Source organism: Aotus nancymaae, unplaced genomic scaffold, assembly GCF_030222135.1.
Source record: "Aotus nancymaae isolate 86718 unplaced genomic scaffold, 86718_ANA_hifiasm-v0.15.2.pri h1tg000018l, whole genome shotgun sequence".
NCBI classification, from domain to species: domain Eukaryota; kingdom Metazoa; phylum Chordata; class Mammalia; order Primates; family Aotidae; genus Aotus; species Aotus nancymaae.
In genome coordinates, this window is record NW_026988430.1 from 22,065,504 (window position 1) to 22,136,511 (window position 71,008).

General features: G+C 49.8%; 1 protein-coding gene and 1 long non-coding RNA gene across 3 annotated transcripts; both read right to left on the bottom strand.

Annotated features, from left to right (window-relative positions):
* Nucleotides 1-14,197: 14,197 nt before the first annotated feature.
* On the bottom strand, nucleotides 14,198-18,926 carry LOC110569072 (uncharacterized). The gene is made up of 2 exons (XR_002479252.2): nucleotides 18,832-18,926; nucleotides 14,198-14,537 (listed from the first exon to the last, which is right to left on the bottom strand). It is a non-coding gene; the product is annotated as an uncharacterized LOC110569072 (long non-coding RNA).
* Nucleotides 18,927-26,621: 7,695 nt separating this feature from the next.
* Nucleotides 26,622-59,867, bottom strand: TBX4 (T-box transcription factor 4). 2 transcript variants are annotated; one of them, XM_012445402.2, is made up of 9 exons: nucleotides 59,708-59,867; nucleotides 55,600-55,788; nucleotides 54,655-54,749; nucleotides 46,405-46,524; nucleotides 44,735-44,882; nucleotides 32,779-32,931; nucleotides 31,707-31,795; nucleotides 31,360-31,589; nucleotides 26,622-28,780 (listed from the first exon to the last, which is right to left on the bottom strand). In XM_012445402.2, the coding sequence occupies exons 2-9, from the start codon at nucleotides 55,783-55,785 to the stop codon at nucleotides 28,161-28,163; spliced, it is 1,641 nt and encodes a 546-aa protein (XP_012300825.2). In that variant the 5' UTR covers nucleotides 55,786-55,788; nucleotides 59,708-59,867; the 3' UTR covers nucleotides 26,622-28,160. The 2 variants fall into 2 exon arrangements, with proteins under 2 accessions (XP_012300825.2, XP_012300824.2); XM_012445401.3 differs by lacking the exon at nucleotides 59,708-59,867 and having other exon boundaries at nucleotides 26,622-28,777.
* Nucleotides 59,868-71,008: the final 11,141 nt, after the last annotated feature.

Here is a 71,008-nt window from a genome sequence, read left to right on the forward strand (position 1 = left end):
CAGAGGGAAGCTTGGAGAAGCCTAGAAGAGAATTAGAGGCCCCAAAGTAAAGGAAGTTGGACAGGAAGCTTCCTAGCCCATCAGGGGCCAGCAGCAGCGAGCAGAGAGCACTACCCCCACCAGCTCTTGATGTTCTACAAAGTGCAAAGATTCTGTCAGCATTTCCATTTTAAACCCCTAATTTCATAGGTTTACAGCACCAGTCATAAAAACTCACTCTGGGCTGAAGTTTGGCATCCAGTCTCTTAGCTTTTTTAAAGCTGTGCACTCAAAAATGGAGACATGTCTAGTTTCAGACATTTTGGGGACTCCTATAAACACCCCCAAAGCTTTGGTAAAAATGGGCTGCTAAACTGTGATTCTATGATGCAGCAAGCCCTGCCTCTGTGAATTTTCAGAAAATGTGTTATGAAAAAGTAATATGGTTACACCAGAAATACAGATTCCCTATGCACTGAACTAGGGCAGTGAAAAGGAGTAGAATCTAATGTTGTTGCAACATGTCACGTGACCTTTACCGTAACTCACCACCCGGGGGCTGAAGTTCTTCTTGCTTGAAAAGACATATCAATTTCCAACTGGAGGCAGCCTCCTAGAGGATTGGAATCAGCAGCTGATTCAGGTTTTTACAGGTTCTGTGACCTTGACCAATATGTATTGAAACCTCCATTTCCTTTGTGATGAACGTGGAGATAATTATACTCTCCTTGCAGGTTTTCTGTAAACAGAAAAGATCATATATGTCAACACATGTAATAGACTGACTTTTATTGGTAGCAACTTATAGGTAACTCAGAGAAGCAAAGGTATCTACGGTGATCATTAATGGAAAGTTCTCTAACCTCTTCATTTTAAGATTTCCACTCATTCCACACATCCTCTAATACCTCTCACTGGCCACAAAGGCTGGTAAAGACATTCAAAATGTGAGCTAAATTGAAAAATCAATCCCCAGGAGAAAGCTCCCAAGAGTGACGTTATAAATCCCAATGTTTAAATAATCTGACATGGCAAGAAGCTAATATTTAATAATTCTGCAAGTATGGCAGGGGTCCCTGAGAGTGGTGAGAGCTTGAACCAGATGACTTAGCTCGGGTAATTAATACTCAGGCAGACTGGCATTCATACCAGTCTGCTTGATCTGTGAGTTCAGAGAGCCTCATCTTCCCAAGTTCAGAGAGCCTCATCTTCCCAAGTCCTGGGGCTTTGACAATTTCAGGAAGAGAAGGGACAACAGTGGCCTGGGCATATGTGCCCCTGAAGGAGAGGCAGAGCAGCAGCAGGGCAACCACCCTATGGGACCTCCCTATTCCTGAGCAAGAGGTTGCCCCTAGATCCCAAATAGGCTGAAGGAGTCGAGGCTTATCTCAGGGGAGCCAGGGAATGTCTGGCTATGGCACCTGGTTTGGGAGCAGGGAAAGGAATCCGTGGCTCTGAGCCCAACCCCAAGCTGCCAACATGCTTTCTATCTCTGGAAACCAGGATTCTGTCAACAGAGGGATTTTCAGAAACATCTTCATTAGTACTGGTACCACTGAGATGCCCATGGAACACTTAAGGGTCAGTCAAACCTGAGGTTTAACTTTTCCTTTTCAAATGTCAACAGCAAACTGCAGATCTCCCAACAGTTAACAATTTTACCTGCTGCTGTCTAATCCTTTAATCCACCACAAATTCCATTCCAAAGGGAGTCGATAAAGCAACATAAAAGTGTTCGATGAATATTAACTGATTAGGAGAAGTGAGCGAAGTTCCTCTTAAAGCCAGTACATTTCAAAGCTCTTAGTACTACTTCATTCTCCGTGTTTTAAAATTATACAAAGTAATATATAGAGAATATATATAGGTAGATGAATAATAAGATAAACACTTACGCACCCAAAACACAAGCTAGGGAAAAAAAAAATCACTCACACCACCAAATAATCCTATGCATTTCTCCCCAATTTCAAATTCTCCTCCTACACCTTGGAGTCTGCACTATCCTGAATGGCATGTTTATTACATGTGACTCACCTATGTAAGTATGCAACCCTAAACTACACTCTTCAGTTTTTTGTTTTGAGTTGAATAAAAATGGTATCATAGGCCAGGTGCAGTGGCTCATGCTTGTAATCTCAACACTTTGCGAGGCCAAGGTGGGTAGATTCCAAGGTCAGGAGTTCGAGACTAGCCTGGCCAACACAGTGAAACCCCCGTCTCTACTAAAAATACAAAAATTAGCTGGGCATGGAGGCAGGTACCTGTAATCCCAGCTTCTTGGGAGGCTGAGGCAGGAGAATCGCTTGAACTCAGGAGGCGGAGGTTGCAGTGAGCTGAGACTGTGCTATTGCACTCCAGCCTGGGCGACAGAGTGAGACTCCATCTCAAAAAAAAAAAAAAAAATGGTATCATACTATATGTATCCTTCTGCAACTTCTTTCATGCATCATGTTTGCAACATTCACTCATGTTGATGTGCATGTCTGTAATTCATTTATTTTCATTGCTGTGTAATATTCCATTGCTTGACTATGCTAAAATGTATTTAACAAGTATCCTCTTGATAGATACTTGGATTGATTCCATTGTTTTGCCATTGCAAACAATACTGCTTTGAATGTTACCATACCTGCCCCCTGAACAACATGGCAAGAATTTCTCCAGGGATTTCTTTCTGCTGGATTATAGGGTTTGTATGTCTTCAGCTTCCCAAATAATGCCAGATTGTTTTCCAAATGGTTGCACACAACCACCAACAGTGTGTTTTTGTTTCAATTACTCTATATTCTTTTAATGTTTGGTTTTATTTGACTTTTTAAATTTTGACAGTTTAGTAAATGTGAAATGGTAACTCTTTGTGATTTTAATTTGCATTTCCCTGATGTTCAGTGAGACTGAGCATCTTTCTCATATGTTTATCAGACAGTCCTATTTGCTCTTCTGTGAAGCACATGTTTCACATGGTTGGGCTCTGCGCCCTCACCAACCTCATCTAGAATTGTGATCCCCACGTGTTGAGGGAGGAACACGGTGGGAGGTGATTGGATCGTGGGAGCAGTTTCCCCCAAGCTGTTCTTGTGATAGTGAGTTCTCATGAGATCTGATCCTTTAAAAGTGATAGTTTCCCCATCCTCCTTCTCTCCTGCCACCACGTATGACATGCCTTGCTTCCTCTTCACCTTCACCGTGATTGTAAGTTTCCTGAGGCCTCTCAGCCATGTGGACTGTGAGTCAATTAAACCTCTTTTGTTTATAAATTACCCAGTCTCAGGTAGTGTCTTTATAGCAGTGTGAAAACAGACTAATACAATGTTCAAGCCTTTTTCCCAACATTTTTTTAAAGAGACAGGGTCTTGTTTTGTTGCCCAGGCTGAAGTGCAGTGCCGTGACAGGCACCATCATAGCACACTGCAGCCTCAAACTCCTGGGTTCAGTGAGACTCCCACCTCAATCTCTTGAGTAGCCGGGACTACAGGTGCATGCCACAGTGCCCATGGAATTATCTGTCTTTTTCTTATTAATTTATAGAAATTCTTTACATGTGCTGTATCTTTGTTAGCTAATGTATTGCAAATATATTACCAACTTATCTTTTCCCTGACTTGTGCTGACTTTTGATAAGCAGAAGTTTTAATATAGTTTGTAATTATTATCTTCATTCTTTTCTTACATTACTGTTTCTCAGAGGAGGAAAAATAAGCTGGGATTTAGTTCACCCTTAGTGAGTGCCTCCCCCAGAGCCTCTTGGGCAGTGTTGTTTGGAAGGAATCTGGAGTTGATTCAGTTTATTTCACACACACTTTTTTTTTTTCAAAGCAGGAGTTTGTCTCTAGAGGCCCCCAAAAAGTACAGGCTTTGGCTGATAACTTTCACCTGTTCTAGGGGTATTTTGCTTAGTGTCAAACAGCTATCAGAGTCGCAAAAATATTATTTATTCCTGAGAGTCAGTATGAAGCTGTAAAAAGAAACCCTTCCCCTTTACTCAGGGTTCACTATGGAGCTGAACAAAGCTGGTATCTAAAGCACGTTCCAGTGCTTATCCACTGTGTAAGTTCTCAGACCCTCAGTCTCCTGTCTCTTAAATGAAGATAATTGCACCTGCCTCACTCACTTGTGAGAATCTATAAGATGATCCAGATCAACTGCCTACATGGCACTCAGCTCTCAGCAAATGCTTGCTCCCTTCACCTTAGGAAGTGTAGCCCTTCCCCAGCAGTCAACCTGCTCAGCCCATCTGTGATCTCTGCCACAAACCCGTCCTCCGCCAGTCTCCCCCAACTCACATCCACACATTTGGCCCATGTGAAGACTCTAGCAGAGAGATAATTGTTGGCCCAAGGTCTGACTCTTTAAATACTCAGGAATATTAGCACCATGTGTTTAATCATTCTAACTCACCACATTCCATGTATTTGTCAAATGAAAAGCCAATATTATTATTTGCAAACACAAAATTTTAGGCCAGGACTGTACAAAGTACAATTGGGTATTCCAATTTTTATTTTGTTAATCACAAAGTTTCATTCAAAAATGCCCCCTAGACCTTCATTCTTATCCTCCTCCCCATCCCTGTTACAACACACAGACCCAAACCCCAAACACACATGTACACACACACACCCCTTCCTGCACAGGTGTTTCTCTGTTGCCTTAATCTACTCAGAGTAGCCAGCTATGATCAGAATGAATCTGGAGACAGTTGCAGTGATGTTTGGATTCAAAGCCTCCTATTCTGTCTTTACTGCTCTTTATTGCAGAATTTAGGAATCTTTTTAAGGTTTTCCCCCCTCAGTTGATCTTTTCATCAATTGACCTTGGCCTGGCTAGCAGCAGGTACATGAGCTTGGTAAAGTAATTAGATGCCCTAATGTTTATGCTGCTTATTTCTTCATTAGTCAAATTTATGTTTCAGTAAACATACCAATTCGAGATCTCAAATATTCCTTGTAAGTCATTCATTCATTTATTTTACAGTCTTCCCCACTTGCTCAGCTAGCTACACTGGTTCATTTATCACCTTCCCATTCTGAATTACTTTAAAAAGATTCTTCATTCATTCATTCATTCAATCAGCAAATGTTGAGTGTTGTTTTGCTTTTAAAAATGTGCTCTTAAACTTGCCAAAGCCATTGTTACAGAGTTTAGTAACTCAGAGCCCACTGATCTGTGTTTGTGTTGTTGGTGTGCACGTTGCTTTTGTTATTTATATTCAGATCATTCTTTTTATTTATTTTATTTTATTTTTTAGACATGGGGTCTTGCCCTGTCACTCAGGCTGGAATGCAGTGGCATGATCATAGCTCACTGTAGCCTTGAACTCCTGGGCTCAAATGAGCCTCCTTCCTCAGCCTCCCAAGTAGGTGAGATTACAAGCGTGAGCCACAGCACCTGGCATTATTCAAATACTTCTATCTCATTGCATTTTCATTAATATCAAAGGCCTCCCCAGATCTGGTGATTTTCAGCGTTTCTGTTTTCCTCTAATGAACTCCAAGTGTCTTTTGCATGTACCACTCTATGGCACCTAGCTGACACTGCTTTGTAACACAGTTGTAATTTTGCTTGTGTTATCTCCCCTCTAGAGTGGAAGTGCAATCCGAGTGTCTGCCTGCTCCCTTTCAAATGTCACTTTTTTCTGGTATCTTTGAGGAAAGGGGGTTTTATTTCAAGGGCACGGTCCTAAACTGCCCTTCCTCCATGCGGCGCTGCTGCCAGCCACACGGCCTCAGGGAGCGGTGATGTGCACGAGGCTGTGCTTCTTTTTATTGCCCTCACCCTTCATTTCCTTCAACACCATCTACACAGGCTGTTAGGGATAGTGTATTTTTATGGGAGTCATAGAAGGGCTAACAATGTGGTAGAGCAAACAACGTGGGCATGAACACGAGACAGCGAGGTCCGAAAGTCCCCAGGCCGTCCCCACGATAGAGAATTTTTCCTAGAAAGAAAGAAATTCTTCTTTCCTTTGGTTCTGGCTTACTGCCATATTCGTAAGCCCTCTTTTCTCCCTAATCCTTCTCATATATCCTGACATCTCTGTCCTCTCTGATGACCACCCGTCCCCTTCACAGTGATTCTCCACAGAAACTCAAGTCTTCTCACTTGATTCTACAGGGAAATTCAGCTCTCTCTCTGTCTACCACATCCCAGCGGTGCCTTTCTCAGCCAAAAATTCCATCAGGTGTTTTCCTAAACAATAACTTCATCTACCCTGAAAATCAGTTTTGCAGCTTTCCTATGGGAGAAGTGCCTGCAATCAGTTCTTGTTTGAAATAGCAGTTTATTTCTTATAATTACATATGTGGGGACCAGATCTTATTTCACGTCATTCATAGCAACTCGCACATGAGAGCTTCTAATTTTGCCGTTCCACTCTTTGGATCTTGTTTAACAAAAACACTCGCATTCCAATCATATGTGAAAAGGAGAGGGAGGAAAAAGATGAAGACAACATTGACTCTGAGGTTTCTCACCTACATGACCAGGAGGCCGGTGAATCATCAACCTCTGCTTGGGACACACAAGAGGAGGCGCTTTTTTTTTTTTTTTTTTGGTAAGGAAAAGGAAAGAGTTCAGTTTTGAACATGTTAAGCTTGAGTTATCTAAGGACATCAAATAACAATACCCAGAGGGCAACAGGAATACAGATGTTGGTACTCGAGAGAGACGTGGTTTGTGTCTTGATTTGTACATCCTTCTAGTGTTTTATTATTGTATTTTCTTTTACTATATATTTGATGATTGCATATGTTTCCATTTGATCTCCAAGAACATCATGTATTTACCGACTTCTCCATCTTTATTTTTTCCCTTGGCATGCTTTGTGATTTCTCTTTTAGGTTAATCTAGACACTAAGGATGTACAAATCTTGACCTCGTGATCCACCCGCCTAGGCCTCCCAAAGTGCTGGGATTACAGGTGTGAGCCACCGCGCCCGGCCTGGATTTGTGTTTTAAGCTAAGTATTATTTATTATAAAAGGGTCAAAAAATTGAAAAAAATAAAAATTAAAACATTTACAAAATAAAAAGTTACAGTAAACTAAGGTTAATTTATTATTAAAGCTGGGCATGATGGCTGGTGCCTGTAATCCCAGCACTTTGGGAGGCCGAGGTGGGTAGATCACTGGAGTCAAGGAATTCAAGACCAGCCTGGACAACATGGTGAAACCCTGTTTTTACAAAAAAATACAATGCATCCCATTGTTAAGTGACATGTGACTATAATTTGCAAATAAGATTAACTAGAAAATCTAAAAGAAACAAATAAAAACCTCTAGACTCAAGAGAGTCATAGTAGTCCTTTACAAAATAAAAACTGTTTTCCTACTACATCTCAGAAATAACCACTTAGAAAATATAGGCCAGGTGCGGTGGCTCACGCCTGTAATCCCAACTCTTGGCCGAAGCAAGCAGATCACCTGAGGTCGGGAGTTCAAGACCAGCCTGACCAATATGGAGAAAACCTGTCTCTACTAAAAATACAAAATTAGCCAGGTGTGGTGACACATGCCTGTAATTCTAGTTACTCCAGAGGTTGAGGCAGGAGAATCGCTTGAACCCCGGAGGCAGAGGTTGCAGCGAACCGAGATGGTGCCATTGCACTCCAGCCTGGGCAACAAGAGTGAAATTCCGTCTTGAAAAAAAAGAAAGAAAGAAAAGAAAAGAAAATGTAGTGGAAAAGTATTAAAATAAATGCCATGCACAATAAAAACAAAGAACAAACTAAGCTTGGAGATGCAGAGGAGGGAAGTTAGGGGAATTTCTTTCATATGGCCCATGTTATGGGTGGTAATTATACCCCTCATTTTTGCTATTACTGCACACATGCTACTTCTGAGTTCCCAGTTAAAGAACATGCTCCTAGATTATAGGACCATGTCCGCCTTCTGTTTCCCATATGAAATATACTAGCGAGCTCAGCGCAGAGGCAGAGGTCTGAAACGACCTGATTCATCTTGTTTTTGGACATTTTTCTCAATTTGACTAAAACTTTAAATAGAGACTCAACAGAAAGAAATAATCACTTTGTGAACTAATCAGAAAATATCTCTGTATCAAAATTATTAATCTAACCCTCTCCCTGCCAACCTGAGGACTAACAGTTCCACAAGATTTAGTGTCTGTATGCCTCTTAAATTTCTTTGCTCCAGCTCAGCATTCTTTTATCATCAGACCTTTCAAAAATGAATCTGAACTGGCATTCTCAAACACACTAAGGCCAAAGGAAAGAGAAAGCAAGCTCTTTCAAAGCAGAGGTCCCTCTCTCCTGTCACTCCTCTCTCCCCAGCTCTGACAGATAGGTTACCTGGTACAACAGGGAAGACAGCACATCTGTGAGTCCAGCGTGACATTTAAAGAATCATTTGTGAGCTGGAGACTATTCTAAATCACCAGTGTCTTTTGCCTCATGGTTGACTCAGGCTAGATCCCCGTTTCTGTTAGAACAGAGCCATTTGGGAAGTAAAAATGCTTACAGAAATTTTAAAAAACAGGGACATAATGGTATGCATTGTGGCTATAATTTGTATTTCCCTGATGACTACTGAAGTTGAGACCCTTTTCATAGAAGACTTCTGATTTTGGCAATACTATGACTTAGATAACCTGAAAATACTCCTGCTCAAAAATCTCTTGGAAGATGGATAAAAATATAGCAATGTTCACTTAAATACATAACTCAGCTTGCAGGAAAGTAAGAGAAATCTCAAAGACCAAAAATGTACAAACTAAAGGAGTTGTACTTTCAAGCTGATGCTGGGACTACCTGTGTTATTAATAAAAGGGCTTAAATTTTGTTCTTTTGTTAATAATTAGTTAAGGGTTATCTTTATTATTATTATTGTTAGGATTTAGAGTCAGGGTCTTGATCTGTCACTCAAGTTGGAGTGCAGTGGTAAAACCATAGCTCATTGCAGCCTTGAACTCCTGGGCTCAAGTGATCCCCCCACCTCAGCCTCCCAAGTAGCTAGGTGTGTGTCACTGTGACCGGCTATTTTTTTTTTAATTTTTAATAGAGTTGGGGTATTGCTATGTTACCCAGGCTGGTCTCGAATGCCTGGGCTCAAGTGATCCTCCCACCTAGGCCTCTCAAAGTGCTGGGATTACAGGGATGAGCCACAGCACCCAGCAGATTATCTTTTAAAAATAGACTGACTTTGAGTAAAGTTTTTTGAAGTATAACATGCATTCAAAAATTTGCTCAAGTTAAAGTTGTACACTTGGATGTATTTTCACAAAGTGAATACATCCATGTAACTACATACCAAGAAACAGCCTTTTACCACCTCTCCAGAGGCCCTCCTTGTAACCCATTCAGTCACTGCTCATCCCTCCTAAGGAAATCTCTATTCTAACTTCTAACAGCATTGACGGAGTTCTGCCTGTTTGGACTTCGTATAATGAAAACATGAGGTCTGTACTCATTTAAGCCTGGCTTCTTTTGCATAACATTATATTTTGCAGGATTTTGCTACGCTTTTGCATTTAGTTGTAACTGATTCATTCCCATTACTATATGAATACCGCAATTTATTTATCCTTTCTACTACAGATGAGCATTTGGGTCATTCCCACTTTTGTAATATAATGAATAATGCACTGTTAATATGCTGTACACGCCTTTTGTAAAGCACGTGTATGCATTTCTTTTGGATATAACTAAGAGGAAAGTTGCTTGGCCATAGGGTATGTTCCTACCAAACATAGTTATAGGATACTGACAAACAGTTTAGTAGATACTGACAAACAATTTTCCAAGTGGTTGTACCAGTTTACATTCCCACCAGCTGTGGATGAAAGTTCCACTTACACTCAGTATTATCTTCTTTATTAGCTATTCTGGTGGGAGTATAGCAGTATTGCATTGTAGTCATAATTTGCAATCTCCTGATGGCTATTGAAATTGAGCACCTTTTCATGTGTTTCTCAACAAGTTGAGTATCCTCTTTTGCAAATAGCCCATACAAGTCTTTTGCCCATTTTTCTATTGGGTTGTGTGTCTTCTTCATTCTTTCTTTTCTTTTTTGAAACGGAGTCTCGCTCTGTCGCCAGACTGGAGAGCAGTGACACGATCTTGGCTCACTGCAACCTCTGCCTCCCAGGTTCAAATGATTCTCCCGCCTCAGCCTCCCAAGTACCTGGGACTATAGGCCCGCACCACTGCGCCCAGCTAATTTTTGTATTTTTAGTAGAGATGGGGTTTCACCATATTGACCAGGATGGTCTCGATCTCTTGACCTCATGATCTGCCCACCTTGACCTTCCAAAGTGCTGGGATTACAGGCATAAGCCATCATGCTTGGCCCTTTTTCTTATTGATTTACAGAAGGTTTTAAAAATGCATTCTGAATTTGAGTCTTCAGTATCTTCTATTCTGTGCTTGTTTTTGTTGCTGTTGTTGTTACCTTAGTGGATCTTGTGATACACATACATTTTTATTTTAATATAGCAATCTGTCAGTTTCTTCCATTATGATAGTGCTTTTTGGGTCCTCTTTAAGAAATCTCTGTTTAGCCTAAGATCATGGAGATACTATTTTATGTTTTCTTTTAAATATTTTATTGTTTTCATTTCGTATTTAGATCACAATCAATCTGGAAGTTATTTTTTGTGTATTTTTTGAGTCAGGACTCAAACTTCACTTTGTTCCATAGAATTATCCGATTGGCCCAGCACAACCCTTTTCCACTGCAATGCCACCCTTTTCATAATTCAGCTATTATGTATGTGTGCATCTATTTCTGGACTTTTTATTCTGTTCAATGGCCCATTCATCTACCTTTGCACCAGCCTTAACTGCTATAGCTTTATGATAAGTCTTCATGTAGTGTGAGAACCCCCTCCAGTTTTATTCTTCTTCAAGACAGCCAGGAGCTTGAGTTTTTACTGACATATGGGGACAAGAAATTAATGGAGTTGATATTGAGACTTACGAATTACTGAAACCCCCCAAAACTCCCACGCTGGCTGGGCGCAGTGGCACATGCCTATAATAACAGCACTTCAGGAGGCCAACGCAGTCAGGTCACTTGAGGTCATGAGTTCGAGACCAGCCTGGGTGACGTGGTGAAACCCTGTCTCTACTAAAAATACAAAAATTAGCTGGGCTTGGTGGTGCAAGCCTGTAGTCCCAGCTACTTGGGAGGCTGAAGCATGAGAATCGCTTGAATCCAGGAGGCAGAGGTTGCAGTGAGCTGAGATGGTGCCGCTGCATTCCAGCCTGGGTGACAGTGTGAGACTGTATCAAATTAAAAACAAAAACAAACAAAAAACTCTCACTCAGCACAAGACAAAGAAATTTTGTCCTTTGTTGGGTTTGGGTCTGAATTTATACTTCCTGCATAGACTAACCATCTCCAGACTAAAAATCAACATAAAAGGTTAATCTTCATAAACAGAACTTTTCTGAAGGACTCTGACAGGAGATAAAGCCTAGCTTAGGATGAATTCTCACAAAATTTTAAAATAATAAAAGATAAATATCTGTTGTGAAATACCAGTAGACCCAATAAATGGCAGGGTTAGATTAGTCACCCCCTCCCCACCAGAACTTCAGCTAACAGAATTATCCTCTAGAGATTATTTTAAAATTGTTCAAGATAATTAAATACAAAAAGGAAAAGATTGTGAACATCAGAAAAAGACTAAGCTGACTTGAAAAATAATCAAGCAGAGTTTCAAGGAATGAAACATACAATTGTCCTTGATATTGAGAGTATTCATTGATTCCATGAAAGTGGAAAGTCGTAGTTAAATAAATGACTGGTTCTAACCACAGAAGCATAAACATGACCCCTGATTAATTGCCCGTTTGTACTGCAGCCATCTTTGGTTGTGACCTGCTGAATACCAGCAAACACGGAATAAGCAGAAAATGTTCTGAATGGGCTGGGCATCCCTACCAACTCCTTCCCAGGGTATTTGTCTGTCCATCTCAAATGCTAAATGTGGCATTTTTAGTGAAATACTACCAAAAGGGTAATGCTGAAAAAGACCTAGCAAAATAGAAATTCAGAGGAAGCTTCCTGGTGGCTACAAAGTTACCACTGGAGGGTTTCTTGATGCCACCTACGCAAAATGAGCCCCATCTGGCCTGGTTCAGGCTTAGGCTGTGTTGCAGGCAGCTGACGTAATTCCCCATGCTTAATTTCAACACTTTCCCCAATCTGCACAGTGGAACCAGCCCTTGCAGATCCTGGAGTCAGATTTGAATTTAAATTCTAGTTTCACCGCCTACCGCTGCATCTGGCCCAGAGTCAGCACTCAGTCTCTGAGGCCTCCTTTCCCCTCCCACCTCCAGAATCCTTACCAAAGGCTCAGGACACACTGCGGCTGTGCTTCCGCCCATCTGAGTCCTCAGGTCCCTCAGGAAATGGAGATAGTAGCTGCTATTTACAATTACTCTTGCCAGCCATGGCCCTCGGTGCTTTATACACATTACCTCATTTCTTTCTTTTTTTTTTTTCAAGACAGAGTCTCAGTCTGTTGCCTAGGCTGGAGTGCAGTGGCTTGGCTAGGCTCACTGCAACCTCTGCTTCCCAGGGTCAACTGATTCTCCCGCCTCAGCCTCCCGAGTAGCTAGGATTACAGGCACCCACCACCACACTGGGCTAATTTTTGTATTTTTAGTACAGATGGGGTTTCACCACATTGGCCAGGCTGGTCTCAAACTCCTGACCTCAAGTGATTCGGCCTCCTAAACTTCTGGGATTACAGGCATGAGCCACCGCGCCCTGCCATGTTACTTCATTTCAATTCTCATAACCACCCTGAGACATATACATATATAAATTCCTCCATTTTTAAAAATAACCTGACACTGCTTTTTATTTTTATTTTCCCCAAGATCACACCCTATAGCACGTCAGAAAGGAGATCTGAACCTATGTCTGTTCTAGGTTTTTTTCCATAACACTAAGTAGCCTGATTTGTGGCTTATTATAATATTTTCTAAATCCAGCTTCTTTCTAAAAAGACAATTGGTTTTCATAAAGGTTTCAACACTGGCAAGTAAACAAAACAGGTTGGCCCTGTGGTCTTCACGACAGCCATGTTTCTGCTGCGTGCCTGGCTGGTCCCTCAGCTGGGAGCTGCTGCCCACTGTTACGGAAACTGCATCCTGGACAGGCTTTATTGATGCCACCTTCAAAGCCAAGGCAGCCATCTGAGAGGATCGAAGAAACCAGCAAAGTATGGGATTCTGGTGAGCCATCCCAGGTACAGTTGTGTTTTTATGTACCGGCACATTTGTGGAGCAAATTTGGTGTCCTCATAACGGTAGTTAATGAGTACAAGCGAGGTTCAGTTCTTTGTGTAAACAGGGGAGACAGCCTGTGTCTGAATATAATTCCGACCGCATCGAGGTCATTTTAGAGCTGGTGGAGCTCTATTTGTCTTAGGAAATCTCGAAAACTTTTATAGGGAATTCGGAAAATATTTTCGGCCAGCAGGAAAGATAAAATCCCTGCACACAAAGTGCAGGCATGGGCCCAGAGACTGAACAGACAGACTGCTGTAAAACTCCTGTTTAATAAGGCATTAAAATGCCATCGACCTGGACACATTAAAAAAAAAAAAAAGAGCTATGAAAACAAATACCATTCAAATAATTAGGATCTTATGCCTGAAGCCAGCCTTGATGCCAAGCAGGGACTTCCCTGCAGGAATCGGAGCTGAGCCTGATTCCCAAAAGGAGGAATCAGCCAAGACAAAGGCAGCCCTGGGCCTGGGATTTTTCCCAGCCCCCCTCAACGCCTGCCTCTAGATGCCGAAGGCAGGGTGTTTGCAATCCTTTCCCTCCCGAGGACATCTTAGGTAACTTTCTAGTCCAGTAGCTCCAGTGGGGGTCGTGTGCCCCTGAGGCTGACTGATGTGCCTTCAGGAAGGCCCGCAGGGAAGGCCTGTAAGGGTGGGGCCTGGTACCTTTCTGCTCCATAAAGGACAAGGAGGCATTTCAAGGCCTACTCTATCGGGGAACTATGTGCCAAATGGGAGTGAAAGTTGGATAGTGAACATTTGTTTATGAACGTAGCTGTGAGGGGGAAAAAGATGTCTTTTCATTAGCTTCTGCAAACGTGGAGGCTGCCACTGGGCTATTTCCTGCCACCATCACTTCTGAATAGTTGAAAGCCAGGTGTCCAGGGGCACTTGCTTTACCACCCTAATGCCGCCCCCCAGGGTAGTTTCCAAGGGTTCAGCCTCAGAAATCTGAAAAATAAAGAACGTGCCATTTTATTATTTCTGGAATGATTGTTTGTTTGGGGGCACCGGTATAGCACAAGGTTGATGCTTAGCAGGTCTAATTGAGGGAGCTTTCATAAAACTGAATGTTAAATCCGATTGTGTCTCTGGTACAATTTGAGAGGGCTCTTTATTTTTTTGCCTTTTCATTCTCTCCTTTAAAACATTCTCACATGAATTTGTATCCGTGATCGGTAACTCTGCTTAAGGAATCCCTTGGAGAAAGTTGTATCTGTCTGAGTATGTTTCTCGTTCGATTTCTTCTTCCTCCCGTACATTTTCTTCTCTTCCAAGAGATTGTAATCACAGCAAAATCTGAAAATGAGAGAGCAGAGAAAGAGAGAAGAAAGAGCGGGGCGGGGGGGTGGGGAACAGAAAGAAAGAAATATAAAGCCCTCTCATTTTCTGGGGTTAATTTGAATGGAACCAGTTGGTTTCGTTTTGCAATACAAAAGAAAAATTCAGGCCTTAGGGCCTAAGACTTTCATTAAATTCAGCTTTGGCAAGTTCTAATAATACAGGGGTTTATTAAAAGCGTGAAAAATGTCATTGCCGAAGCCTTTCCTAAGCCGCGGCCTCACCTCTCGGGTATGACTCACGCTTTCTCCATGGCCGCCTGAGCTGTAAAGTTGGGGGCAGGATATTTGGGGTCCAGGGAACCGGCTCCTTGAATCTCTCTCACCATTTGGCCAGGATCACGTCCCAATTAGAGACCTTGCCATACAGAGCAGTAGCTGGACAGCAAAGGTGAGACAGGGGCTGAGTGCTCAGGGCTGTTACAAGTGATTAGTCCAAAGGAGTAGCGCGAAACTTAGAACTGCTGTCCCCGGCAGGAGGAAATGAAAGGATCAACACGAGAGGAGCACTGTGGCCGATTGTTCTCGGCCGCAGCCACAGGCTTTTCCGTGTGTGCCGGAAATTGACCTCCTCAAAAGCTGAGGCTGCAGGCAGGGTGGGGAGGCTGATAAGGCAGGTGATGCTGAATCATCCCCCTCTCTGAGCTGATGGAACTGATCAGTACCTCGCCAATCATTTCCCCTCCTTAGCCTATAAAAAACAGTGGGTCTTTTCCTGAAGAAATGAGCATGGACTGGCACTGAGTGGACCAACGAGAAGCTTACTCGTCGCAATCCCTTTCATTTCTTACTACATGTTTTCATTCAGAAGCATCTCATTTGGCCCGTGGACCAAGGCCAACAGATATTACTCATCCCTTTTTATAACAGAGGACAGTGAAGACAAGAAAGATAGAGGGTCTTGCCCATGGCCTCCAACAAGACACAAACAAAGCTGGGACTTTCTCTCCACAATAGATGTATCCCCGGTGTCACCAAGTGTGGCAAGGGACATGGAATGAGGGAGCAAAGCTCAAGCCATCCCTTCCTGGGAGCACTGGTGAGGATGGCTGGCTGACCTGCTGGAGGCACACTCTTTTCTAAGTGTCCTTGAACGTTGTTGTGCATCCTGGATGAGACCCAAACCCCTGGCAGTGCGGGGCGCTCAGAGCGCTGGGAGGACCAGGCTGGAGCCCCCCAGCGTCGCCCTCCTGCCGCTCGCCTTGTGCACCCAACCGCACAAAGATCTGGACTTTGGCATCTGGTAAAGGAGGCTTAACTGTGAGACAGGAGACGCAATAAAGTCAATAAATAGAATTTCCCAGGAAAGAAAAATCTCACTCTTTTAGACAGCTAAGATGAGTCCTGTGCAGACAGGCAAATTATGTGGAGGGAAGGGGGACAATTTGAACTGAGCACATGTTTCATCTCTATTATCTCATTTAATCTTTTCTATAACCTTGAAAGATAGGGAAGATTTTATTACCCCTAATTAACATGGGGAGACAGGCTCACAGAGATTAGGCAGACATCTAACAAGTAATGAAGTTCCAGGCCTCTTCTCTTTCTGTTCCCGGGCCTGGCCTCTCCACGAAGAGCTCTGGTTATCCACCTCTGGGAGGACGGCGGAGAGCCCAGAGCATCACAGGAGGGGTAGAGGTCCCAGCCTGCGAGCAAAGACGCATGATGACCTCCCCATCCCCCTGTGGCCTCCACACTTTTTTTTTTTTAATCTCACCTCCCTTCAGCAAAAAACCTTAAGGCCAGATGAAATGGCTCACGCCTGCAATCCCAGGACTTTGGGAGGTCGAGGCAGGTAGATCATGTGAGGCCAGGAGTTCAGGACCAGCCCAGCCAACATGATGAAACTCTGTCTCTACTAAAAATTTAAAAATTAGCCAGGCGTGGTGGTGCGCACCTGTAGTCCCAGCTACGTGGGAGGCTGAGGCATAGGAATCGCTGGAACCTGAGAGGCAGAGGTTGCAGTGAGCTGAGATGGTGCCACTGTACTCCAGCCTGGGTGACAGAGCAAGACTCCGTCTCAAACAAACAAACAAACAAATCTTAAGGCACAAGCTACCAATATCTTATTTACAAATTGATCTACTTCTTATACATACGCACTACTATATAAATATAGAGGTTCGATATTTGAAAAGTATGAGAATAAGTTTAAAATGTAAGATAAATAGAAAGAGAAGTTCTAGTTCCTCCCTCCCTAACTTTGCTCTGGCGAGGTCTGCTATAGATTGAGACAGAGCCTTGCCATGACTGAGAAATTCGTGATTGCAAACATGATTTGGGAATCATCGTCCTTTAGCGCTGTAAGGGTTGTGAGGAACTGTGTGGAGGGGGAAAAGGAGGCTCAGGGAGAGGGGAGACACGGCCAGCATGAGACAGATGGGCCTAGGACCACATCTCCCCACGCTGAGTCCCAAGCTCTGTGCTGTGCTCTACACCGATAGAAAAAGAAGCCAACGGTTCATTTTTTTGGGCCAGAAAATTAAGTTTGGGTCTCTCGTGGGACAGGCTGGAGCTTTATGCCTGAGTCTCCTATGCTGTGTCCCAAGTACACTGAGATCCATCACTGCCCTGAAGAGACGGTCACTGGCTTTTCAGTCTGGGCCACAGAGCATGTGGGCCAGGCTACCAGCACGTGGGGGCTAGAGAGAAGGAAGACTGTGCTGTGCCGTATTTGATGCTATTAAAAGCAGCTTGCATAGTTTCCATCATTCCTAATGGAGCTGCGTCATTTCACAGACCCAGCCCTTGGTTCAGGCACCCTAGTTAGGAATTCTGGAAGTTAAAGAGAAGAGACTCCCAAACGAGTCTCTTCTAACTCATCCCAAGGAAGCATATTTTGACCAAGAGTTGGAAAGAAGGAAAGGACACCCTAGCTTTGCCACCCAAGCCAAGTGGGGCTTGGGGACATCCCCAAAACACTTTATTTTCCCCTCCAAACACTTTAAACAGTTGCTTTCGAGGTACCTGAACTATTTCCTGACTCTGCCAGCTTGGGCCGAGGTGACTCGCCCACTTGGGGAGGCGAGAGCTGGTGCTGTGGCACCCCCTCCTTTGATCAGCCCCTTCTCCGTGAGGTGGAGGGCAAAAGATGACCCAGCTTCGTGGCCCTGTGGGGATGGGTGGACGTGATTGTAAATCATCATCCTCTAAATCCTCGGCCATTTTGTACCCTTCAAGTAATAAACTTATTTTAAAAGACATTTGTTTTCTTTTTGTTAATAAACTCAAAGTCACTAAAAATACAAAGCGATCGAGTCCAGTGGCCTCAGAGGAAAAGGGAAAAAGGCAAAACCGGCAGAGAACGAGCCGTGGGAGCGGTGATAATGGCAGCAGTAGTGGCGTCTTAGAGAAAAAATCGGTGGCTCATGCCTGTAATCCCAGCACTCTGGGAGGCCGAGGTGGGTGGATCATGAGGTCAGAAGTTCAAGACCAGCCTGAACAATATGGTGAAACCCCATCTCTACTAAAAATATAAAAAATTAGCCAGGCATGTTGGCGCATGCCTGTAATCCCAGCTACTCAGGAGGCTGAGGCAGGAGAATTGCTTGAACTCAGGAAGCAGAGGTTGCAGTGAGCTGAGATTGTGCCTCTGTACTCCAGCCTGGGTAACAGAACAAGATACCATCTCAAAAAAAAAAAAAAAAACAAGCCAAAGCTTTGGGTTAGAGAGAGAGACCTGGGTTTGAAGCCGTTGCTGACCCATAACCTCGAGTACATTTCTTCATCTCCCTGAGCCTCAATTTCCTCCTCTGTGAGGTAAAGGTGTTAATTCCTCTCCTACCAAGTTGTGGGGAGGATTAGAGACGACAATTCTAACATAGTAGGGTGCCAAGCCCAATGCCTGAGGACTGATTACTAATAAACTCAATCTAAAGTGTAGTTTTCTTTTCTCATTTTACAGATGAGGAAACTGAAACTCAGAGAGTTCAGATTCCACCCTGCTTTTCTGAATCTGAAATCCAAAGCAATGCCCTTCCGTAAGAGGGGCAGGAAGGAGGGTGGGAGCCAGCATTTGTTGAGTGCCTGTTTAGTATTGGAACATCAGGGACAAGAATGTGCCAAGCCCTCTCACATATGTTATTTTAATCTCCATGATCCCAAGAAGCAGATGTTATTTGCAATATTATCTCCAATGCATTGGCAGGCGCAGAAGGAATGGCTATGCTGTTTAAAGGCACAAACCAGAAAGTGACAGAGCCAAGTATTGAACCCAGGATTTCTGGCTCAAGAGGCAGAGTTGGTGTCACTACCTCATGGATGCTGAGAAATCTACTTCGGTGAGACAGCATTCACCCCTCAGGGGAAAAGGGGATAACAGAGTGCAAAATCCAGCACCTGTTCTTGGTAGAAGCCTAGAAAAGAAGCAGCAGCAAGGTAGATCTTAAGTCATCAACTTTTTTTTTTTTCTTTTTTTAAGATGGAGTCTCACTCAGCTGCCCAGGCTGGAGTGCAGTGGCGCAATCTTGGCTCACTGCAACCACCTTCTCCCAGGTTCAAGCGATTCTCCCGTCCCAGCCTCCTGAGTAGCTGGGATTGCAGGCACCCAACATCATGCCCGGCTAATTTTCGTATTTTAGTAGAGACAGGGGTTTCACCATGTTGCCCAGGCTGGTCTTGAACTCCTGACCTCAGGTGATCTGCCTGCCTTGGCCTCCCAAAGTGCTAGGATTACAGGTGTAAGTCACCGCGCCCAGCCAAGTCATCAACTCTTAAGGCTGCAGGTAGTCAGAAGGCTTAAAGAATACCTGGCCCATGGGCACGGTGGCTCACCCCTGTAATACCAGCACTTTGGGAGGCCGAGGCGGGTGGATCATCTGAGGTCAGGAGTTCAATACCAGCCTGGCCAACATGGTGAAACCCCATCTCTCCTAAAAATACAAAAACTAGCCGGGGGTGAGTGGGTGGAGCATGCCTGTAATCCTAGCTACTCAGAAGGCTAAGGCACAAGAATGAGAATTGTTTGAACCTGGGAGGTGGAGGTTGCAGTCAGCCAAGATGGTGCCACTGCACTCCAGCCTAGGAGACAGAGTGAGACCTTGTTTGGGAAGGAAGGGAGGGAGGGAGGAAGGAAGGGAGGGAGGGAGGAAGGAAGGAAGAAAGAAGGAAAGGAAAGAAAGAAAAAGAAAGGAGGGAGGGAGGGAAGAAAGGAAGGAAGGAAGAATACCTTGCCCAGACTTCGTCAAACCTGATGCTGGAGGATCCTCTACAGAACTCACCAGCCGAGCCTCCACAGACCCTGTGGCCATTGGCCGCCTCATTTTCAATCAGCTCCCGATTCCAAAGAGCCCTGCTTGCTCTCCTGGCTGGCCTGGAAAAGGAAGCGGCACACAAAGCGGCCTTGCCCTCTCAGAACCAGGGGGTCTCAGGTGGCTCTTGCTGGGATGAGCCTTTCTCCTACTGAGGGTGTTTCTAAAAGCAGAAAGCAGGACAGCTGGGGAAGGTGTGAGAGGAGCCTCAGTGTGCCCAGGAATAGAACAGGAGTACTCTTCTCGCGTTCCCGTGGGAGCGGTGCTCTCCAATGCCACAGATGATTCACTTAGTTATATCTGGAGGAGCCTCACAGCTCCTTATACCCAGTGCCAAAGGTTTACATGAGCACATGCTGAGAGACTCGTCTAGCTTACTAGCGTATCTGCAGGCTTATCTTTGGCGAATGGCTGCTTCGCTGCTGCCCAGTGGTCCATACAGGTACCTGCTAGGGTTGGAAAGAGGAGAGAGGTCAGGTTGTGAAGGGATGAAGGACCCAGGAGCACTGTTGTTTCCCAGACGCATGCCCTGCGCCAGGTCCTGGGCTAGAGGCTTTACGCAAGGAGCCACATCGGGGGCTTCTTGGCCTTAGTTTGATTCGTTTCAGGTTTTTTCTCTTCTTAAGAGAGAGGCAAGGCCAGTCCCATCTTGGCATAGACTGAGTGGCCTCCTATGGAAGGATTTGAAGGAAGAGGCCATTTGGAATCTTTGAAGGAGAAAGAGGTGTCAGGGATTGGGGGTCAGATGCTGGAAACCCCTGATCCAGTACTCCCAGGCCCACCTGCCCCCAGGAAGCAACAGACCTATCCAGCAGCCTGTGACCCCGGGGGATGGCCCGTAGCAGTGCCCTGCTTCCTCCCCACGCGCAAGGTGGCAGCCAGAGCGCAGGATTCAGGCCATGCAGAGCTGAAAGCAGGGTCGCCAGTGAAGGCAGCAGTCCTCTCCTTGAGTGGCCTCACAGCTGCTGCTTGGGCAGTTCCCTGCTCCACATGTCAGAAAACCATCACTCCATGAGCGACAGCTCAGGCCCAGGAGCACCGTTCACAGCAGCCCCAGCTCCAGAGCCTCCGGCAACTGACCTCTTGGCCAGCCCAGATCCAAGGATTTGCTGTGATAGCAAACCCTTCCAGGCCTGCTGGAAGAGAGGAAATGTGTAGTAGAGCTGTGGAAGATCTTCAGGAGGCAGAATCTGCAGTTTGGTGGCTGTGTGGGGTGGGCAGGTAGGGAGTGGAGGGAGGTGGCACTGAAGCCCGGGCTTCTGACTGGAGCAACTGGATGCCAGCTGGTGGTGCCATGACCAAAACGGAGGGCGTGAAGGAGGCCTGGAGGGAGAGTCTGGGCTCCAGTCTGAATCAGAGGACCTCACATCTCTTTCTGGCAGAAATGTCCAGGAGACAGTATCAGGAGAGAGAAATGAGATTGGACTTGAGGTTCGTTGGCATATGCTGGTGAGAGAAGCCGTGGGAACAGATGTCATCACCCAGGGAGAGGGCCTCTGGAGAGTGGAACATGCTGGAGCCCCAGCCTGAACACCAGCAGCATGCAAGGCCTGGGTAGGAGAAAGGTGTCTGAGGGGAGAGCCAGAGAGGGGAGGAAAACCAATTTCGGGGGGAGGCCCAGAGGCCAACCTCGGTCCACTCGGCAGCGCTCAGCAGAGCCAGCACGTCCTGAAGTTACTGCTTGGGGTACAGTTTCTTTCAGCCTTTCTTCTTTTTCTTTTCTTCGGGTACTTCTATAATCACAGGCTTTTTAAAAAAATTTAATTAAATCTTTTAATTGCAGAAATAATATGTGCCCATTGTAACAAGTTAAATAAAACAGAGATGTGTGAGGGAATCATCATAAACAGTTTCTTCTAAATCACGTCTGTGTCCCTAACACACACACATACAAATACACATCGTACAAACACCACACACACATACATCATACGTACACATACACCACACACGCATACATCATACATACACACAGCACACACACATGCATCATATGTACACACACCACACACATACATCATACATACACACCACACACACATACATCATACGTACACACCACACATGCATACATACGTACACACCACACACACATACATCATACGTACACATACACCACACACACATACATCATACGTACACATACACCACACACACATACATCATACGTACACACAGCACACACACATGCATCATATGTACACACACCACACACACATACATCATATGTACACACCACACACACATACATCATACGTACACACACCACACCCATACATCATGCGTACACACACCACACACGCATACATCATACGTACACACCACACATGCATACATATGTACACACCACACACACATACATCATATGTACACACACACCACACACATACATCATACGTACACACACCACACACACATACATCATATGTACACACACCACACACATACATCATACGTACACACACCACACACACATCATACGTACACATGCCACACACATACATCATACGTACACACACCACACACACATACATCATACGTACACACACACCACACACACACATCATACGTACACATGCCACACACACATACATCATACGTACACACACCACACACACATACATCATATGTACACACATCACACACACATACATCATACGTACACACACACCACACATGCATACATCATACGTACACACACCACACACACATACATCACACGTACATACACACCACACACGCACATAAATGCATGCTATCTCCTGGATAGCGTTTCTGCTTAATCGATGTTAGGACCTCCAGGACGGTTTTTTGTTTTGTATTGCACGCAAATGGGAGACCATCTGTCAGAAATTTTTTCACAGAGTATTTCATGTATATACAGACATAGTTGATCCCCTGGTTAACTGCTATTTAATGATCTACAGTTTGGATACACCAATCTTTTTGTTTTGATTTCAAATGTTCTTGAAATTGTACTCTACATTATGATCCTCTTTTTCACTTATTTTTAAATCAAGTCTCACATCACTAAGGGCCCTCTGTAAACATGATTTCAACGACAGCATCATATTCCAGAATGTGAGTATCTCATAATTTACCAATTTACTTTCTTCCAATTTGGGGCCATTAAAAAATAAAACCACAATGAGTATCATACAGTATTAAACTATGTCCACATTTCTGGTTATTTTCTTTAGGGTATGAACACTTTTAGAGTCTTTATCCACGCTACCAAATCGCTCTTTCCAGAAAAACCGTATCGATCTGTTCTCCCACTAGCAATGACTGAAAGAGGCCCCCAACACCTTTTCTTAAATGTTTACTAATCTGTTAGACGAAAGTGGCATGTTATCACTTCAGTTTGCGTTTTAGATTACTAGTGAGTTTAATTCTCCATTTGCAGTTCTTCTAAGAACTATCCGAATAGGCACCCATGCTCTAGTTTTCCAAGGAGGAGGTGGTCAGCCTTCCTCCCTCACCACTGCCCAGTCCCAGCCCTGAGCCCTCCTGCCCCAGAGTTTTGGACCCACCATTAGCTCCAAAATGGTTCTTTTCCTTCTGGGCCTGCGTTCCTTGCCATCTGCTCTCATGCATCTTCCATCCTTCCACATCCCATGGCTGGCCTCTCTGTCTCTCAGCTTCTGTGCCTGTGGGTGCCCCTTGCTCTGCACCCCAAAACCCTTGCACTGGAGAACAGAACAACCAAACACAAGCCTAGAATGTTCAAGCAGGCTGCCAGGGCCTGCCATCAGCCTGGGATCAGTGCTGACAGGCCAGCAGACACAGCGGAGGCCCCTGCTGCCCTGACCTGGGCCGGGGAGAAATGGGAGGCCACCACTAGGGCCTCCCCTGCAGGGACCGTGCACAATCCCCCCATCTTTCCCTTTCCCATTTTCCTCCTCTCCCCATTATTCTGACTCAAGCTTTAACTTCCACAAATGATGCCATGTGCTGGCTTGGGGTTTCTGCAGGAGAATTTCTGCACTCTTTGGGGCACTGGGGTCTGTTTGCCCTTGTTAAAGAAGAGGGACCCTCGATGCTCTGCAGACCCCGTCAGGCTGCGGTGATAAGCAGGGCTGTTTGAGCTGCACCATGTAAACCTGGCCCTTCCGAGTGAGACTTCGCAGAAATCCCACTGGAGATTCTTCGGCCCCTGCGCTGTCTACTTTCCTTCATAATGATAAATGGCTGAAAAGAAAACTATCTAATCTCCAAACTGCTTGCTTTTTCCCCCCTCCTCTTTCTTTAAGGAGAGAAGGAAGAACACAGTCACATAAAACAGAGTCCTTCATCGCCTGCTCCTCAGGAGACGGGTCTTTCCCTTTTCATCCCGGGCCTGTTTCTGATCTGTGATGGGTTCGCATTGAAAGCTCCAGCCCGGCCCTCCCTAATCAGCTGCGACAGCCGCTGTGGTTGCTCGGGTTGCCCATCGAAATTGAATTGATTACCCGGCCCCTTTGCCATTTTGTTTGGCGCACAATTGCTTAATAGCTGTCACCTTGGCTTTCAGTCCAGGCCGGCTTCAGGCTGACTGGTTCCCATTACTTGGGATGGCCAGTGCAAGTTCATCACCTTGACAGGATGTCCCTGATTGGTTCCGTATGCCTTGGAGACCTGTCATCGATTTGCGTGGGGGGAGAGAGGGCTTGCAGGGGACGGCATGGAAATCTCTTGGCTGCAGGAATGGCCAGGTTTCGCTGCAGAGCTCACCGTGTTTGAATCATTACCAGGTCTTCTTGTCAGGAGTGTGGCCTCTGCTGACATAGCCGCTAATGAATTTGTAAATTTTTTAAAAATACCGAACAACCCAGCCTGTTCTAACCTTTGCTGTCGCCACCTGCCGCCTGGGTGGGGGTGGCAAGCTAACAGTTGCTCCCTCCCCACCCCTTTCCCCTGCCCGCTGAGCTGGAGACCCGGGCTGGGAGAGAAACATCTTTCAAGCGAAATCCTTTGCGCTGGGAACTACTTCAATTAGACAGCAGGGGGAATGTTAACATGCCCTCCGGCCTTTTAAGTGGGTTTTAATTTTATGTTGTAAGATAAGACACTGCAAGGCTGGACTGCTACTCCTTGAGCAGGCTCCATTAGTGGGGCGAGCCGAGGCCTCTTGACCCCCTGAGGCCCAGCCAAGGCTGGAAGTTGGTTTGGTTTTTTAACAATTTGTCAGGCTGACCTGGCTTCTCTTTCCCTTCTCCCTTTTGTTATTCCAGGCTCTTCTGCAGTTGAGGGCCAACTGTTGGTGGCTGAGTTGCTGCAGAGAGGCCTGCCCGGGCTTCCCTCCAGGGGCCTGGCCCTGGGCTGGAGAGCACAATCCCCAAGGCCGCTGCCGGGGGACACGCAGCTGAATGGTAATTGGCTTTTGTCCCCTTCCCAGGCAGGGCACAGCAGAAGCAGACCCTTTTCACGTGGCAGGTTTCTGGCTGATGATGTATGACCTGTTGGCGCTCCTGAATGGCGCCCTTTGTTTCGGGATATCACATGTGCCCCCTTTTTATTGAGCTGTTGATTCAGAGGGGCAGGAAAGTTCCACAAATCCCACTGCAGGCCCGGCTCTGGCCATGCCCAGGTGGGGAAGCCCAGGGACCTCACGCTTCCCAGCAAGCTGGCAGGAAGCCGTGGGCTGCCTCAAGGCAAAATACCCCTTTAAGAAGCGGCTTTCTTCATGTCAGACTCAGCCAACCACGTGTCTGGAGAGAACCTGGGAACATCCACATTGCCCCCAGCCCTCTGACTGGGCTCTAGAAGGTATGGAGTGTCCCAGATGTGCAGTCTTCACCCAGAATGAAAGAGCACAGCAGGTGGGAGTTAGGAAGAGCACCCCCCACACACACACATCCCCTGAGCCAAGCTCAGTTAACATCTTTCTCCATAACCAAGAAGCCCAAGGTGGGAGCCAACAGCTAAGGGAGGATGGGGCTTGGCTTCCTGTTCTGCAGGAAGAAGTCCAGCTGGAGAGCAGCCCTAGAGCCACAGAAAGACTGCGGGGAAACAGGAGACAAGGTGGACTCCTTACCCAGCAGGAAATCTCGTTCAGCCCTGACAGGACAAGGATTCAAGGGCACACCTCCCTTACCTTCTCTTTTCCTGCGTTCCCAGACCAGCCTGCGGTGGAGATGCTGGACGCAGGTGAGCAGCTTTGGGGAAGGAGCCACGAGGGGCAGGGCATGTGGCAAGGCCTTATGGAGGGAGAGCCAGCAGCACTTTCCTATGCCTGCCTCTTCCAATCTAGAGTGAACCTGGGATGGATTTCACCTCTTTTTTCCTCTCTCCATCTTGTGGCCAAGCTTCAGGGACCTGGCAAAGGTGTGGGCAAATGGGGACTTTGCCAGGCCTTGACTCACCCTCTCTGGAGTGACAGTGGTGATGAGCTCACACCCCTGACTGCTCCAGGAAGCCCCTGGTACTGACTTGAACCTGCTCTTCAGTTCCTTTTCTGAAGCAGCCACATAAAATCTCACCAGAAATTCCCCACTTATGAGACCACTTTCCCCAAATGGCCAGCTATGTGTTGACTGCTGAAAGGAGACAGATTCTTCCTTTACTGCCTGGCCTGCCCTTCTGTGGTCTTTGTGGACCCTGGAGTCCAGATTCATAACCTGGGGAGTAGCATGAGATCAAAGGTGCAATTGCTCTGTTGGTCCTAAGTGATTTCACTCTGAGCTCAGAGGCTCCACGGTATAAATGTTCAGAGGCACTGAAGGCCTCACCTGACACTTGAGAAAAAAATACTGGCAAAAAGGAGGCAGAGGCCATTGCAGAGGCAAGAGTCAATAATAAACAGCATCACACACTTCACAGTTGTAAAATGGCTTTATGTTCCGATATGCAAAATAAAACGTCCATGCTATATAACAAAACACTTGAAGTTTCATATCACCTGTTAGCTAATGTGTTTTCTAAAAAAGCTTTATCTGTAGTGTGTGTGTGTTTATATATATATATATATTTATATGTTTTATCTAAACCATTCTTAGTTTTTAATATCAAACATGTAATAAAAATTTAAATAGATGTCTTTCCAAATACCCCCTCCAATGTTCATTTTTATTAAGTTCATTCATTTGTAAAAAGCAAAGCTGAATTTGACATGTGGCCTGCATTTGTGAGATATATATATAAAATATATTTATTTATTTATATAATATATAAATAGCTGTTCAGCATGCAAAGAGTTTAGTGATTTCCCAAGTTTGATGGAGAGTTCACCCCAGCCACACTGATGGCCTGGTGGTGTTCGATGCTGAAGCGCAGGGCTGAGGACTGTGTGAGCACCACGCTAGAGAATTCTCTTTGCTCCTCTGAGCTCACTGACTGAATTTACTGGAAGAAATTAATTTTTCTCAATTATCTTTATTTCTGTTGGGCTTTCTCACTCCAGAAGCGTAGGTTTTCTGAGAGCAGAACAGGCCCTGGAGAAGCCAGACATCAGCTCCAGTGTGGTCTCCTGGGGATGATGCCAGGTGGGGTGTGTTTCATAATTGCCCATCATAGGATGCAGATGGTATGGTGCCTGGGAGGCCGACTCTCCACACACCAGAGTGACAGACTGTATGTTGGGAATCTAGGGGGAAGGGCTCTGTGCTTTATTACAAAACCTGAATGATGACAGAGATGCTACTGGTTGCATTTTATCTCCTCTTGAAGGAAAAATTTAAAAAAACTTTAAAAATATCCCTCAGGTGACATTTAGCACATGACCCTTTCCGATCATCATCCCTCAGACCTCAGAGCTCCAGTAATCAGTGTCTAGGCCATTCACTGAGCAGCCAGCTGCACTCTCAAAGTACACTTGGTGGCTTAGCTGAGCCCATTCTCAGGCAGCCTCCCAGACTTGACAGAAGCCAAAGGAGTGGGCCTCCAGCTACCAAAACAAAATTCTCAGCTCCCCTTGCAAATAGAAGGCCAGGACCGCTACGGTGTGCACAGAGCCCTCACATCCCAGCAATGAGAATCTTTCCCCATGGGAGAGACCTCGCCACCTGGCCCCTGAGAAAATCAACAATTACAAAACCCTCTCAATCACTCATATGAACCCTCCACTCCCATCCCACCCATGGGCATGTTAAGGGATGTCAGATTACAATGGGCCCAGGTCCTGTAGCCAAAATAACTTCTTAGATAATTGTGGTTTCTTTTTTCCTTGCCATGACCTCAGTTGTATGTCAGAAGATAGATGCTCTCCACATACATACGTGCTCGCGTGCGCGCGCACACACACACACACACACACTCCCTCTGGAATACCTCCCTGTGTTCCTTGGTAGTGCAGGCCACCCACAGAGTTAGTACTGGAGCAACACGGTCCCGGGGCTGTGAAGCAGGCATGAGACTCATCCATCAGTCCAGTTCTCCACGGTCCCCATTCCTGAATGGTACTGTAGGGAAGATTCTCGGGACAAGGAGAAGGTTTGAGAGTAGAGAAACTCATTGGCAGCATTCAGATGCGGAGAGGGTGGCTTCCTCTCACACCCCGGGGGGAGGCCGCGCTCTCTTGGGAAGGAAGCGCTGGGCCCTCGCTCTCGGACCTGAGACTGGGAGAGCTGATTGTAGACACTGAAGTGGGTGTTTCCTGGTGGCTGGGAGCTCTGGGCGGAGAGGGTGGGCAGCCGAGGCATCATGGTGGTGGCGGTGAAGTGCGTGGGGAAGGGCTGGTACGGCACAGTCTCCATTGTCTGCACGCTATAGCTGGTGTACGGTGACACTGAAGTCCACATGTTACAGCTCAGCGGAGGTGGGGGCAGGTCGTCCACCCCAGACACCCCAGCAATCTCAGGCCCTGAACCTGAGTACATACAGGCTTCTCTGGGGGTCACCTCACTGCAGTAGGAGGGGCTCAGCATCTGCTGGTCGTAGGGAGGGGGAGAACGGAAGTAGTGATCCTCCCCCACCGAAGAGGGGGCTTCCAGATAGGATCGCTTGCAGGGTAAGTCCAGGTGGCGGGCACCATCTGCTGAAAGACAAAGCAACACTCAGAAAGAGGCATTTCCACCAGCCCAGGCCCCAGAGCACACTGCTGGGTGCCAGGACAGCCTGTCCTTGTCCCTCCATGCCTGCCCTCCCCATGTTGCCATGGCACTCCCAGAGCCATTTTAATCAGGCACAGCTTTTATAGTGGCAGCTGCCAAGAAGTGGTCGGATTACAGACCCTAGTCAGAGGCCACGGGGGACACCACATCACCGGACACTGAGTGCCAGGCTTAGCCAGGCAGCACTGGGCTTTGATCCTTGGCCAGCCTGACTCTTGGGAGTAAGAGGCCTTGGTGTGCAGTGGCATTCTCTGGCGAGGCTCGCCCTGGCCACGGAAAGTGGAGGCACTTGCCAGGCCAGCCCAGGCCCAGAGGCCCCATTTGTCTGAAGTAGCCAGAAAATTAAGGCCGTGAGGTTTCTGCCCCCATTCTCAGCTCCCAGGAAGACCTCAGGGAGCCAAAGCCACTCAGAGGCCTCTGCTGTTTTTAGAAGAGGAACTAACTTTACATGTTAAAGAAGAGCCATCAGACTTACTACCCAGGTTCCAACATAACAGTGTCTACAAAATTAGGAAATAGAAATGATAATAAGTGAAAAAGGCAACATACTTTTCAGGCTAAGCAGATACTCTGGAGGAAGATGACATCAGATGCCACAAATCATGTATGTGTGCCTTTCAACATCCTCCCACCAGGAGGCCCTAACTATCTGTAATGGCACGACCTTCCCTGGGATCCAGGGCTGATCCAGGGCTGACCCAGGCCTGAGGGTTTGGGGAGCAGCCCACTGAGCCAATTTACTCATCCGGGCAGGGTGTGGTGGCTCACGCCAGCACTTTGGGAGGCTGAGGCAGGCAGATCACTTGAGGTCAGGTGTTCGAGACCAGTCTGATTGACATGGTGAAACCCTGTCTCTACTAAAAATACAAAAATTAGCCAGGTGTGGTGGCATGCACCTGTAATCCCAGCTATTCGGGAGGCTGAGGCAGGAGAATCACTTGAATCTGGGAGGCAGGGGATGCAGTGAGCTAAGACTGTACCATTGCATTCCAGCCTGAGCAACAGAGCAAGACTCTGTCTCAAACAAAACAAAACCAGACCCATTTGTCCATGGCTCATCTTGGCCTCCCTTCTCCTGTTTTCTCCAGGGCTTCATTCTGGGAGCTCTGTGTGTGTACACATGGGGCTGGAAACAGAGTGGCTGAGTGGGTGTGAAGGTCTATGCCCACCTCTCCCCTCTGCCCCCACTGATGGCATCTGCCCTGCCCAGGGAGACCTGCTCCTCTCTTTTGCCCCTCACTCAGCCCGATTCTCCATCTTCTCTCCAAATCCCTCTCTTCTCCCTGCACTAAGCTCTTGATCCTGGCAGGCGGCCCAGTCACTCTAGGTCAGGAGCGAGCAAACTTTTTCTGCAAAGGGCCAGATAGGAAATATCTCAGGCTTTGTGGGCTGCAGGGTAACTGTTGCAACTACGGAACTCTGCTGTTGGCCCACGAAGCAGCCATAGACAACCTGTAAATAAATGAGCATGGCTGTGTTCCAATAAAATTTCATGGATCCTAAAACTTTAATTTCATATAATCCTCACATTTCAGGAAACATTCTTCTTTTGAATTCTTTCGATTATTTTGAAATGTAAAAACTATGGTGTATAGGTAGCAGGCCGGGTTAGCTCTAAAGGCCACAGTGTGCCGACCCGTGCTCTAGGTCACTGAGTGCTAATGAGACCTGTGCAGGGGATACTCGGCGCTCTGAAAGGGCTAGTTCCTAGGAGCAGGGCTGAGGGAACATTCTGGATGGCAAGCAAAAGTCCCCAGGCTCATTCCGAAGGGAATTCCAGCGGCCTGATAAGGGCTTCTGGTGGAATAACACAAATCATCGCAATTCTATCCATGGAGAAATCAAGGCCTGGCACAGAGCACAGATGTGACGGTGCCCAGCTCCGGGCTCCTCCTCTTTACGAAGGTGCCCAGCACAGAGGGTGCTGTGGCTTGTCTTCCCAGCCCCCATCTACAGCCACAACAGCTTATCTCAACTCTCAAGCATTCTCTGCAGATCCCAGAATGACTGGGTGGAAGGCCCTCTGCACGCGGGGCACCAAGTCCTCCCTGTTCTGGAGTTGAGGTTGCTTTGACAAATGACAGCCCCAATCCGAAAACCTCTGGACTGGGAAGCATCAGCCTCTTCCTGCGCTTCCAGGCAGAGCACAGCTCGCTGTATGCCTTCAGCCCACCCCATGAGGCTCTCAGATCAGTGACTGCAAAGCAACACTTGGAACGGTGTCCGGGGACACCAGGGCTACAAGCTGTCGGTGAAGGTTCCAAAGGCTGCATTAAAGATGAGAACCAGCTTCCCTGCACTGGGAAAGATGGCCCTGCACCCAACCATGATTCCTAACCCTTCAGGCCCACTCTCCCAGGCCACACAAGCATCAGATGCGTGTGTGTGTGTGTGCACACGTGTGTGCATGTGTGTGTGTGTGTAGGGGGGGTGCAGAGTGGTTGTGGGGAGAACCTCATCCCTCCTCTGACCCTTTAGGGCTTCTAGACCAGGAGAGCACTACCTCGTCTTTTCAGGCAGTGATAGAAGAGGCTTGAGTCCCTCTGGGCGGGGAAGGTGCTGAGGGGCAGGTCCTGCGGCTCCGCGAGCTGCGAGTGCGCCCCATTCTCGTGCTGGTAGTGCTGGAGCGCCTGGTGGGTGCCGAGCAGGGGGCCCACGTCTGGTGTGCCCGAGAGCTGGGGGGAGATGAGCCTCTGCCTCATGATGCTTTTGGAAATCACAGGGTATTCTTTGCTGAAGAGGTGGGGAGGACAGGAGGAGAGACAGGAAGAGAGTGAAGATGCACTGAGCGTCAGAGTCCACGTGCCTGAACCCCATCTGTCCCCCCACCCCCGGGCCACAAAGCCCCACCTCTGCAGCCGGGCCACGCGCAGGTCACTGTCATCACTGCCCCGGAATCCCTTGGCAAAAGGGTTGTTCTCAATTTTCAACTGGGTGATCTGTGGAGAGAAAACGCACAGGGTCACCGGGAGGAGGGTGGGACTGGACTGGCCTCCAGCCCTCCCTCCTCCCCCACCGTAGGCACAGGCAGAACTAGGGCAGGGCTGGGGAAACGGGCCTTGCCGTTTACACCTGGCTTGTCTCTGGCCCTGATCCCTTCTCCTTGCTCCCCACCCTCCGATGCTTTCTCCTGCTCCCCAGCCCCCTGCACTGCCCAGCGTCTGTCCCCATGGGTCTCTCCAGGGGACCTGTAACAGCTTCCCAGTGAGCACCCTGGGCGTGCAGCCGGAGTCCGTGCCGCCACCTCATCAGGCTCCGAGTGACCGTTCTGGATGCAATTCCGACTCTGTCACTCTTCTGCCTAAAATCCACCACAGCCACAGCCCTTCCCCCAGGAACCCCTGCCCACCTTGCCAGTCCCTGTGTGCATACTGTGGAAAGCAGATGGGTGTGGCAGAGCATGGCTGTCAGTGACCAGGACGCAGTGGGGGTGGCTGGGCTGGGCAGGGCAGTATCGAGGGTGGGAGGTGGCTTGGGCACCTCCACCCACAGCCAGGGGAGGCCTCGGCTCAGGCTCTGCTCCCACACAGCTGACAGCACCCAGGGCTCCTCCCCATTCCCTACCCCTCTCTCTGCAGGCACCAGGAGATGAACCAGGAGAAAGAAGACTGTGGAATGAAAGTGCCCAACGCTCAAACCACAAGGCAGGCTCCAAGCTCTTGGTTTTTACAGTTGCCAAATTGCTCCAATCCCCAAAACACAGAGACTGTAATTCCTCTGCGCTGGAGATGGACATGTTGAGGGTCCTTTTCTGTTCATCATTCAGTTTGTTCGTGGCTCTGAGGGGCTTTGTAGGCTTCTGAGGGTCCTGCACCGGGCCTGCCCAAGCCCTGCTGGGACTCAGACCCTGCCTCTCCGCATGGTGGAAGGAGTGCAGGGCGGTATAAAGCAGGGGCTGTGGGGCTGTGACCAGTGGCTGTACCTTGTGATTCTGGTAGGAGGTCACAGAGATGAAGGAGGTCTCTGGGAACACATGGGTGCAGAAAGCGGTGTTTTTGGAGCCGAAAGCGTTGTTCTCATCAGCCTTAACAATGTGGAGCCGCGGCTGGTACTTGTGCATGGAGTTGAGGATGATCTGGAAGAGGAGGGTCTCATGCTGATTGACAAGTCCCCACCCGCCAGCCCCAGGCCCTGATCTCATTCAGCTGGTCCTGGGCTGGTTTTTCTCATTCTCCTCAAAGCCCGGGATCCAGGAGGGCCTGCCGACCAGGACTGAAGCTCCCAAGTCAAGAACCAGGCCCTGGGGCCCAAACTCTGCCCCCTGGCCCCACTTAGCCTCTCTGTACCGGCACTCACGCCCAGCCCCAGGCCCTCCCTGATGTGGCCAATTGCTTCATTGTGGCAATGGAGACCTTGAGTAAGCCCTTGACAGCGTAAAAGGCTGTGTGAACTCAGAAAGTGTAGCAGGTGAAATTCTGAGCTGTCAGCAAACGTCCAGGGTGCCGCCGACTCACGGCTTAATCTCAGACAAGTCACTCGGATTCTCCTCCGTTTCCACATTTGTAAAATAGGATCATAACACGTAACCCCCCTCCCTCAGGGGTCCCATCCAGCCTCACCTTTCCTCATACCCCTCTTACACATGACCTGCCTCTTCTAGAAATACTTGGGTTTTGCAGGATGAGGGAGAGGGAGGAAACTGAGGAAAATGGCCCACTGTAACTTTTTTTTGTCACATTGCTCATCATTCATTCATTTCTTTTCTTTTCTTTTCTTTTTTTGAGATGGAGTCTCACTCTTGTTGCCCAGGCTGGAGTGCAGTGGCGCAATCCCTGCTCACTGCAACCTCCACTTCCTGGGTTCAAGTGATTTTCATGCCTCAGCCTCCCAAGTAGCTGAAATTACAGGTGTGCCCCACCATTCCCAGGTAATTTATATATTTTTAGTAGAGACAGGGTTTCACCATGTTGGCCAGGCTGGTTTCGAACTCCTGACCTCAGGTGATCCACCCACCTCGGCCTCCCAAAGTGTTGGGATTATAGGTGTCAGTCATGGCACCTAGCCTTGTTCATGCATTTCTCGGCATTCACAGAGGCCTGCTGACGGTGTACTGGGGAGACCCAGATGTATCCTGCCCTCAGAACTGCCCAAGGCCACTCCCAGCCCTCAGGGAAGATCTTCATGAGCTAGTGTTCAAGGTGCCAGGGTTAGACGGCACAGTTCCTAAAATAATGTCATAGAAGGCCGGAGTCCCCCTGGCCCCAAGAGCCCTTGAGGATGCCATGGGCTGGGGGAGGTGGGTTGCCCGGCTGGACAAAGCTTAGCAAAGCACCCTGGAGGCTTGGCTGCTGGAGCCCCCAGGAGCAGTTCACAGTAGTTGCTGCTCCAAACCCACTTCATTTGGCTGCGCCCCACGGTAGCAGCTGCATCGTGTGCCATTAAAATGTATTTTTTATCGTTGACATTTGCCAGACGCCCTCCCCATTGAAGGCAGGACCAGGAATTTGGGGCATTTTATCAGCCCTGCGGCTTCTGTTAACCCTTTGGTTTCTGTCCTGGCCGGGCCAGACAGGCCCTCGGGCTCGCTTCCCCCGGAGCTCCCTTCTCTGCAGCCGAGAGTGCCCTTTCCTTGGGTCGATCATTGTGCTGCCACCCTTCCAGGTGCCCAAGGACCAGGTCTGCTGCTGATGCTTAATGAAAAGGTCTTTTTTCTTTTCTTTTTTTTGAGATGGAGTCTCACTCTGTCACCCAGGCTGGAGTGCAGTGGCGCGATCTCGGCTCACTGCAACCTCCACCTCCTGGGTTCAAGTGATTCTTCTGCCTCAGCCTCCTGAGTAGATGGGATCATAGGCACGCCCCACCACACCTGGCTAATTTTTGTATTTTTAACAGAGACGGGGTTTCACCATGTTGGTCAGGCTGGTCTCAAACACCTGACCTCGTGATTCACCTACCTCGGCCTCCCAAAGTGCTGGGATTACAGGCGTGAGCCACCACGCTTGGCCTTGGAAAGTTTAACCCGTTGGTGACCAGAGTGCTGAGAGAAAGGCCAAAGTCAGGCTCTTCCATGGTAAGCCTGGGCCAAAGTCTTAGTCTGGGAAGACTCTGCTCTCATTGTGCCCTGGGGCACAGAGACAGCCTAGAGAGCCAGCTCAGCTGAGGAGCGGGCGGGCCATGAACTGGGCTGTGGGCACTGGCCTTCCCTGGGCTCCTTGGCTGGGCTGGGTGCTCCAACCAGCAGGAACCACACTTTCTGCCTTCTGCACTGGCCACGCCCCGCTCAGCCCTCAATGACAAACCTCTGGACCCTCACGAGGCAAGTACATAACCTCCCAAACCCCAAACCAGGTCTCGAAGCTGGGGACTTGCTGTCCCACTGGGGGCCTGCCAGGTGAGGAATGCAGACTGAGGCTACAGGACACAGGTCCCGCTCAGAGAGGCCTCGTCGATGTTCGTCCCTTTCCAGGACGCTGGGGATCCTCCTGTGGTGAGAGGAACTGGGCCTGGAAAACACCTCCCAGCCCATTTAGGTGACTCCATCATGCTGCATGATTCACAGAGCTGCAGGCGCCCACAAAGGACCCAAGTTCCTGGAAGATCCAGCGATGGAGCACCAGGGAGGTGGCCGATGCTCCAGGAATGCCCAGTTCCCACCTGCGCACCTTTGCACACGCAGTCCCCTCTGCTGTCTTGATCTTCCTTTCCCGTACTCTTCTTACCTTCTGGGCCTAACATCTCTTCCGGGAAGTCTCAGGTACAAGGGCCTGCTCTGAACGCCCAGTTCTGAAACTTGCTTCTCATGCATTATCTACCTGGCTGTTACTCTGCTTCCTAGTGGCTTCCTATTTCTTCTTGTTTTAATTCTAAACTCCTCGGGAGAAAGGATCATACCTTTTATCCTTTGTACCTCTAGGCTCCTTTGCCCCCAGACAGGATCTAGGACTGCAAGGTCGGGTTTGGGAGTGGGAAGATCTGGGCCATGGCCACAAACCCTCTGTGGACACGTGGATCCTCCTCTCTGGTCTTTACTTGCTCACTAAAGACAAGATCATCTCTAAGGCATTTTTCAGGTCAAAAGTTGTGATGAAACATGGGCAGAGATGCTCTCCCATGAGCTCCTGCATGTTCCAGCTCCCTGACATGAAGGCCCCCCTGCCCTGGTCACTCTAGCTCTCCAGCGGTGGCAGCACAAAGGGAGACCAGAGACCGTGGGCTGAGAGAACTCAAGACAGAGCCATAGGCGCCAGCACCCCATGCAGGCTGTGCAGGACACTAGAACAAATGGCAGCGGCCACCTCGTTCCTGACACCTGGGCAATCACGAGCCATTGTGGGCTGGTCACTGTCCTGGGTATCATCATCAACTCCCATTCTCCTCACCATCATCCACCTCCAGGTCCACTCAGTGACCAATTCCTGTGATTCTATCTGTAAAACAAAAGCCCCTCCATTCCTTTTGTACACCCCTGCTTCAGGCCCCACCATCTCTGGCTGGGCTCCTGGGACAGCCTCCTCCTACCTCCATCTACTTTCTCTCCATTTCCACCTGCAACACATCCTATCAATTCACTCCCCTGCTCAGAACCTTCTGGGAGATTCAGGAAGATGTGCATTGCTTAAGAGCAGGGCCTTCTGTATTTCCTCCTCTTTCCCCCACATCCCCTCCTACCACCGCTGCCAGTATATAGGGCTCAATAAATGCCTTGTATCCACAATTCCACCTTTGATCATTCCCTCTGGACCCTTGGAATAAAAGCCAAACTCCTTAGCCCATCAGACAAAGCCCCTGATGACTGGGGTGGGGAGACTGCCCAACACGCCTTCCAAGGCAGGGAACCAGCCAGTCTGGCAGGCGATCCTGCAAAGAGGGAAGCTGCCAGTGCTACAGGGGCGGGTGGGAGCACTAGGTGAGTGTAACCCCAGTCACAGAGAAGTCAAGAAGGGTGCAGAGGCCTTCACGATCTCTGTTCACCAGCGTCAAGCCCTGAGCAAGCTCTTCTCCAACCACTGGGGTCCTCATCTATAAAGTGGGGCCTTTGGCTAAGTGATCCCAGACCCCCTTCCGACTCTGACAGTCTGGAACCTGGAGAGGTATCTGGAAGAGAGTCCCACCCATTGAGCCAAGGCAAGTATAAACTTGAGCCCTAGTCCCATCAGCCGGGAGAATGTGAAACCAGCTTGGTGACTCACACACCTGGCTTTGCTCGGAAGTTCCTCAGGCGCCACATTAAACTACTTTGCCAGAGTTTCACATTTATATTTGCTACAGAGGATATAGGGCCAAATGGGCCAGCCACGTCAGCAACCCCTCTACATGACTGGTTCCGTCATCATCATTGTTTCACAGAAATGGGATTCATTACGTTCTGGCCACGATTCAGAACCCTGTTCTATTTTAACAACTGCAATTGCGCCAAACATCCCCGTCCTCAAGAGATCGCCATAGCGTGCTTGGCCAACAAGGCCCAGATTTATCTACATTGGAATCACAGAACATTAGGGCATGGAGAAGCAGACCATGGAGTTCATTTGTGTCCAACTCTCTAATTGTACAGATGAGGAACAGAACGCTGGTAGTGGGGACGTGACTCGCCCAGGGACACACAGCTGGTTGGAGACACAGTCCGGAGCAGGATCCAGATGGCCTTTGAGAGAGCACACACTTCTCTCGACAAGCTCAGAGTTAATGAGAAGGTGCCAGTTAAACGCTGTAAGGGACGTGGGTCGGCAGGCCCTACTGTCCATCACGGAACACACATTATCTGGATGCTAGGCACTCAACAGTGTGGCTAACGTCCATTTTGTCAGATACTAAAACCAGATTTACCCTGTATCACAATTTAACATTCTATGACTACCTTCTCCATCATCCTTCTGATCCTCGCCAGCTCTACAAAGAGGTTAGGACAGAGATGAGATCTCAGCTTAAAAAATGATGAAGAAAAGAAAGAAAACTGAGACCCAGATCGATAAGAGGTACATCCAAGGAAAATTCAGACTAGAACTGAGTCAGGAAGCCCATCAGCCCACTCAAGAGGCCTTGGCCAGATGGGCCTTAGGCCTCCCTCCCAGGGGAGCAATCCTGGGTGGTACCATAGGGCCTCCAAACCTTCCTGCCTTCTGCCACGGCAACAGCAATAGCAGCTGGCACTTACTGAGCATATCCTATGTGCCACGGCCTGTGCTAAGTCATTTACATCCATCACAAAATTAATCTTTATAGTATCCGTATAAAGTAGGCATTATTTATTATTGCCCTTATTTTAACAAGTGAGAGACTTCGGGTCAGGGAGGTGCAGGCATTTGCCAGCATCAGACAGCCGATTTGAGGCACAGCCAGAATTAGTACTAATTTCCAAGCCTGAGTTCGTACCTTAACCTGGCTGGGGAGGGTGGGGCCTGATCTGGAGTTCAGGACTTGGCACGTTTTCAGGGGTCAGCAAATGTAGCAGGAAAGGAGGAAAGAGGGAGATAAATAGTTCTGGGTCTCCACTGGCAAATTAGCAGCATAAGCTTTGGGGGTCAGCAGCCCCTGGCAGGGAAGTGGTTTTGCTGTCTAATTACCACCCCCTTCAGCAGATTCTCATTCACTTACCATCCACCAGCACCCACTGGCTTGCCAGACACGGTGGTTAGGCACTAGGATGCCACAGTGATTGAAAACCTCATGGTTTACTATCTGGTGGGGAAGTCACATAGTAACCCCAAAACTGAGCTGTATAAGTGGTGGGAAAATGTAGTGGAAGAGAGGCTGCATTTATCATGGTAACAAATCAGGTGACCCACAAGAACAAGAAATGGGCAGGGCTGTTTCAAGGAAACCTGAATATACTTTGAAGGAAGAAAAACCCTTCAGGAAATAGAAAAGCATTCCTATCAGTCTTCCCTAAGTAAATGGATAATTTAAAGCAAATCCAATAAAAATACAAATAAGTTCCTTTTCGGCACTACAAGCTTATTCTAAAGTTTATGTGAAAAAATAGACAAGACTAGCCAAGAAAACTCTGAAGAAGATCAAGGAGGCCCAGTCCTGCCAAATACTAAAACCTATTATCCAGTCTCAACAGTGAACAGACTGGCGCATGAACAGGCACACATTCATACGGGGATTTAGTGTTCAGAAATAAGGCACCTCAACCAGGGGAGGAAAGAGGACGACTCAATTAGTGGTGCTGGGACAACCGGATACCTCTCTAGAAAAAAAGAAAAAAAATTGGATTCACACCTCAAATCAATGCCAGGATAAATTCCAAAGGGATCAATGGTTTAAATGTTAAAATAAATCCATAAAATACTAGAAGAAAATTCCCTTATAAGTAAGGAACGGACTAGGGCTTTCAATAACTCAAAATCCAAAATCCATAAAGAAAAGACTGATCAATTCAATCAAAAGTATCACCCTGGGAATATCCCTACAAGCAAACCAAATGACAAATGATAACCCGGACATGAGTAACTCATATCACAGATAAGAACTAAATCCTCCTAATTTATAAGAGCTCCTAGAAATTGATATCAAAAACCTACAAGAAAAATGAGCAAAGGATAAGAACAGCAGTTCACAGCAGAGAAAATTTATAGAAAAAGATGCTTAACCTTACTCATACTATGAAAAGCTAAAACTGATATCCACTTTTCATCTGTCAAACTGACAAAAAGCCACAAGTTTGCTCTCCCACCCTTCCTGGTAAGGCTGTAGCAGTGGTGGAAATATATACATCAGTACAGCTCCCATGGAGGGTAATTTGGTGATATTTTCAAAGTTATAAATCCGAGTACCATTTGAACACACCATTTGTCACACAGGTGGACTTGGCACAGCGTAAAATGGCATGTGTACAAGCTTAATCAGAAGAGCTAAGAATAAGAAAACATCTAATTCCTTCAAACAAGAACTGGCTACATGATTTCTGAAACAATCATTTGATCAAATTCTATGCAGCTGCAGGCCAGGCACAATGGCTCACACCTGTAATCCCAGCACTTTGGGAGGCTGAGGTGGGTGGATCATCTGAGGTCAGGAGTTGGAGACCAGCCTGACCAACATGGTGAAACCCCATCTCTACTAAAAAAAAAAAAAAATACAAAAATTAGTGGGGCGTGGTGGTGGGCGCCTGGAATCCCAGCTATTCAGGAGTCTGAGGCAGGAGAATTGATTGAACCTGGGAGATAGAGGTTGGAATCAGCTGAGATTACACCATTGCACTCCAGCCTGGGCAACAAGAGTGAAATTCCATTTAAAAAAAAAAGTAATAATAATTCTGTGCAGCTGTGAAAGGGATGAGGCGGCTCTCTCTGAATGGACTGTTCTCCAAGAGATATTATTGTTTACAGAGCAAGATGCAAAAAAACGTTTCTATAGTATGCCACCTTTTGTGTGTAAAAGAGGGGATTTCAGATTACGTATTCTGCCTATGTGCAAAAAAAAACAAAAAAAACAAAAAACAAACAAACAATAAAACAGCTGAAAAGAAATTGGTAACCATGGTTTCCTGCAGCAGAACTTGAAAGAAACAGTAGATCAGGGACAAGTAAAGAGAGATGTCGTATTGGAGACACTTTAGTTTATTCAATGATTTGTGTTTAAAGCATGCAAAAGTATTTCCTATTCATAAATAAAATTTTAAGATGCAAATAGGTATAAAATTATAACTTTGACGAGTACTAGCATGAAAAGGTGCATAGTGCTCTGACAGCATAGAATAAGTACCCCAACTCTGAAGAAGGGGCATTTGAGCTTGGATCTCGCAGCTCAGGAGTAGCTACCTAGGCGAAGAGGGTGGGAAGACAGTCCCAGGCCTAAGGGAGGGGCAGCCAGGCCTAGGCCAGTTATGAAACCCAGCGGCTAGAGGAGGACGTAGCATATTAAGGGGACTAGTGCATGCCACTTTGGGACTGAGGAGCTGCAGCCCACACCTGTAGCCCCAGGGCTAATGCAGCCCCTCCAACAGCTGGACTCACTGTGTCAGAGGTCATGAGCTGGCCCTCCCTCCCTCCTCAGCAATCTGGGACACCCACGTGCCACCATTTCCTAGTCCTGCTGCAGGATACAGGTCGCACCTATGCCCCAGGGAGGCCCTACCCAACTTCCTGAAGCCCAAGTATTGCTAGAAGCTTATTCAGTCGAGAGGAGAAAGAAAGCGGGGGCGAGGGGAATGAGGGAGAAACAGCTTCCCTTCCCATTTCATGTTGCCTGGCACAGGACCCTGCTGGGCATGGGAGGGAATGGCAGGCTGGAGGGGACAATAGGCAGGCAGCTTTGTGGCCAGCAGAACAGCAGAAGCAAAGCTGAATTCAGGCCACCTGGAGGCAGTGCATCCAGCCCCAACCCTGTGGTCCTTTCTGCTCCTGGCCTGCCCCAACCTCGGGACTGGAGCTGACTCCCAGGTGCCGATGGTCAGACTCTGAATCTGCTTTCCTGAACCTGCCCTCCAAGGTTTGGACTGGGTTTCCTTGTGGGTTTCTGTTGTGAGGGCTTTCCTAATCCCACAGCAAAAACCCACAAGGAGTTTCTCGTCAGAGCCCAGTCCTGCGTTTCAGGAGGTTCTGGCCATGTGGTCTGAGGGGTTCCTGTTCCAGGGCTCCATCTGCCACACAGGACTGGCTACCACGCCCAACACGTCAACTGGACCTTAGGTCCTCAGACTTCAGAGCAGAGCAGCATTCGTGGAAGGAGGGAATCTTGAACGACAGGGAAACCAGGAAAACTGGATTATCCCAACATGGCTGTTCTACACCCTCACCCCCGACAGTCGGTGCTTCCTGCTCTTTGAGGCCTTAATGCACCAGTGAACAGACACATGGCCTCCCAGCCACCCTGCTCATCTCCTGGGATGGGGTGGCTTGGGCCTGAGGATCTCCAAGCTAGAAGAACACTGAGTCCCCCTGCTGGGACCCAAGATGATGCCACAGCCACTCTCATGGGCTGTTGCATGGAGAGAGCCTGCCCCTTTGGACAGGAGTCAGGTGTGAGGGCTGCTGATAGGAGGCAGCTGCTCCAGCTCCTGGGATACCATGAGGATCCCCAGGAAAAGTCCAAATCCCCGTGGCGATAGATGATAGTGCCTTGAGGCCTGGAAGCTTTCAGGGCAAACTGAAAACGTGGGAGTGGGTTGTGCAGAAGGAAGGGCAAGTCCCAATACAACATGGCTTTTCCCCAGGCTCCTGCACTGAGAAGCCAAGAAGGGCGACTCCTTCACCCTTCAATGGGAGCTCACCACTTCCACGGGCATGGACCAAGGGCCAGAAGAAAGTCAGCAGCCGAATGGGCTGCTGTGCCCCGATATGTCCCTCCATAGCCCTTGTCTGAATGACCAGGGGCTGCTCGCTCTTCAGGGCTGACGATATCTAAATAGGTGACTCTAGAGCCCTGGGTACAGAAAGGCAGTGGAGAAGCCCAGAGAACACTGGGCCGGGAAGCAGAAGGCTGGGATCCGAGACAGTACCTGGGCCCTGCCATACCCTCAGGGCTGTTGTAGCCAATAAGCTGCAAGTAACTGGGTAAGTGTAGGGATAAAGGGAGAAGGAAGATGCTCCACATCCCACTCGTCCAGGAGAAAGCTGAGTTCTCGTGGGGAGTAGCCCTATCGCCAAGACAAGGGAAGCCCCAGGCAGGCATGAGGGTGCAGCCAGGGGCATCACAAGCCCATCGAGCATCCTCAGTGGCCCTGACTTCTATGCAGGGTTATCACAGATCACTCACAGACCCGCGGAGAGACACTGAAGAGGTTAGCCAGGCTGGGAAAAGCTACTGCTGGGCTGTGAAGGCCAGAGCGCTCTCTCCCACTTCCTAAAGAAGGCCCAGCTTTCCATCCCTTAACTCCCTCCCCTCTCACTTTCTTTTTCTTTTTTTCTTTTTTCTTCTTCTTTTTTTTTTTTTTTTTTGAGATGGAGTTTCACTATTGTTACCCAGGCTGGAGTGCAATGGCGCGATCTCGGCTCACCGCAACCTCCTCCTCCTGGGTTCAGGCAATTCTCCTGCCTCAGCCTCCTGAGTAGCTGGGACTACAGGCATGCGCCACCGTGCACAGCTAATTTTTTGTATTTTTCGTAGAGACGGGGTTTCACCATGTTGACCAGGATGGTCTCGATCTCTTTTTTTTTTTTTTTTTTGAGACGGAGTTTCGCTCTTGATACCCAGGCTGGAGTGCAATGGCGTGATCTCGGCTCACCGCAACCTCCGCCTCCTGGGTTCAGGCAATTCTCCTGCCTCAGCCTCCTGAGTAGCTGGGATTACAGGCACGCGCCACCATGCCCAGCTAATTTTTTGTGTTTTTAGTAGAGACGGAGTTTCACCTTGTTGACCAGGATGGTCTCGACCTCTTGACCTCGTGATCCACCCACCTTGGCCTCCCAAAGTGCTGGGATTACAGGCGTGAGCCACCACGCCCGGCCTCCCTCTCACTTTCTAGAGGTCCTCTGAGGCATCCCTGGAGCTGGGAGCCTGACAACAAGCTGCCACGTCCAAAATCCTCTCCAGGCTTGGGTCCCTAGGGACTAATGGCCACCTAAAGATGCAGCTCTGTATTCACCCCCCATGGGGTCTGTGTGTGTGTGCAGTCATGGGCCAGGTTCCCTAGCCTCCCAACACAGAGGCCCTCCCTACCCTTTTGAGTTGGTGCCACAGCCTGGCCAAGCACGGGAAGTCAGGTAGGAGTTGACTGGGAACAAAGTCTTGACCAGGATGGGGGCCCAGGGAGACCCAGGAAGCCCCTCTGCCTCTCAGCTGAAACGCCCTGGGGCTCAGGGAGGCGGGAACTTGGCCGATCCTCCCCTTTGGGCATGGGCCTGCCCTGTATGGGAAACCCAGTATAGGGACTCACAAACCAGATAAGATAAGGCAGGAGTTGGTGGCGTTAATTAAGCATGCTCCCAGCTGCTTGTTTACAGCTCACCAATGACTCAGAAGAGAACTGAACAGATTCTGAGAAATTAAAACTAGAAGCTCATTGCCAGTTACATACCCATCACTCAGAAAAGAAGGATGGCTGGAGTTTTCCATAAGGAACTATGATTCAGGTATCCTGACAGCACACAGCTGCCCAGAACTAGAGCTGGGGCATAAAAGCGAGACATACTTGTGCATCCCGGAACCCCACCAGCCACGCCTGCATCTCGGGGGCCTCCACCACCCCTACCCTGCACGCCCCAGTAAGCACGGGCAGTCTTGAGGGGCGGGGCCTGTGCCCTGGCGGATAGTACCAGGTCGCCAGACTTCTGTTTGCCACACACTTGAGCTAAAAATTTCCACATAAAAATCTCTTTTTTGTAGCCTTGCCAGGGCCAGATGGGGAAAGAATGAGCTTGGGCAGCCTGGATGGGCCGTCAGCAGCATCCCTGGGGCTTCAGAACCTCTTCTGCGAGGGCCAGGCCAGACCCAGCAGGAGCTAACACCAGAGCCAGGGCAAGGCCTTTCCTTCCAGAAGCAGGCAGCTGTCAGGCCAGGGAGACGGTGCACGCCACAGAGGGGCTTCGGAATGCATCGGTGACTCTTGCTCAGAAAGGCTTACTTATCTTGTGTTATGTTCCAGCAAGTCCAGATTTGGGGGAACTGCAGCTGAGATGTGGCCCGTCACCTTTGTCGTCACAGCTGCCATTTATTTAGCACCTCCAGTGTGCAAAGTGCTTCCTGTATACCCTCTCATTTAAGTCTCACAACATGAAAGGTACATATGGTCATCTCCATTTTCTAGACAAGGAAAGTGGGGTTCAAAAAGGCTGAGACAATTGCCCAGAGTTACCCAGCCAGTAAGTGGCCGGGAAGTCCAGCTCTCTGCAGGACTCAGAGGCTTGAGCTCCTTCCCTAAACTGGTCAGCGAGTGCCAAAGCCTGGAGCTGGATCCCAGAGTGGATTCTCCCCATCCCTATCCTGGCCTGTCTTATCCCTCCCTAATACTGCCCCAGACTTGCCTCCCGAGGCCAGGAAGCCCCCATCCTTACATGGCCAAAGGGGTCCAGGTGGTTGTTTGTCAGCTTCAGCTTCTGGAAGGAGACCAGCTGCCGCATCCAGTGGGCCCCCGTGGCAGGAGAATCTGGGTGGACATACAGCCTTCCTGGCATGGCCGGCTCAGCCTTCCCTGCCACCATCCTGCCAACAAAGCAGATAAGAGCTGGCAATTACCCTGGGGGCTGGTGAGGCCAGGTTCCCTGCCCCCTCTTGGAGCAAACCCCCATTGACCAGAGAAAAAAAATAGCTGCTGGTCCCACCACATTGTCAAATTAGGACTTCAGGGGTCGGAATGAGGGACAGAGGAGAGAATGCTGAGAAAGAGAGGGCAGTTCTGAATCTCCTTTATTTTACTGCAGTAGAAAAAAAGAGAAGGTTACAGGAAATGAGGTCATTTATTCGAAGGACTGGGGCTAATCACAAAGATAATGTGGGGAGATTTAGGCACTTCTGTGTAAATTTACACTTACGATTAAAAAATTTTTTCTTTTTAAGAGACAGTTTCTCACTCTGTCACCCATGCTAGTGGTATGATCATGGCTCCCTGCAGCCTCCAGTTCCTGGGCTCAAGCAATCCTTCTGCCTCAGCCTCCCAAGTAGCATGCGCAGTTAACTTTTTCCATTTTTTATAGACAGAGATCTCACTGTATTGCCCAGGCTGGTCTCAAACTCCTGGCCTTCAAGTCATCTTCCTGCCTCTGCCTCCAGAGTAGCTGGGATTACAGACATGAGCCACCACTCCTGGTATGATTATGATTGTCACATGTTATAAATTATATTATTTAGAGGGAGCTTCTCAGAGGACCTAGACAACTCCCAAATGGCTTGTCCCCAAAACAATGGTGAGAAATTAATTGGTAGCTCTCCCCTCAGCCAGAGTCTGCTCTGAATTCTAATCTAGCCCAGCGAGAGAAGAAACAGAAGCATGGCCCTTGCCAGGACATGGCCACCAAACCCCACCTCCTCAGCCCAATCTCTCCAGCTCTGTGGCCCGCCTGCCATGGAGCCCAGCATCCTGGCCAGCTGCTCGCTCCTGGAGCGCTGTTCCAAGCTCCCGGCCAGTCAGCGACTAAGGAGTTGGCCTCATGAAAGGTAGCCCAGAATGTATTGACCTGGCCCCAGTTTGGTTTTGTCCCTTCACCTCTCTCTGTCTCTCAGTCTGTCACCAAAGTGTCCCATCCACCAGCCCCCTGGCAGAGCTTCACTTAGTCGATGGCTGGAGGGGCCTGAGGCCAAGGAGGACACGGAGCAACAGACACCAGGTAATGGCCCTGCTCGTAATGTCCCCAAGAGAACTGCTCCCAGCTTCCCCACAGTGAAGCACTGGCGGTCTAAATCTGGCCAGTGTTCACGGTTTGTCTGTCACCTGACAGCTTGGTCACCAAGTCCTGACTGTCCATGGCCATGAGAAGAGTAGAGACCCTTGCAATACACCAAACTCCCAAACATGCAGCTGGTTTTCAGCCCAACCCCAGCTCCAGCTGCAGCAGGCGTGCAGACATTCCTGACCACCTCAGCCTCGGCAGGGCCAGTGCCAGGCAGTGGACTCCAGCCTGCAGATCTGGGCAGTCACTCAGGTAGCCAGGAAATTCAAACACCAGGTGGGGCGTGCGGCCAGTGGGTGGATGAGGGAAGGTGGGAGACGCGGCGACGGTCCACTTACCATTTGTTGTCACAGAACTTGTAGCGATGGTCATCGGCGGGGACGATGTCAATCAGCAGGATATACTTGGTCTTGGGGTTCATGCCTGTGACTTTCACCTTGTAGCTGGGGAACATCCTCCTGGGGGAGCCGAGGGGTGAGGCGGAGCGTGGACAGAGCACCAGGAGAGATGGAACAGAGTGAGCGAGGGGGCAGAAGGTCACCAACAGGTACTACCCTTTTGGCCAGTGATCCTGGCATTGGTCACAGCTGTGTGACCTGCACAACTCACTTCCCCCTCTGCCTGCACTGCCCAGGGAACAGGTGCCACTGGCTGCTGTCTGAACCTTGCAGTTATCAGTCTGTGTCTAGGAGGAGAATTTACGCCATTTCCCAAATTCACTTATTGTCTCCCCCATAATCCCCTAAGACTTGGGCTAGTGCCTTGAACAGCTGAAACACAGAGACCCCAGTCAGGATTGTGGGAGCAGGTTCTGATGCCAACCTGGCTGCCTTAATTTCCCTCCTGTCCTTTGCCAGCCCAGACACAACTGAAGTTCTGGGGTGCAATTATAGGGGGCCGGAAATCCCCGTCAGCTGCTTCCATAAACAATGAGCTGCCTCCTCTGGGTCAGGCCTCTGTGGAAACCCTTAGGCCTTAAACCGACTCACAGGAAAACGGGAGACTGCTGTCAAAACCCTGCTAGGCTTGGGCTCTTCCGGTGTGTCCAGGAGGGGAGTTTTTCCCTGTGGATACCTCACCTGGACCTATGCACCCTGAGTATCAGGGGAAAGTCGGTCCAGGAGCTTCGTGGATAAGAGAGGGCATAGATTCTGAAGCCACCTGCCATGGTCCACAGCCTGGCCCCCCACTGACAAGCCTTAGGTGACTTGCTTGAACCTCTCGGTGCCTTGGTTTCTTTATCTCTAAAACAAGGATAGCATGACCACCTATCTCATAGATTGCTGTGTGAATGACCACAGACCCCTGCTGCACTCCACCCTCAGCAAAGTAAACGGAGAAGTGGTATGACCTACTTCTACGAAAATGGATTCACCAAAACCCAGGAAGTTTGCCGTTTCCTGCAGCCCATGCTGAGGCTGTCCAGGGCCCTGAGGTTCAGGGCACATTCTAGAAGGGGCTTCCCCACACCCCTCAGCACATACACACACACAACAGCAAGGCAGGTACACAAACCCGCACTGCTCCCTCCCCTTGTTGGCAGGTCCCTGACTTCACCAGAGGGAAGAACAGAACTTCTCACCATCCTCCTCAGACACCATCCTCTGCCTCCAGCTGATTTTCCACAAAGGTGTCCCCCAAGAGAAACAGGATCCAAATCTAGCTGCACACACGTCGTGAAGACACTAAGCCCCCCTGAGCTGTGCTGTGCACTGCCCAGCAGGTCCACTCTGGGGAAACCGTCAGGTGGTTCTCTGCCTCTCACTCACCCAAGACAGTATGGGCCCCAGGAGAAGCTGTCCAAGACGCCACAAACAGATGATCAGAGGCCCCTAGTTTGTCACCAGGTGCACCTGGACAGGACAGGGCTTCCAGAAAGGGTCAAGGCCTCTATAAGCTGGCAGGTTCTAAGCCCAGGCCAGGACCCCGACCATTCCACGCCAGCCCGGCCTATGCCTTCCTATTGCTGGAGGAGAGGCCTGTGCAAGGGATGTGGGGATGGGGGACGGTGTGCCTGGGCGCATGTGAGTGTGCAAGTGCGCATGTGTGGATGTGTGCGTGCCTGAAGGGAGGAGGGAAGTTCTAGCTGCAAGTCTAGGGACTTATAAACCGTGTGGAAGAATTTGTCTCAGATGTCAATTGAAAGCATTTTCAAATGTCCACCCCGCCCCCTCTCCAGGAATGGGGGAAGTAAGGGGCTCAGGAACCCAACCCTGCCTCCTGCTTACCAACTCCTCTGTGGGGCCTGGGGGCGCAGCTGGAGCCGGCACCACCCTTTGCTGGCCTTGCCTCTCTCCTGGTGGGCCTACAGCTGAAGCAGGAAGGGCAGCAGCTGCCTCGCCTCCCGCTTCCCTGGGGGAAGGCCAAGAATCCTGCCCCCTCCAGGCCACCATTTTGTAACTGCCACAGAAACAGCCACAAAATGGGGCAGCCCTAGCCATGCTTGGGCCGGCCTGGCACCGGGGGCCTGTGCTCAGCTTGTCTCCTGTAATCATTCCAGGTGGCAACAGCAGAGTGCAGCCAAGGCTTCCCTCCAGGGCCGGTGTCCACACAGGGGGCCAGGAGCAGAGGGCTCACTGCCACTTTGGCAGGCGTCATAGCCTAGGCTGAGAGGAGGCTAAGGGGCCCTGGCCTTCCCCTTCTCTTTCTCTATGCTGGGCTTCATCTCCGCAGCCCAGGAGGCCAGGCTGACACTGACTAAGTGCTTTCTTGAAGGCCTTTGAGGAGCCAGTGCTCTGCATCCCCCACTGGTGTCTTGGGACCTGGTCCCTCCTGGAAGCTGATCACAGGCAGAATTCCTGGCTGATAACAGCCTCAGGGAGATGTGAGCAATGGCGCAGGGAAGGGGAGTATCTCCCAGCCTCACCCACCCTGCCCACCAATTCCACTCTACCTAGGGCAGCAGCGAGGGATGGTGGGATGTCTGGTCTAAACGGGGAATTCAAAAGCCCTCTGCTCAGGCTGAACTGGCTCAGGGAGGTCCATTGCCTTCAATGGAACAGATGTCTAGGTCTTGGCAGGGTCCAGTTCGGGGACTGCTTCTGAGCCATGCAGATCACCCTCTGGGGTGGGGTGGGAGGCCCTAGGCACCATCGTTTCCCTGCCTAGGTGACTCCAGAAGGGGGAAGAGTCCACCCAGGGTTGGGGAAGGGCTGCCTGTGAAGGTGAGGCCCCCTGTCCCACCTCCATCAGCCTTGTGCCCGGGTCGAGGGGAGAATTCAAGGCCCCATGGGCATCTGCCCTTGGGTTCCTGAAGTGACTAAAGTTGGTGCCTAGACGCCTGACTTGGGGCGTTCACCAGCGTCGTGTGCCTCAGGCGGCAGAGGCCAGGCTGGGTTTGGGAGCTGTGACTTCCTCTGGGCTCTGCCTCTCTAATGAAAGGTTTGAAATGATGGAGTGAGATGTAAATTTTTTCTGTGATTTATGACATAGAATGTACCTAAAAACCAACACCCTACGGTGGAAAGCAACGCCTCCTGCATGTGTGTGTTGGGGTGGGAGGGGTGACCAAGAAGGAAGGCACTGTGAGTGCCCCTGTATCTACGCAGGCCCTGCCACCAGCGCTGTCTGTCGCTGTCGGTGAAGGCTGCCTGTCCCGGCACTCGGCAGTCTACCTCTGGGCCCGCCCCAGCAAGCCCTACCCCGGGGCACTCTCCCTTGCTCCCCTCCCTGCACCTTCTCCGTGCGCCCCCCACTCTCTCCCGGCTCCCACCTCGTCCTCCGGCCCCTCCCTCTCCCCAGCCCCTTGTCACCTTTTCCACGTGCCCCTCACCTCTCTGCGCCCCACGCGCCCTCTCCATGCTCCCCCAGTTCCCCGCGCCCCGTCGGGCTCCCGTGCCCCCAGACAGGCGGGGGCTCCCCCGAACCCACACGCGGAAACGGCTCCGCCAGGGGAATAAACAAGCCGCCTGTTCACCGGCGCGGGAGGAGATGAAAGCCCGGGACTTCTCCTCTGATCATGAAACAGGCTCTGAAAGGGTGCGGGGCTGGAGCCTTTATCTATTCATACTCGGAAATGGCTTTAGAATGAACTGCTAAGATAAGCTTCCTCAGACGTTTCTCGGTGTTGGAGGCGCGCGGGGCGCGGGGCAAGGGTTTGGGGCTTTTTTATTCTGGCAACAAACCCGTAACTGCGAACTCACTGCTGAGTGGGGACACGCCAGTTCCAGCTAACTGCGCTTCGAGACCCGCGGCAGCTCCCTGGCCAAAGCGGTGGCCAAATTCAAGGCGCGGACTTACTCGCAGCCCCCTTCTGGGAAGAGGGACAGAGACTAGGGGGCACCCCTAGATTCTCTCCACCTGGAGGGTCCCCCAAGCCCCAACCCCACCACAGCTCCGCCTTTCTCGGAGGTCCCTGGGGACTCCAGGAAGAGCTACACGGACCCTCCCTCAATGTAGGGGGAACACCAGCCGGAAGGGGTCAGCAGTCTAGAGAACGGTTTGGAGGGTGGGAACGGCACTGACTGGCAGGCACACAGGAAAGATTCTGGGGCGGTGGTGGTGGTGATCTATTTCTTTATCTGGATGAAGGTTACACGAGTGTGTTCATTTTGTGCAAGCCTGTAGAGCTCCACCCTTAAGATGTGTGGGCTCTTCTGTAGGAATGTTCCATTGCAATACATTTAGGTTAAAAATTATGTATGTGTGTGTACACCACCCTCCCATGTGTATATATGTGTACACATATTTAATTTTTGGATCCCAGAGCCTGAAAAGAACCCACAACAGGAAAACGGCAGGGGTCCCCTGAAAACTCTTTGTTTCTCCAACGCTGATGTCGGGGAAAATGGGGGTGTCTTCAGGAGGAATCCCGGGTGTGCTGGGAAGAGGCCGGGGCCCAACGTCCAAGGCTGGGGTTAGAAGTGGGGCTGCTGGTGCCGCCTACACTGAGACAGAGCCTTTTGTAGCCAAGTGAGTTCTGATTTTGAAGCTACTAAATGAATTTCCACGTTTCACACACATGCACAGAGGCATACACACACAGTTTTCTAATTCACCCAAAGCATATTTAAGAAATATTTTCCCTGAGGGAGGGAGGGGTGAGTGTGTGGAATGGATGTTTTTTTGGAAGATCAGTTGCTTCTCTTAGATTTTTTTTAAGGCACTTCCTTCTGATAGACTTTTGCTTTCAGAAAATACTTTAAAAAGAGATCAAAGCACTCTCTCCCCAACCCACTTTCCCAGTGTCTTCAACCCTTACTTCTCTTATCATCCACGCCACTGGGCTCTGACGCTCTGTATACAGAGTGAGGGCAATTGGCTTTGAAGCCCCGGATTAAGCCGGGCCAAATCCTTGCCTCAGAATAACAAACAATACAGGTTCAACAGGAGTTCTCATCGGTAGTTCATTTTTCAAACGCAAATTCACTGTCACTAACACAAGCAACATTGAACTCAACAGGCTATGAAGGCTGATAGTGGAGATTTATCTGGTGGCAAAACCATGACCTAGGAGAAGGGCAGTGAGACAGTTAGGCAATTTTCATTTTGGGGAGGTTTATATTTAATTTTTTTGTGGCGCTCACTTTTATCTATGTTTGGGAGAAAATGCAATTTCTCACATGGATCAAGCTTGGCAGGGATGTGAGGAGGCCGAGAGAGGGATCTGCTGTCTGCAGTTATCAGCATGAACCCTCTGGGCGCAGAGACCTGAGAGGCTGAGATGGGCTGCAGTGGGCTGTGGCCCCCATTTTGCACCTGACATGGAGGTTGCTGAGGATTCAGAAACTGGTGGCTCACACGGTGACTGGCATTTTATCCACCAGCCCAAATTGATTGGCAGTTCAAAGTCACTATCCAGTGAAAGGGATTCTCTCCGTTGACCTTCAAGACTCTCAAGGACCCAAAGGGCTAAGGTAGGAAGGAAGCCTGTGACCCAAGAACCCAACCTGGCTTGAGAACATTCTGGGTCCGATTCTCCAGGACCCGCTCCTGCCCAGCCAGATGGCAGTTACCATGTCCCTAATCAGCCAGGGTCTCTACGGCAGAGCCACAATCCACACTGAATAGGACCCCATAAAAAAGCAATCAAGGGAACTTATCAAAGTAGGAGTTGTGTTCTGGAGGTGGGGCGCCTCATCTATTTTGCCTGTGTGGCCCTGGCAACTGACTAACTTTGCTTCTCTGGGGTTCGGTTTATGTTCTCTTGGTTCTCCTCCAGCTCCAGCCATCTAGGAGACTATGATTCCAGGTTTAGCAGAAAGGCCCAGACTAAGAAATGGAAATGTCCCAAGAAGGGTTCCAGTAGAGGCACACAGACTTTGGGGGGCAGGGAGAGCCACTGGACAGGATGTTGAAGAACCACAGCCAGAGTAACGCAGATCAGAGCAATCAAGTGATTGCTGAAGGTGGGGACAGCTATGAAGGAGGAAAGGGTGTCTGTGAGGGGTGAGGGGTTGGGGGCATGAGGCTAGTGATTTTCTTAAGAACTAGACTCGGTGCAAGGACAGCTTTCTGACAGACAAGGGAAAGGCTGTGATGGCTCCATAATTGACCAACATTATCACAGACATTTTAAAATTATTATCATTCCCTAAGGTCCATCTCTAAGCCTCAACTGAGATCAAGCACAAACATCTGCCTGACTGGCCACCTCTGGAAGTGTGTGCATAAGTGTATATGTTGGGAGAAGAGGAGAAGGACCCATGCAGATGCAGGAAACCCCACTGAGGAAAACCACAACATGCCCTTTGTTTAAAATGGCAGAGGCCAGGCATGCACAGAGAACATGCTGGCCAGTTATTTTCAAGAGACAAAGTTACTTCTGCTGCCTAAAAGTGGAAGTTCTAAACCCTTCTCTTTCTTCTTACCTTCTCTCCACATCAGCAGGCACAAGAATGAGCCCCATTCCCCTTCACACTTGACCCCGTGGATTACCCATTTACCAAGCGTCATCCACATGATTCCCTAGTAATAGATCTCATGATTCTCACAGTAATAGAAAAGGAAAGGACAGCAGATAGGTCTTCAGTCACCACTGAGCTACAAAGAGACTGTAACTTGCCCAAGTGCACTCAGCCAGGAAGAGGCAGGGCTTGTGACACCTGGCTTCCGCTGTCCCCAATGACGGCTCCATGTGGCATCCTCTGCCAGCCCCCTAATGCATCCTCCTTCCCTATCTCCATCTCCAAAATGCAGCAAGCTCAGGCCCTAAAGTAAACCTACTTCCTCCCCTGATAGAGGCCCTGAGTGGTGATGCCACCTCCCTGGTCAAGACCTGAGGGTGGCCAAGCGCCCAGACCTCTACCCTCAACAAAATAAAGAAAACTTTATATGGCCCACCAGTGAGCAGAGACAGGAAGGACCACAGCACCCCTACACTGCACACAGCAAACCAACAGCTTTGTGTTTCCTTTGAATAGTCTATCATTCCCTAAGCGGTTCAGCAGAGCTAAGTTCTCTAAAATGTAGAAGAAAATGCTGAGCAGGATGCCAGACACTTCTCTAATTATTGCCCATATTATTCACTAGCACTTCTTGAGTGCTTGCATGTGACAGGAACTCAGTGCTTTACATACAATGTATGAGGCAAGACCTGTTCTTTTACAGATGGAGTGGGGAGGGGGCAGAGACTCGTTAGTACCTTGTCTGAGGTTGCACAGATGAAAGTAGCTGAGTTGGAACTGGACCCCCCACCCGCCAGGGTCTGGCTCCAAACTCCTGGCCCTTGAGGCTTCATCATCTTATTCCTTCGAAATCCCAATTATGAGACACATCCAGGCAAAGGGACATTTTCACACCTAATCTGTCCCCAGGGACCGAAATCAAGTGTGTGTATGTGGAAGGGGCAGAGTGGGTGGGGAGGGAGTTCCTGAACCTGAACTTGCCAGCGTCTGTCTAGGGCAATCCGCCTTCCCCTGACAACTGCTCTCCTCCACACTCCTGCCCCCACCCCAGACACCAGCCCCACTGAGTCTCTCACTCCCCCGCCTGTGAATATGCCTCCTCTCATCCTCTCCTCCCTGTTCTCTCCCACAGACACCAGCGCATTTTAAAGATGTTTCCACTTTATAAATCATCCTTCTCTGGCAGCCACCGAGAGCCGCTCTCCCAGCAACACACACGGAGCCCAGCGTGGTGTTTTCCCTTTGGCCAGTGGGGATGGAAACGGAAGAGCTGCGCCCCTGAGATGACAAGCTTGGGGTTCTAGTCACTCACGAATATGTATGAATACTGAACAGCAAAGTCCAGTTTCCTCTCCCCATCTGCTGAGAGGCATCTCAGGGTCTCCAATCAATGCATTCCCAAGAAACCTTCGGGGGTCCTCGAAGAGAGGAGGACAAAGCAGGCCCCCAGAGGGCCAAAGTGCTGGCACTGGGACTTTGGGCTTCCCAGTCCCTGTTTGCATTCATTTACATAGCGCTGCCCCTCCCCTTGGTCTTCCACAGCAAGGCCCGCGGGGCTGTGGTGGCCCCCTGTGGGCTTTGGCGGTCCAGTCCCCAGCTGTGGAGGGAGGTGGCACTGAGGCTGGAGGAGGCAGAGAGGACTCCCACAGGCCACCAGGCCGGGCCCAAGAGGACTTCTAAGGGACCCCGTGGCCCCCATTGCTCCCCACCGCCATCCCCAGAAGCAAATCTCCCAGCGCTGACCTGCCCGCCTTGGTGATGATCATCTCGGTGCCCGCCTCGTGGAACTTCTTCCAGAGCTCTTTCTCATGCAGCCCCACCTTGATGTTCTCGATGGTCTGGGGATGGGAGGGAGAGGGACTCGTGTCTGCCTGGCCCAGGGCTCCACGCGGAGCCTGAGGAAAGAAGAACCAGACCCGAAAAGCTGTGCGGAACCCTACCCGCCCGGAGCCCACGCCTCCAGATTTCGTTTCACCGAATGATTTTGAACTATTCGTGAATTTAAAAGAATTAACCGGTGGCTAAAACACCCTCTTTTGAAGGTGCACCTACGGAGGGACCCGCAGAGGACACACAGTGGCCGGCGCAGGTTAGACGACACTCCTGCACACTCAAGAACATTTCCGTGGCGGGCCACCGCCACAGGCTCGCGGGGCAGACACAGGCAGGGAGAGGCGCACGCACCCTCGGCCAGGCTCTCGCCTGCAGATAGTGCACATAGATGCCCAGGCGGCATCCCGCGCGCTGTGATCGTCCGATTATCACTGTGAAGTCCCTCGGCGATGTCCCAGAGACCTCGGAGCCCCGCAGCGGCTCCCATGCGCATCTGCGGGGTCGCCTCCTCCTGCCCTCTGCTTGGTCCCAGGCCCTTTCCGGGTTGTTGAGGCTGGACACTTGGTCCTGGCTGGCTTCGGTGCTCCGGGGATCTCCCTCTCTCTTACTCCCTTTCTCATCTGTCTCTATCTCTAGCTCGTCCCAGAGTAGCCCCGAGGGCTCAAAGTGGAGAAGGACCCAGAAGGCAGAGAGAGTGAGCCCTGCCCAGTGGAGAACGAATAGGCAGACCGTCCTGAACCTACCCAGGTTCCCCCGAAAGCGAGTCCTGCCGACAATCAGACGGAATGACAAACACAGGCGGCCCCGCAGGCAGACCGACGCCCGACTTTTACCCGACGGCTGGCGCAGCCCTACCTGCTCCGCGGTGGCGGCGGCGACGACGTCGGCCCCGGGGCCAGGGGGGCTGCCTAGCGCGGCTCCGCTGAGACCTGGTGCTGCCAGCGCGGGCTCGGGGACGTTGGCGGCGCTGGCCTCGCCGAGCGCTGGGCCCGGGGCCCGGAAGGCCTCCTCGCTCTCGGACAGGCCTTTATCCTGCAGCATCTCCTGCGGGTACAGCATACAACGAGTCACTCGCTCAGGTCCACGCTCGCCAGAGGCCCCGTGGCCCTCTCCAGCCGTTCCAGGGGCTTCGTGCGGGGCGCAGAGGCTGCCCTGGCACACGTGGACCCCGCCCCCTCCTGAGCTGGAGGAGGGAGCCTGCATGGAGGGCAGGTCCCTCGTCTCCTCCCTTCGGGCTGTGGACCTGGGAGGGTCTGCGCCAGTTCAGTGTTTGCCTACCCCTGGGTGTGGGGTTCTGTGATGAGTAGGTCTGGAGGAGGGACCGCCCTCTCGGCATTGCCCCAGCTGCACCCCGAGTCCCTCCTACTGGGCTCAGGTGGAGCCTGAGGCCTGGGTCGTCTCGGCTGTTCCCCAGTAACTGGGGTCCAGGCCTCTCTGTAGGTCCCAGGACAGCCAGGACACTTCCTGGCCATGTAGGAAAGGAGAGCCAGGCTTCTGCAGCTCCATACCTGTGTGCAGAGAGGGCCTCGGACTGGGCAGCCCCTCAGGCTCACCTCACCCATCTGCCCTCACTCAGCCTCTCAGAGAGCAGCACTGAGGCAGAGACTTCCTGAACCAAAGGTTTCACTCCAGCACATTCGCCGTCCACAGACACCCTCTTCCCATTCTAGCACAGACATCCTCACACCCAAACACAGCCCCTCACACAGCATCCCATTCGCCTGAGCAGCCACACTCTCCTGGGTGACTGATCCAGGCCCTGCCCTTGACCAGGGCCTCCCTGCCTGGCGCTGGCGTTCGCACCACAAGCTTACTCAGGCACACTTTAGCGCCACAGGGCTCTGCTTTGGGCCTAAAGACCCACAACCTTCCCAGCCAAGAACCAGGCCAGTAGGCTGGGCCCATTCACAGGAACCACTTAGCCCTGCCTGGCACAGCTACATTTCTCCGGGTGCCTTGGCCGATTCACTCGCCTACCCAGGTGTCTGCTCCCTGCCTGAAGCAGGTCCTGGGGCATCGGGATGAGAGCCCAGCCTGAGAGACCAGCCTGCCCGCATCCCTTAGGGGTGTGCCCCGCTCCCTCCGCTGCCTCTTTCCACCTCGCCGCTCTTCCCCATCCTGCTGGACCTGGGCGCTCCAGTGGGGCTTTCTGCAGGTCCGAGGGCCCCTCTTTGGGCCGAATGCTCCGCCTTTCTGCCTTTCTTCTCCTACCTTCTTCCCGTTCTCCCCGGGCCCTCTGGGAGCATCCCGGGGCTCAGGCCTCTCGCCCATTCTGTTCCGAGGCCTCCTCATCCCCAGACTAGACTTCGACTCCCAGGGCCTCGCAAAGTAAACAAGCCAAGTGCAACCGAGGAGATAAAAAGGGGCCGGGGCCAGTCCGGGTTGGGAAAAACCCATAAAGATAAGGCTGACAGGCGGGCCAGTATTCGGCTACAGCCGCAGGGAGTGAGACTCGCTGGACATGGCCAGCGCCAGCACCCGCCTCCGGCACGTGTGAGCCGGGGCGCCGAACCTCTGAAACGCAGGAGTCCCTGCACAGGGGCCCGCTGCCTTAGTGAGGCCCCGCTTGGGCCAGCGCGCTGGGTCCGACTATGTCTGGGGCCCCGGCGGGATCGGCGCTAGCGACCGATCGATAGGCTGGTCCCACGTGTGGCGGCTTGCGGGATGCAAGGAGGAGGCGTCTCGCGCATGGCGCGCATGGCCCGCATGGCCTCCGCTGCACAGCTCCGGGTGTGACGAGAGCTCCACGGGGTCCTCTGTGGAGCTCTCGTCACACCCGGAGCTGTGCAGCGGAGCTCCGCGGCTCGTGCCCTGCGCTCTCAGTCCTACGTGCTCGGTCCTGCCCGTGAGGAGCTCCTTCCCAGCCCCTGTCCACCGACGCAGGTCCCGCAGCTAGGACTGGGGACGAGGCCTGCGCGGTGCTATTTCCCGGGCTCTTGGTTTGCCTCTTCCTTTTCTCTCGGCCACGAAGCCACTTCCTGACCTCGCCACAGCTTGCCCCCTCCGAAGCTCCCCATCAATTTCCTTTTTTTCCAGCCCTGCGGCCGTCCCCGCGGTCCTCTCAGACCTCGAGCTTGGGCGCGCTCGGACGCCGGCACTGCGGGATCCCGCACTCAGCCCCGGCCGCGCTCCGCGCTCCGCGCTCACCCTTCACGTCCACTCCAGCCTCCGCTCCCTTTGCGATGGGGTCCATTGCTTTCAGCTGCCTCGTTTTACAAAGAGGACAGGCTTTTTCTTTTCACTGTTGGGTTACTGGTGATATGTGTCTTGCACTGGGGGAATTGTTATTACTTCATGCTATTTTAAAATATTTTAATTGTGGTTATTGTCAGAGTAGTATTTGGTCAGTTTGGGAAAGTTGAGAATATCCTACCGCGTGGATTATGACTACTTTGTGTCTTTAATACTGCGTGGTTAAAGCCCTGGTTTGATTCGTTAGTTTACCGTTATTACATTTGTTGTTTTCCTGTCACTGTTCTATCATTTCAGGGCCGCCTGGCACATTTATAATACTATCACCAATATCGAGGTGACATAGTGTTCCAATAGGTCACGGTTAATCTATTATTATTTTTTATTTTTGCGTTGTATCCCTACTACGTTTCTGTTGCTTGCTCTTCATTTGGTTTACACTTTGTCACGCTGTTTCAATAACTTCTTGTTTACTGTAACTTGTCATATAATTGTTCTCAAAATTCATGTTAATTTTCTTCACGTCTTTATAATACTTCTTGTTATCTAACCACAATTTGTTTTGTTAGGCTTGCTCATAACGCTCCAGGTATTATTTTTTCCAGACACCCTGACAATATCTTGTTACTTTGTAATTATTTGTAATGTTACAGATCTTAATTTGCTGGCTATTTTTCATCACATCATTACCTCTTGTTATTTTGTCATACTTTGTAATATTGCTGTAGCTCTTAATACTCTGATTATTTTTCATCACATTGGTACAATACTTCTTATTAATCAACCATTATTTATAATGTTCTTGTGACTATTCATACATTGGTCATAAATTGTCATATTACTCCAGCAATTCTCGTTAATATGCCTTTATTTATATTACTATTGCTCCTAAGATTTTAGTTAATACTTGTTTTAATAGTTCACTATAGTATCAATAATATATTATTCTATCACTACCATTAATAGTATTTCTCTTAATAGTATTTTCATTGTTCATCTTTCTCCTATAGTTTCTTAGTTTCCTACAGTTCAGTAATTTGTTACACTATTACTATGTGTTGTATTAATGTATTGGTTTTAATACAACAGTCCTTAAATTGTTCCTCTATTTAGAATTACTTTGTCTTTAATCCTTCTAAAACTGTGATTACTATTTTCACTTGATTCTGAAAGTGACTATGATTTTATTATTTGAAAGTTCACGTGTTATATCAGTTATGCCATTAGCCCTTTCTTTAGTAATTGCTCACATTCTCTTATCTTTAATCATCGACCATTATTTATATATAATGCTCCTTGTTTTAATTTTGACTATCTTGTTGCATCAAAGGCTCTGAGTCCAATGTTCTGATCACTCACATTTCTACATGGATTTTCGCTTCAGTACCCGGCCCTCTTTCTTGGCCTTGCACATTCATTCTGCAAACACCAATTTCCAGGGCACCGCTCCGCCTGTCACGGCTTGGCCCTGTTCTTAGGGTGCTGGCGCTACCGTTTCTAGGCTTTTGGGTCCCTAGACCCAATTCGTCGCGTTACTCAGAGAGAAGGGCTTGTGCCCCAACTACTGGTTGTCGGGCCGAGGCAGCAACCCGACTGAAGGCACTTCGCGCCGCCTTCCTGCAACCTTGACCGCCCCTGAAGTTCTTCCCCGGGTCGCGTTACTCACCCCTTTCCAGGTCATCCTCCTCGACCCTGCAGCCTAACCCTGAACCCCTGTGGCCCCAGCCCCGCACTCCCAGCTCGTCCCCACTCGGCTGGAACCGACACTCACCCTAATTGCGGTGCCGCATGCGGAGGCAACAGCGGCCCGAGGTCCCCTGCAGACTCGGGTCCAAGGAGAGTGGGTCGGCCGGCCGGGGCTCCGACTCCGTGGCGCTGGGTCAGGGTCCCGCTGCCCGCCGTGCCCTCGGGGCTGGACACATCCCGGCTCTGGAGCGGGCCCTTGATCTCCTAGGCTGCACTTTGGGGCCTCAGCTCCCTCCTCCTCCTCCCTCCCTCCCTCCGGGGCCGCCTCCCCCCCCGCGCTGACGTCGCCGCCGTCAATCAGTCCGCGCCCGCTGTCCCCCAGGGAGGGGGGCTCCAGGGTTCCCCGGCGTCGCGGTCCCCGGGACCCCGAGCCCTACGCGAGCCGCCGGCTCCTCCACCGCGCGGCCCAGTGCCCTCCCCTTGGCCCTCGGGCCCCGGGGCCCGGGTAGGGGCTGGGAGCCCCGCATGGTTTAGATTAGAGCGGCGGCAAGCGAGGACCAGCAGCCGCGCGGCTCTCAGCCGTGGCTCGACAACCAGGAGGGCTCGCCCGGCCCCGCCGTGCCCAAAGAATGGGGCGCTCCATGGCCGGGCCTGGCCCCCGCCTGCCAGCGCCCGATTCCAGGCAGCAGCCTCCACCGACCCCCGGCCGCGGGCTCCCCGCTCGCAGAGCCCGGCTCCCCGAGCCCAGCTCCCAGCCGTACGCGCCGTTCATTTGGGAGCTCGGGTCCCGAGGTCGAGGCGCACACGCGCCTCCCAGGCCCACGCTCTGCTTCCCGACCATGCCCACCACGCGGCCTCGCACCTCTAGGCCCGGGCACGCTCAGGGCGACCTGGGCACGGCCTGGTCTGGGCGCGGCCCCTCTGCTCACCCGCCCTCCTTGTCTGGCCGAGGGGGCCGCGGGCGTTGGACCCGGCCTGGCGCGCCTCGGAGTCGGCCGCGGAGGTCAGGGGTGAGGACCAGAGAGGAAGCCCGGTGGCCTGGCGCGGGGCGGCGGCGGCGGGGAGGTGCTGGGTCGGCCTCTGAGTCGGGGCCGAGTCCGGCTCAGGCCTTGACCGAGCCCAGGCCGGGCTGGAAGGTGCCAGGCTTGGCAGAGCCTCCTGGGGAAACTGCGGCCCACGGCCAGGATTCCGCGGCAGCTCCTTGAGATCCTGGAGAGCTGAAGAGGAAGCCCAATGCCTGCCCTGGTCTAGGAAATGGAGACTGGGGAGCGTCCTGCACCGAGCCAGCCGGTTCTTCCCGCCTCAGAAAGGGAGGCCTGCTCAGCGCCTAGACCTCCCTGCCCAGCCTCTACCCGTGTTTCTCTGTCTGTGCCTGCCACAGGACTCTGCAGTTCCACTGGCAGACAGACCCATGTGGACCCCAGCCTCTACCCCAGCCTCCCCACCTGTCATATGCCCAGAATCCTGGGACAGGAATAAGCCTGCCCACCCATCTGCAAAGGCCCCAGAATTTTCATCAGACAGGATCCCCAGAGTGGTCCCTTGGCGCTTAGCATGGGCTGCCTCCATCCCTCCACCTGTGTCCTCAACCAGCCTCTGTCTCTTTCCGGATTTTGACCTCAAAATCAGCTTGAAGGGAAGGGGTTGGGGAAATTCTTTTCCTGGGTGGGTCTGACCCTGTTCTAATGCTAGGAAATGGAAAGCCAGCATCAATGCCTCCTTTACCACCCGGCACTCAAAGGCGGAAGCAAAACACCAACTCAGAAAAGCCAGTTGCTGCTGCTGTCAGGAGCCTGAAAACCAGCTCATCAGTGCACCACTGCTCAGATCCCTAGCACCCTTATAGTACCAGATCCCACCACTCCATCACCACTCTTCTCATGGAGTCTCAAACCAGGGAGGGGAAGTAATATCTAACAGGAGTGGAGAAGCTGCATCCTTCCCCAATCCTGCGGACTCCTGGAATGGAGAAAAGGAAGGCCCTGGCATTTCAGGAGATGCCTGGGGAGTCGTGTTTCCTGTGGTAGGGAGATCTGGATGACATGCCTCAGCTTCTGCTCGCAAGCCCCCTCCCAAGTCCTCTCCAACAGCCTGTAGGGAAATCCCTTGCAAATAAATAGTATACAGACTAACCAACCAACTACTGTGTGAAATGGTGAACAGGGAAGGCAGTGAATCACCAGGTACTACGGGAAGACTAGAGTTAGGCCAGACTCTGGAAAGAATTTGTTGACAATCATTGGAGGACGTTCATAATGAGACCATATAGTATAGCTCTTTAATTTAAAAAAAAAAAAAAAAGCTAGACTGGAACCTTCTTATAAGTGCAAGACTTTCTGGAGACTCATGGCAGACAGTCTAAATTAACATCAACAAGTTCATGATGACGTGGAGAAATGAGATATGGAAGGAACAGGTAAGCTTTTGGCAGTGAAAAGGAAGGGGAAAAACAGCCACCAAGTGAGTAAGCGAGAGAGGCTCTGTATGCACATTCCCCATTATTAGAATGGAATACCTCAGTCCACTGACTCTAAGACACACATTTTTTACATTCTGATAACTCTGAAACTGGGATGCATCTGATGATCTAATGGTGTGTCATAGCTTAATTAGCAGCGTTTTTTCTTCTTAGTTCTATGTAAAATAATAGAAAAGATTATAATGGATGCTGCATAGTATTTGCTGAAAAAGAGCCTGTGTGGAAGAGGAAAAGACCAGTTTTTTTTCTCCAAAACTACTTTGAGGCGTTCCAAGTATAAAAGTCTTCCTCAACTAGCTAAACAAATAAATGACATACCACGCATCTGTCACACTGATTTGGGTTGTCTTGGGAGAAAGTGCTCAGGTTTGGTAACAGGCTGACCTTAGTTTTGAAATCTGGCTCTGATTCCTTGCTCACCATTTTGCAGCTAGGTGACCTTGGGCAAGTCCCTTAATGCCCATAGAAAATGCGTCTGATTACACCAACCTCCTAGCTCATTGTGAGGATTGCCTAAATTAACGCCTGTAAATGCCTGACACGTGGTAGGTGGCTGATAGAGACCACTCCCAAGTATTCCAAACATGTATTCTACCTTTCTCCTTTCCCCAAAAGGCTGTAGAGGGGCCCAGGGGCCTTGGAGCCGTTCCGTGGTAGGTGCCGGGTCGGGTCGTGTCTTGCAAGGCAACCTGTGTCTGCCTCCAAGCCGGGGAGGAGGCGGGGTCCAGCCCCCCACAGAGAGGTGCTGGAGAGGAGGGCTAGGGCGAAACAGTGCCTGTGTAGCATGGCTGAACATAGAAAGCTCTATTGTGGGAAAGCAGGAGGGGTGACCCAGCCTCAGCTGCTAGTGTGAGGGCTGGGAAGGGAGGGGGCATTCTCTATGGCCCCCTGGGAGGGGAGGGGGTGCTGCTTGCTGACTAGCCCATTTCTGGGCTACGATGTCACAGAGCTGGTGGCCGGGGCAGCTCTGGGGACTAGCAGGTAATGTGATACGGCTGCTGTGGGCAGCAGCAAATATAAAGTTAGTAAGGTTAAACAAACAAACAAACAAACCAAGAAAACCAAATAACCAAAATTAGCTAATAAAAACACAAGTAGAAAAACACATTAGGATCAAGGAAAAAGGAGAAAGTATACATGCTATCATTAAATGCTGACAAAGTTATTAGAATTGAGAATAAAATCTGGCTTATGAGCAGCAGAGCGAAATGGTAGTTCTCCATATCAGAAATGTGGAAACAGTGTCTTTGGTGAATGGTGAAGGAACAGACTTTGTCCTGGCCCTAAATTTTGAAAGGAGATTCTTAGCTGGGTGCAGTGGCTCACACCTGTAATTCCAGTACTTTGGGAGGCCAAGGTGGGCGGATCATTTGAGGTCTGGAGTTTGAGATCAGTCTGGCCAACATGGTGAAACCCTGTCTCTACTAAAAATACAAAAATTTACCAAACATGGTCGCTCACTCCTGTAGTCCCAAGTATTCAGGAGGCAGAGGCAGGAGAATCGCTTGAACCTGGGAGGCAGAGGTTGCGGTGAGCCAAGATCACACCACTGCACTTCAGCCTGGGAGACAGAATGAGACTCTGTCTCAAAAATAATAATAATAATAATAGTTTCTCATGTAAATGTTTATTGTTATATCTGTACAGTGTTTAATCATTTACAGAGTGGTTTCACAGTTGCCATCTCATTTGATACTGAATTAACTCCATTTTTTCTCTATTTTATGGATTCATTCATCCAAAGAAATATCAAATGCTTACTATGTGTTAGACACATAAACAGGAGGAAAGGCCAACTGACCATTCTATTAGTTACCCAACTGATTGACTAACCCGTCACTAACTGCAAATTCATTAATGAATGACCTGCAAACTGACTAATTGGTCACCTAAATAATCAATCCCAGAGAGAGCAGGGGCTACAGGATAAGTGGGGGATGCCAGTCAGCACAGTGAGGTGGCTCCCTAGTGCCTGGGGTGACTTTGATTGAGGATGACCTTTTGTTGGAGGATGAGCTGGCACCATAGTGTAGTAAAAAGCAATTACAATTAAAAAAAAAAAAAACCCTAGGTTTTTGGATCACTTAATAAATACCAGTGCCAAGCCCCAACCCAGACCAACTGAGTCAGAATCTCTGTGAGTAGAGCCAAAGCTGGGCGTGGTGGCGCTGCTTGTAGTCCTAGCTACTCAGGGGGCCGAGGTGGGAGGACAGCTTGAGCCCAGGGGTTCCAGGCAAGGCTGAGGACCACTGGTCTGTGAAAATCATGAAAATCCTGTTCTCTGCTCTCCTAGTCTCTCTTGTAGCTAGAGATGGCCCCGTAATCCAGTGTTGGCCAATGAGACCTAAACGGAAGACTGGAGGGGAGAAAGGTTGTGGGAAATATTTTGTTTTCTTGATAAAGGGGAAGATGTGGTCTTCCTTTCCCCTGCAGATGAAATCCTTGAAGTTCTCACTCTCTAGAGACCTTAAGGCAAGAAGGATGAAAGTCAATATGTTAAGGATATCACAGAAAAAAAAAGAAAGGGCCTGAGTTCCTTATGGCATCACCGAGCAGTTAAACTAGTGCCAGCCTGCTTTTTACAAACAAGAAAAATAAACCTTATTTCTTTTCATCATTGTTTGTCTGGATGGATCTCTGTTAAGCATATGTACAAGTTCCAAGCATTTTTTTTTTTTTTTTAGAAACAGGGTCTTACTCTGTTGCCCAGGCTGGCATGCAATCATAGCTCACTGCAGCCTCAAAAAGCCATCCTCTTGCTTCACCATCTCAGTGCTGAGTGCCTTACTCCATAATGAAAGATACTTACCTGAGTGTGCATGTGCCCAACCTTCCAATCCAAAACCAGGACACAAAATCCCTCCTCACTTCTTTCCCAGTTACATTTTGTGTATGCTGTGGTCTAAGGCCAGGGATTCTCATTAAGCTCCAAAAGGAAAAGGATGGATGAGGCAGCAGGGACTTGATCTGTCCCCTGTAGTTTTATTGTCACCCAGTAGCCCCAAGTCTTGGTTCCAGATTCCTCAGCCCACATCCCATTCAGATTAGCAAGCTCAGGACGGCTGTGGGGCAGGAGCCTGAGCTCCCTCTGGGAGGCTGGAGAAGGACTGAGCAGGGGATGGGTAGAGGTGGCAGCTGCTGCTGCTGCAGGTGCTTCCCCTCACACCACAGATGCAGGTCTGCTCACCTGACCTCTCACCCTGCTCTCCCAGCCCTTCTCCCATCAGGGAGAACTAGAAACTTCCATGTAGAAAGAACTAAGGACTGGGCTGCCTTGATCTCTGAGCTGGGGGAGGCAGACTGGTCTGAGCGCCTTTGGGACTGAGGGCAGAGACAGTGCGGCACAGGTAGATCCCTCCTTTAACTCTCATTTGAGACCCTACAGACGTAAGGAATGAATGATCGAGTCTAGGTTTTGCATGGCCTGAGCAATCTAGACCTCCTGATCCAGAGACCTTTTTCTTTGGTGTAGATTTTCTACACCAAAGAAAGCTGATTTTCTGTAGAAAGTCAGCTTCCCCCTCCCCCATTCTTACACTGCATGCTCCTGAATCCCCATTTCCTTCCATTTTCTCCAGTAAGACTTCTCTGAAATATATGCTTATTTTACTACCAGAGGAAGGTATATCTGCTAGGGTCGTGCTAGGTGAAAAAATGTTCTAAATCAGAGATATTATTTAATTTTTAAAACACCTCCCTTTTTTTCCTTTCTCCTTTGCGTTCTTCCTAAGCACAGACAATCCAAATTTGGCTTTAAATTCGACTCTTTGGGGATATTGCTGAATGAGGGGCTAAAATAAACTAGAATTCAAGTATCAGAAAATGCTTGGAATTTGACATTTAAAAGCCTGAATTCAGGTCTGTTTACAGAGGGACCAATAGCATGTTCTAGATCAGAGTTTTAAGACTCTGCTACCTCATCTATAAATGAATTGAATACTAACACCCACCTCATACAGGGTTGCACAGGGGGCTCATAGGGTAGTAGAAAGGATGAAGTGACAGCGCATAGATAAAAGTGCTTTGAGGGCTTGCAATTACAGCGAATGTTTACCGAGCACCTACAACGTGCCTGGCTGAATTCGAAGAAATTTGTGTGTGTTATCTCATTTCAACCTTACTACTTTATCAGGTGGTTACTATCATAAACTCAATTTTGCAGATGAAGAAATTGAGGTCAAATAATTTGCCCAATGCCATACAACCAGGAAATGAAGTCAGGATTTAAAGCCAAACTAGTCTGAATCTTCAGTGCCTATGCTTTTAAATAAACGGCTCTCCAGTCTCTTAACCTAAGCCAGTTTTATTTGTTAAACAGAGATAACACAACCTCCTTCATGGTGTTGCATTATATGTATATATACATATAAAAATATATGTAGAGTGTCTGGCACATGGTAACACTCTAATATAAGTATCATTATTATAAATGGGACTTGACCAAGGTCTCACAGTAAGAAAAGAAGTCATTGGATCTATAATGCTGGAGAATCCAAGATCATAACCTATTGGTTGTGATTATTGTTCATTTGCTAAAAAATACAATACTCACCCAGAGACCAAAAACTTAATCATCTCTCTCTTTAGATTTCTAAGAGAGGGCACTTCCAGTATCCTTGATGCGCCTAAGAATAGCATTCTCTGTCTCCTGCTGACTCCTACCATGTTAGCTACTGGAAGAAAGCCAGCAGGACCGCCGCAGGAGTGAGCTGCTCATTCAGCAGGACACATTGCTGATGGAATGAAGAGCGTTGTACACACAGACTCTGCTGTAAGCTTTTCATGTGCAAAGATGGTGTTGATGGTCCTTTCTAGCTGAGAACACAGCCTTGGCCAAAAAAGGCAAATTAGGCCAGCACAATGGCTCAGGCTTGTAATCTCAGCACTTTGGGAGGCTGAGGTGGGAGAATTGCTTGAGCCCAGGAGTTCAAGACCAGCCTGGGCAACATACTTAGTAGCGAGACCCTAGCTCCACCTGGTGCAGTGGCTAATGCCTGTAATCTCAGCACTTTGAGAGGCTGAGGTGGGCGGATCACTTGAGGTCAGGAGTTCAAGATCAGCTTCGCCAACATGGTGAAACCCTGTCTCTACCAAAAATATCAAAATTAACCGGGTGTGGTGGTGCACACTTGTAATCCCAGCTACTTGGGAGCTGAGGCAGGAGAATCACTTAAAATCGGGAGGCAGAGGTTGCAGTGAGATGAGATTGTACCATTACACTCCAGCCTCAGTGACAGAGTGAGACTCCGTCTCAAAACACAAACAAATGAACAAATAAACAACAAACAACAACAAAAAAAACACGCTATCTCTATAAAATACAATTTTTAAAAAAGGCAAATTCTTGACTATGTCAGAAACAAGTGACCATAAGGAAAAATGTGCTTTCATCTAGAATAAAATCCTCTATAACAGGCCACTGGGCAAAGAACCCTCTGCTTCTACCCCACATCCCATCTACTTGGGCACAGATCTACTGCCCCAGAGGCAATCCAGCCCTGGGTATGGAGGGACACAGTAAAGGGTTGCACGGGGTGCTCAGAACACCATTCTCTCTCCTTCTTTGAGTCTGATTTATTTATTTATTTTAATTTATATTTGTATTTATTTATTGATGGAGTTTCACTCTTGTTGCAATGGCACAGTCTCGGCTCAACACAACCTCCACCTCCTGGGTTTAAGTGATTCTCCCGCCTCAGCCTCCCTAGTAGTTGGGATAATAGGCATGTGCCACTTCGTCCGGCTTATTTTGTATTTTTACTAGAGACGGGGTTTCTCCATGTTGGTCAGGCTGGTCTCAAACTCCCAACCTCAGGTGATCCATCCGCCTCAGCCTCCCAAAGTGCTGAGATTACAGGCATGAGCCACTGCGCCTGGTGGAGTCTGATTTATTACTATGAAGGCACTATATAAACACAAAGCCAAATGACTCATGGCAACAAAGCTGAATGAAACTCCAACAAAAGGCACGTCGTTCCTGCCCTCCACTCCTTCCCCACATCACAGGGCCCTTCTATCAGTCTGTACCAAGCTCAAGCCTCTTTTCCAACTGCGGTCCCAAGAAGCTGTGTCCTGGAGCTTTCTGAGTGCCCCCATCCCATGTCACCAAGGTCCTCGTCTCCTGCTGCCTTCTTCCTCAAACATCCCCCATCTGCCTGGGGCCCCACTCACCCACAGCTGCTCTCTCTGTGCTTAGGTTTTTCAATCCCCAATTCTAAAGGGCCAGGCACAGTGGAAATGGGAGTGGAAGGAGGCTTGATGTGGGCATCAGTGGGAAGAGTTGGAAGAACTTGGAGAAGGGACTTTGCTCACTGCTCAGTGACCAAAACCTTTCAGATTTCATGAAGAAAAGACACTCAGCTGAAAGCCTACAGGAAACTTCCTTGCCTCCAAGGCCCATAAGCTCTCCATCAATCTGGGAAGTGCCTCCTCACATCTGGCTTCAGCTCCTCTTGCTGCAGTTGGTCCTTTCTCTAAGGAGTCAGAGGCTTGTCAGGGCTCTGTTAACTGGTCAGGCCTCCACAGTAAGACTTTCCATTCCCTCATTCAGTCTCCAAAGCCGGGGGGCTGTCCAAGGAGTGCTCCGCCCTGGAGCTGTGCCCACACTGGCACGGAACAGGGTGCAGACCCGAGCCTGTAGGTTCGCCAGAGGCAGGCCCGGGGCTGTGGCTCCTCCGGGAGATTCAACAGGCCCCCGACGGGAGGACAGGAAGGAGTCCCTAGGCCCGAGCACCCCCCACTCCCATCCCCACGTCCGTGCATTTTCTCCTTTGAACAGGTTACTTTATTTATTGGGCCTCGTTTAACCTCAGCCATGTCCTTCCAAGATCATTTATTTGGTAACTGTCACTCAGCCTGCTCTGGCATTAACCTCGTAATCCTATTGATTTCCTCCAAGTTAGTTGGAGGTTTTCCCCGTCTTCTTGCTGGGCAGGTAGGGACTGATTCTCAGTTCCATTTTGGAGGAAGACGCCCCAGGCTGGCAAGGGGCCTGCCCAGCAGTCGTCTGGGGTCTCTTCGTTCTTACTGTGGCCCTCGCCAGCCTGCAGGAGACCAATTCCTGAGGTCGCCTCACTGCTTAAGTGTGAGGTAAGGTGGCTAAGTACCCACCGCCATCACAAGCAGGAGTTCCCTGAATGGCTACTGGGGCTGTCCTTCAGCTCAAAGGGCCTGCATTCTACCAATTGAAGCTCTGATCGCCCTGGAAGCCCGTCCCCCTCCACCATCTTGGATTCCGGAGGGGGAAGGGGCCCAATCAACGAGGGGAAAGGTGGGGCCAAGGCCCAAGCTCGCGCCCACGTGGCCACCGGGCCTGTGCCTTCCCGCCACCTGTGGCCGGCAGGCTGGCCCCTGTTGAGCTGCAGCTGCAGCTCCCAGACACCAGCCCAGTCCGTCGCCAGGGGATTAGTGTCTGTCTGTCGGTTGGGACAGCCTCAGTGGGGGTTGTCCCGGCCTAGACAAGGGCCTCCACCTCGCCTTTCCCCAGGACCACCCCCCCTGAGTCCAGCATGGGTAGAAGGGATTGTTTTGGGGGGTCTGACTGCCTGGAGTGCTGATCTCTCCCAGAGCTGAGGTGTGGGGTGACCACAGTCCCCCTCCCTGCCAAGCCTGAGCCACATGTGCTGGGAAGTTCATTTCCCCTTGCTTTGCAGAACGGGCTCCGGGATTGACCCCGGGAGTGACCCCAGTGTCAGGAGGCATTAATGATCTCCATACGGGCAATAAACAGGCCGACCGGCTGGCTGGGTGTGGAGGTGCCCTGGAACGGGGCTGCCTTATTAGCCTCACATGCACTCGTGGGTAGAGGCTTAATTAGGAAGGGCTCCCTCCTCTTCTCCCCCTCCCCCAAGCATCCTTGAGCTCCATGGGAACTAAAGTCTTCTCACTGGTTCCTCTGCTCCTCAAGGGCTTCCTCGAGAGGCAGCTTCTTCAGACGTCAGCTCAGCCATTTGTCGGCCTCTAACAGGACTTTCCACTCAGCCCTGATAATAAGGTCTATCTTGTTCATAAAAGCCTCCAGAGGGAAAAAGTGCACAAACGTTCTGAGTCAGCTCACTTTTTTGTCTACCAGACCCAGGAACAAGAAGCTCTTTCTCTTCTTTAACTTAAATCCCTCTTGACCATTTAAGTTGGAGCCTGTTGAGCCTTATTTTCTCAAAGAGCACAGGGAGATAGCTGGTTACCACCCTTTCCTTCCAGTCTTTAGCAACTGCCTGGTGTTTACAAAGCACAATCCGACTGACCACAGCCATCTCTCCAACTTGACTGCCATTAGGGAGGTTGCTCATTCTAAGTGTGCGACTTGTTCTCTTTGAGCTTCAGTTTCCTCATCTGTACAGCTCACTTAAAATTCACCAAATACCACAGGCTGGGCACGATGCTAAGCACTAGGGCAATAAAGCTGAGGAAAACTCAAAGTCTACTTTAGGGGAGCTCCCAGTCCACTGGAGGAGACAGACTTGTAAACAAACACCATAATAAAATGTGCTCAGGGCTTTAATCTTAAATCCTTACTGAGTGTGAAGAGAGTACAAAAGAGGGATTAACCAACTCATTCTGGCTTGAAAGATGAATATGAATGGGATCCTTCAAGACAGAGACTGTGGGAAAAGCACCCAGGAGAAAGGAAGAATATAGACAGGGGCATAGAGAGGCCTGTTTGAGGAGTAGTGGGACTGGAGTGATAAATGAAGCCTTGTTGAAAGATAAGGTTTGGGAAGGACCTTGTAAACCATATTAAGAACTTTAGCTAATGGCAATGGGGAGCCATAAAGGGTTTTTTTGAGGGGGAGGAGGGAAGGAGCAGCTTGGACTGATCAGATTGTATTTTCTTTTGTTTATTTATTTATTTGAGACGAAGTCTTGCTCTGTTGCCCAGGCTGCGGTGCACTGGCCTGATCTCAGCTC

Bases quoted from the DNA above. Each gene is read 5' to 3' on its own strand.
- TBX4 (XM_012445402.2), bottom strand. From the start codon at position 55,785: ATGCTGCAGGATAAAGGCCTGTCCGAGAGCGAGGAGGCCTTCCGGGCC. The intron at 54,750-55,599 runs GTAGGGCTGCGC...TCCCATCCCCAG, and splicing joins CCGCCGCCACCGCGGAGCAG to ACCATCGAGAACATCAAGGT. The intron at 46,525-54,654 runs GTCAGCGCTGGG...CGGCTCCCCCAG, and splicing joins ATCATCACCAAGGCGGGCAG to GAGGATGTTCCCCAGCTACA.